This window comes from Amblyraja radiata, chromosome 4 (assembly GCF_010909765.2).
Source record: "Amblyraja radiata isolate CabotCenter1 chromosome 4, sAmbRad1.1.pri, whole genome shotgun sequence".
In the NCBI taxonomy this organism is placed as follows: domain Eukaryota; kingdom Metazoa; phylum Chordata; class Chondrichthyes; order Rajiformes; family Rajidae; genus Amblyraja; species Amblyraja radiata.
This window is the reverse complement of record NC_045959.1, coordinates 99250974-99323062: the sequence shown is the minus strand read 5'-3', so window position 1 is coordinate 99323062 and position 72089 is coordinate 99250974. Positions and strand designations below refer to the sequence as shown.

The following is a 72089-nucleotide window of genomic DNA, read 5'->3' as shown; positions in this document are numbered from 1 at the left end:
TACGGTCAAATGTTGGGGCATGTGCACTGATGACTACAGGCAGTGGCAGACTGGCCAGGGTGTCAGCTTGCCCGATGGCAAGTGGGCCCCTGATGAAGTGGGCCCCTGATGAAGTGGGCCCCCTTTGTCTCCTGGCAACCAATATTTTTAGATCCAGTCCGCCATTGACTACAAGCTGCTGGCAACTCCCAGGGAGGTGATGTCAGTGTCAAAGCATCTTGGTTCTCAGACAATGGTAGGAGGTTGACGTTCAGGTCTTCCAAACACCAACCTTCCTCCTGCCCTCCACACCCATGCTCTACACATGCCAACTCTTCACTCCCCATGAACTGCCTTGTGCTGGAGCATATCATAAATGTTCAAATTCTGCCCTACGGAGAGACCAATAGCATCATCAGAGGGAGAAACGGTTACTTTGGGTTGGTCCTGTGCAGTTTCTGCTTACACATGCTCTATTGCAGATGACTTCGAGCACAGAAAGGAAGCACAGCAATGAGTAATAATTGTTTATTTCACAGAATTCAAAGAAGACGGTTTGCTATTGAATTTCAGAATAATCTTCCAAGTTATGCAAATAGTGCAATAAATTGTGAATATAGTGTTAACAGTTCGAATTAATTAAATAAAAGTAATTTTAAAGCAGATGAATAGTTTTAAATGCAACAATAAATTAAAACTGCAAGAAAAAAACAGATTTAAAAAAAATACACCTGGTCTTCAAGGCTGGGAATATAAATGGAAGTAAAATGTGATCAAGAGAGTTAAAAAAAATAGATGCAAATCATTAAATGGCTTGAACACCAGTTGTAGTATTTTTTATATCAAAAAAATACTTCATTTCAACAAATGTTGGCTCTGCGCAGATTGCTAACAATACCATATATTAGAGTCATGAAGTGATACAGTGTGGAAACAGGCCCTTCAGCCCAACTTGCCCACACTGGCCAACATGTCCGAGCTGCATTAGTCCCACCTGCCAGCATTTTGTCCATATCCCTTCAAACCTGTCCTATCCATGTACCTGTCTAACTGTCTAACCAATGTCATTTATTTTTAGTTCCTGCATGCTATGCATTTGATTTTGCCAAATCTTGTTATTGTATCCCTGAAGTTTCTAGTCTTCATGTGAGAAGACCAGAGTGAGGTGCAATGCAGAGATCTGAATGTGAACTTTTATCTGGCCACTCAGAGGCGCAGTTCCTCGTAATACAAGCACATTGCGCCATCATTGCTCAGCACGTTTTTTGCCACACATTCCACCCCTGGCCGAGCACAGCATCAAGTTCAGATGGTAATCACTTTGTGGTTGGGGAAGTATAGGGCTTGAAGAATGGCTGGTGTAAAGGGAAAGTGGCTGCCTTAACTGCATAGGACATTGGATTGGAGTCAATGTACACCCCTTCACTGAATATGTTTCTCCTTTTAACCTTTGAGGGAATGGTTGGGGGGTGATGCTTTTTCAGTGGGGAGTAAGTCAAAGGTCATAAATAAACACTACTGAAATTCATTGGCTGACAAATTTGGAAGTTAATCACTGTTTGTCCAGCACTCTGTCTGAACATTTATTTTTCTTTCCAAAATAGTACATGAGTGTGGATATTACTGCCTTGAATCATTCCACATGGAAGACAAATTGCCCTTGGACATTTGATGGGATTACCAAAGATGTAGAAGTGTGAAAACGCACATCTCCAGATTCAGCGGCAGTTTCTTCCCAGCTGTTAATCAGGCAACTGAATCATCCTACCACAACCAGAGAGCAGTTCTGAACTACTATCTACCTCATTGGTGACCCTTGGACTATCTTTGGTTGGACTTTGCTGGCTTTGTTGGAATCTATGAGCCATTGTACTCAGCAAAAGCTTTTCACTATACCTCAATACACATGACAATGAACTCAAGCCAAAACCTCAGGCATGCATCAGATGATGGCATTCCTGTCAAAATGTTGCTGGGGAGATTGGTGAATATTGCTCCTAGAATCACCTCCTCGTGAGAACTCTGGTAGCAAAAAGTTTTTAAAACGGTTGCTTTGGACTGTGACCCCACTCAGATATCCAATGACTCCTTCTCAAGTCACATCCATGTCCCTTTTTCCCTTTCTGCTGCTTGACTCGGATTTCAAGAACCATTATGTTGGAAGGAACTGCAGATGCTGGTTTACACCGAAGATAGACACAAAAAGCTGGAGTAACTCAGCGGGACAGGCACATCTCTGACCCGGGTGAGTTACTCCAGCTTTTTGTGTCTATCAAGAACCATTGCTGGGTCGACCATCGGTTACCCGTTCACGCTAGTTCTATGTTATCCCACATTCTCATCCACTTCCTACACATTAGGGGCAATTTACTGAGGACAATTAACCTACACTCGCTAGAATTTAGTAGATTGAGGAGGGATCTTATAGAAACTTACAAAATTCTTAAGGGGTTGGACAGGCTAGATGCAGGAAGATTGTTCCCAATGTTGGGGAAGTCCAGAACAAGGGGTCACAGTTTAAGGATAAAGGGGAAATCTTTTAGGACTGAGATGAGAAAAACATTTTTTACACAGAGAGTGGTGAATCTCTGGAATTCTCTGCCACATAATGTAGTTGAGGCCAATTCATTGGCTATATTTAAGAGGGAGTTAGATGTGGCCCTTGTGGCTAAAGGGATCAGGGGGTATGGAGAGAAGGCAGGTACAGGATACTGAGTTGGATGATCAGCCACGAACATATTGAATGGCAGTGCAGGCTCAAAGGGCCAAATAGCCTACTCCTGCACCTATTTTCTATGTTTCTATGTTTTTACACATGCTTGGAATGTGGGGAAAAAACAGGAAACCCACACAGACACAAGTAGGACATGCAAACTGCACTCAGATAGCACCAGAGATCAGGATCAAACCCAGGTCTCTGGCACTGTGAAGCAGCAGCTCCAACAGTTGTGCCACTGTGCTGCCCCATGTTGCTTATGTGATTTCTGTTCCTGGCCTATACCTACTGTCAATACCTACACAACTTCCATCTGGAGCCATCTGGAAACTGGCTTCACAGGCTACTGAACTTAGGACATGTAACTGCAAGCTGAGCGATTCGGAGGCCTTAGATCTCATCCAGAGATAAAGAAAGTTGGCGGTGAGAGTGGCTGGTATGTGCTTTCCTGAGGTTGAGGTCGGCTGCAGGTCAACCTGCTTCGAATGTGTGCATTATGTTCATTTGACCGGAGCAATGGAGACCAGAGGTCTGTGGTAAATGTACAGGAGAGATCTGCTTCTTGAGTAGTGAAGGTGTTTGTCAAGGACATATTATGCACACACCATGCACCAAACAATTGCCAATCTATAAAGAGCTTACCTGTGGATACATGGGTGCATTACTCTTGACCAATGTGAGGAGTACAAAAACCACTGTTAAAACATCTGAAGCCATTGTCTGCTGTGTTACAATATTCTGTGTTAACCTGGTGCTGAATGTTGTCCTAGCAAATGAGTCTATAACAAGTGCGTGAATAAGAGAGCTCGGATTCTGAATGGGGCTTTTGTTTGCCTAAACAATTTGAATATAATTGGAGGGTTGTTTGGAGATAAATAAGACAAACTGTATACTTGGAGACAAACAAAGTTCTTTCTTTGATTGTTTTCCTTAAACCACTTTAGAGCATAGAAAGAAAATCGGGTAAAGCTACGAAATGCCCTGACAAGAAGATTGATAGATGTGTTAAAGCTACTGAAATAAAAAGTGTCCCATTTCAGGAGTAATAATCTTCTGTTTTAAACAGAATATGAAGGGTGGCCCTGTAACGTGTTCTTCAGTACATGTCCGCTGAACCAGGCGAAAATCAGCGGCAACTTTTACAGAGTCACGTCTTATTTCAATTCACCTATGGCATTTTTGGATGACGTTTTTCAGTTGTTGATGAGGATTTCAGAGAAAGTTGTTTCTTCTGAGGAGATGAGGGAGGGGGGAGATGTGCACTGGCTGGGTCAGGTTGTAGTTTGGCTAAAAACGTGTTTCTCTGCTAAGGCAGTCCCTTGCGATTGGGGATGGCTTGCTTTGACAGGTTTAGTGGATTGTGAAGTGGCCAATGTGGGAAACTGCAGATAGCATATGACAGGAAGGTGTATAGTTTGACGTTCCCATTCCGTAATGTGCGGGGCTTCTGTGTGCTCCCAATGGACTTAGGAGCCCTGCCTTGAAGTTCTCAACATCATACTAAATGCTCCTTCTCCACTTTGAACAGTCAAAAGATGCAAGGACTCAGAAGACAGAGGGGACTCATTCACACAGTGATCGACCGGTTTTCCAAAGTAGTACATTATCATGGCTATTGAAAATTGCAGAAAGATGAACAGTTTGCACGAACAACCTGTGAAGACTGGGTGAAGAGGGACCAGAAAATATTATCTGATGTATTTAGCCTGCCTGGAATAATGATGAACTGTTAAACCAATCTCTACCATTCAAATCACCAATTTGAGGAATACTCCTCTTTGACCCTAAAGGCAATCGTTTGATTCCTCAAACAAGCTAACTGCACATTCCTTAAAATGTGGCCATGCAATATCATAGTGGATCTCAACTCGACTTTCACTCCCACTTTCCTGCCTGTTCCCTGCAGGTATGGATCTGCCTTTTGTATAAAATCCCATTAATCACAGCTTTGAATATATTCAATGATTATGCATCCATAGCTTTCCAGGATAGCAAATTCTAAAGAGTCACAAAACAATGAAAGAAGAATTTCTTCCTCATCTCAGTCTTCTGCAACTGAGGATACCCCCTATTCATAGAAACTGATTTAAATCCCCTTCAAAGGTATGTCCTTACCTTGGTATGTCCTGGTGCTGTTTAATATATCTAAATATGTTTTTACCATATTGTAAACGTTTTATAAATATGCTTCCTGTTCTAACCACCTGAAATGCTCTATTCACCATCATCCCTTTCACAAAGATCTGCTTGGATCCGTGGGCAGGTAAGACTGTAATAGAACATAATCTGTGCGACAATTCTTGAGCATAAACTGCAGCAAATCTTCTCAGTATTCTGTTTAGCAGAGTATTGGCTCTGATTTACCTGCTGTGTGCCTGTGGACTCATAGATTCCACCAAACCAGCACCATCCCTTATAGATTTTCCAGCTCTTGGACTGAGAAAGCTGGCTACTGAGTCCTTACAAGGTTAAACTAATTCCAGTATAGCAGTCCATTAAAATGAGTGGGAGAAATCGGTTGGTGGATAGTCAAACTTTTAAACTGTTTTAATTTAGCTAATATAAATATTTATGATTTGTGTATTTCGGTGTGTCCGCATGTGTATTTTAGTCTGGAAGTATGTTTAATTTTTTTAGTCTGAACAATGTTAACTTTTTAAATATTAATTTTATTTTTAACAGGTTTTGCATGATTTTGAATGTTTGTGAGATTTTCAACACCAATGGAAGCTGAGACAAATTAAAGGCAAGGATGGAGTCTCATTTGCTGTCAAAGCCATTCCGTCATTGAAGCCTTCGTTTACACTCACTGATGTTGACTGCTTGGGCTTTGCCGATGATAGTCTTTGGGAATGGCTGGAAAGGCTGCTCCAAGACCAGGTCACAGTTCTAATAGTGTTTGCTTGGGCAGTTCTATTTTGTTTATCCAGCTTTGGAGCTATTGTTTAGCCCTACTTTATTTGGGGGGAAAAGGCCTGGGAAAATCTGTTTTGCCATTCCTGTTTGTAAAATCCTATGTGGGCTTCAATGTTAGGAAGTCATCCGCCAATGCTAATGAGGTCATCCACTGTTAAATGACTCTCTCTCTGGTGATCAGATAACATTTGATGTAACCTAAATTTGTAAAATATTTGTGAAGCCTGTGTGAACCTTGAGATTGTGATGAAAGTAAATGTAAAATGACAATCTAGTGCACTGCATTGTGTATTCACACTGTGGTTCCCTCCACATGCTAGAAACCAATTGCAGATTAAGTGATCACATTCAGTTCACAGCTGTGATCCAGAACTGCACATTGCCTGCCACTTTAATTCAAGTCAAGTCAAGTGAGTTTATTGTCATGTGTCCCTGATAGGACAATGAAATTTTTGCTTTGCTTCAGCACACAGAACATAGTAGGCATTTACTACAAAACAGATCAGTGTGTCCATATACCATAATATAAATATATACACACACATGAATAAATAAACTGATAAAGTGCAAATAACAGATAATGGGTTATTAATAATCAGAGTTTTGTCCGAGCCAGGTTTAATAGCCTGATGGCTGTGGGGAAGTAGCTATTCCTGAACCTGGTTGTTCCTAATGCCTATACATAGGTATGTTGCAAAGCCTACCTGAAGCATCGCTGAATATCTGCCGCTGAGGTTGTGCGCGATTTTGGCGCCGTTTAGAGGGGGCGGGTTTAAAACGCGATTTTCTCTAAGCTGTTCCAATCGAAAATGTTCAGCCTAGTTAATTATTAACGAAAAATCGCTGATAGACCCCGTCGCAAAAGCTATTATTAGGTTTAAAGGCCTTGAATAATAGTTATAGTAGTTTAAAAATCAATCTTTAAACCCGCGAGCGTCAGCAACCGCAGGGTCTCATAAAGAAAATAGCAGAAGGTAGGTTGTATATTTTTACATTCAAAAGGGCTTCTAAAGATCCTTTTATACAAAATTTAATATTGCGAGTAGCTCAATTTGGGCCCATTATATCGCGCAGTATTTTTCTCGGCATTTGAGGCACAAATCTACCGCAATGTGAACGTTCTAAACCAGCGCGTTCCACAGGGACCCACTGGAAAGCTGATTTAAATGGGCATTTATTTACAGCAATTGAACACTAAATTCCTTCCATTTGGCCTATAAATTAATGTAAATGAGATTTTAAAATCATGTTTTATTGTGAATTATTTGTGAATATTATTTGGACATTTAGGCTATTTAAAAATGTTAATCATTTATTAAGAAATGGATAGATGTTTAGATCTAGTAGTTGAAGTCTGAAATTAGCTACAATTAGGTAACTAACTAATTATATGCTTTAATTTCAGGTCATCCAAGTAAGATTATTTTATATTTGTTTCAGAATGCTTCAATCTATGATAACTGAAAATTTCATTCAGTTCTCTTAATTTTTAAGAAAGTTATGGGCTTTTGACTGTTCACGATCACAGCTTTTTTGTTATGTCCATAGAAAATCAATAGGGAACAAGATGCTCATTTCCGAGTATGAAAATGGCCATAACTTTTTAAATACTTGAGATATGAAAGTGAATTAGATGTCAAATTAAACTTATTTTTATGCTTTATCTGATGGGATAAATTACAGACTTGATTTTTTAAATCTCAAAATTTTGTAACATTGCTACTATACACTAAAGGGCCTGTCCCACTTGGAGGTTTTTTTCGGTGACTGCCAACGTCATACCGGTGTCGCCAAAAGATTTTGAACATTTCAAAATCCAGCGGCGACAAAAAAAATGTTGCGACACTTGAAAAAACACCGCACGTCATACGTCATCATGCCGCGTCACGCCACAAAATATTTAGTGACCTGATACGTCAGTCAATGATGCCGGCAGTCGCCGAAAAAATCGCCAAGTGGGACAGGCCCTTAATGCCACTCGTGGCTTTTTCAACAATGTATCCGTTGAGTATATGAAGGTGCTGTAACATTGTATTCAGCCCTTCAGTGCCCAGTGGTGGTGGGACCTTAGATTGCAGTCCTTCTCCATAAAGTTTTTGTGTCCCAGGCACTGGCATTCACTTATGGCCATCTTGTACTGGGACATAAACAAGTTTCCAACATACTGTACCAAAATGCATCTTTCACTTAGTTGATGATTTTCCAGCAGCCCCTCATGTCCGTTTTCAAATGTATCCCTGGGAACAACCCGTAATCATCCTCTTATGGAGCTGTTTGTGACAAAGATCTTGCATCATTCTCCAGATGATCTTTGCAAATCCACACTCAGCAAAGAGAGCAGCCGTCCCAAGGGCAGCATGCATTGGTTGGCCAGGAAGGATATTCATCCCTAGGACCAGCCTGGAGTTCCGTATGTCCTTTGTAACACAGCAGTCTGGGACGATCTTGACATGGACCCAAGTGTTCTTTCCCAGAACTTTCTTTGCAAACACACAGTCGACAAAGAGGTGTGTGTGATCACCTTGTCTTCACCACAGCCATCTCAGAGGCAGAGTGTATTGGGAGTAAGACTCTGATCATCCATGTTATGATGGAGAGGGCTCTTCTCGTTAGCAAGTTTCACCTTTAACCTATATTTCTACTGGGTCAGATACCTCCAACTACAATGGTTTCCTCCCACACCACCAGAGTGTGGTGAATTGCAGAATCTGAGATAGTTTATGGGAAAGTAAGAGAATAAAACAAGATTAGTGTAGGACTAATATTGATGAGTACCTCATTATTGGCGTGGTCTCAGTGGATCAAAGGGCCCTTTCTGTGCTGTATAACTATGCAGCTCCGTCATTCTATAAACATCTGCCAGTTCTAGTCAAAGGTCACAGATCTGAAGTGTTGACTCAGATTACAACAGTGCTGGGGAAATCTGCCATATCTTTGTGAAGAAGTTATATTTCTCTCAATTTCTGCCACCGCCACCCAGAAATGCCAGCAAAAAGGTTGTGCTGGGGGAACCCACCCATGGAAGCCGTGACCCGGGACGGCCAATCAAGACGATGCTGAAGATGTTGATGGAAGACGCATGTTAGAGACAAAAGAGGAGCTTACAAACTGTATGGAGGTCAGAGATGTGAGGTGCGTCTGTCACCGTGCCCGTCGGAAACCATCACCACTGCGTTGCTAATGGTTTCAACAGTTTAATTAAAAAATGGGCAGTGGGCAGGTGCTATAGACCTGCAGGGGAATGTAGACGCTCCCGCCCCCACGAATCTCGGGCAGATGGGACTCGTCAGCCTGGGAAGGCAGTCCATCTAGGAGAGGGAAAACTATACCCAGTCATGGAAAAGGCTCCAGGAGCAAACCACAGGAAAATCCGGAGTCGGAGCCCCTAATAAGGCATTTTGTCGTTGTCTACAACCTCGCTCTGGCAGCTCCTGCCACGGCGCTGGTGCCAAACTGTAATGGCCCTGCTTTCCTTTAGATCGATCAGCGACGTGGAGAGGGGGGACGTGCTGCTTGGGCAACAGCCTGTCCTCCATATGACATCGCCCAGGCTTGCATCCGACCAGGATGCATCACCCATGGTCAGTCAGGACCAAGACGACGACGACTACGACGACAACGACGACGACTACTACTACTACTACTACTACTACTACTACTGCTGCTGCTACTACTACTACTACTACTACTACTACTACTACTACTACTACTACTACTACTACTACTACTACTACTACTACTACTACTGCTACTACTACTACTACTACTTCTACTACTACTTCTACTACTACTTCTACTTCTACTTCTACTTCTACTTCTACCGCTACTTCTACTTCTACTTCTAACCAGGGCCTTTATTTGTGCCAAGGTCACTGACACTGAGGGGACATATTACATTGGAGGTGTGCATTTTGTGGAGAGATCAGTGAGTGGCAGCAGGTGGGAGGGAAAGGGGCTCCATGTGGCTCCACAGAAGTTCAGTCCCAAAAGGAGGCATTTAGAAAGAGGTACTTGATTAGAATGTGGCAGATTTGGGCAGCATGGTGGTGCAATGGCAGAGTTGCCGCCTTATAGTGCTTACAGCGCCAGAGACCCGGGTTCAAACCTGGCTACGGGCGCTTGTCTGTACAGAGTTTGTATGTTCTCCCCATGACCTGCGTGGTTTTACATCGAGAACTTTGGTTTCCTCCCACTACTCCAAAGATGTACAGGTTTGTCGGCTAATTGGCTTGGTTTAAATGGAAAAAATTGTCCATAGTGCAGGAAAGTGTTAATTTATGGGGATCGTTGGTCAGTGCGGATGCAGTGAGCCATAGGGCCTGTTTCTGTGCTGTATCTCTAACCTAAACTAAACTAAGGCTGGGAAAGCACATCTCGGACCCGCTGATCAGCATAGGAGCACCGCAAGGCTGCGTACTCTCTCCTCTCCTCTACTCTCTCTACACCGATGACTGCACCTCCACAGACACATCTGTCAAGCTTCTCAAGTTTGCAGATGACACAACCCTGATTGGACTGATCCAGGATGGGGAGGAATCTGCCTACAAACAGGAAGTGACACAGGTGGCATCCTGGTGCAATCACAACAACCTGGAGCTCAATGCTCTTGAGACAGTGGAATTGATTGTAGACTTTAGGAGAGCTCCCCCTCCCCTCCCCTCACCCCACTCACCAAGAAACCAAGAAACCAAGAAACCAAGAAACCAAGAAACCAAGAAACCAAGAAACCAAGAAACCAAGAAACCAAGAAACCAAGAAACCAAGAAACCAAGAAACCAAGAAACCAAGAACCAAGAAACCAAGAAACCAAGAACCAAGAACCATCAACAACACCATAGTCACATCTGTGGAGTCTTTTAAGTTCCTTGGAACCATCATCTCCAGGGACCTTAAGTGGGGGCAACCATCGACTCCACAGTCAAAAAGGCCCAACAGAGGATGTACTTCCTGCGGCAGCTGAGAAAACACAATCTGCCACGGGCAATGATGGTCCAGTTTTATACTGCCAACGTAGAGTCTTCCCTCACCTTCTCCATTATGGTCTGGTTTGGCTCAGCCACCACGCATGGCATCCGGAGGCTGCAGCGAATTGTTCGATCAGCCGAGAAGGTTATTGGCTGCAACCTTCCCCCCTTCGACGAACTGTACACTGCAAAGGCCAGTAAGCGAGTGGGTAAGATCATCTCTGACCCCACTCACCCTGGCCATAAATTCTTTGAAGAACTACCCTCTAGAAGGCGACTCCGGACTGTCAAAGCCGTGACAGCCAGACATAGAAACAGCTTTTTACCACAAGCAGTAGCTCTACTCAACAGCCAAAAGTCTGTAGCCCCCTTTTGCTCTGGTATTTTATTTCATTCTTCACATTTAAATTATAATGTTTTATTTTAATTGTCTATTGTATATCTACTGAATAAAGCACCAAGGCAAATTCCTTGTATGTATACATACTTGGCTAATAAAATGTATTCAATTCAATTCAATTCAAGACGATAAGCGGGGTGCTGTTTCCACTGATGCAGAGTCCCAGCCGCATTCCCCCAGAGGTGCATTGACTGTAAATCAGCAGTAGGCCGAGGTCCTTGGAGAGCAGCACACAGCTTTACTGCTAACAGGGAGCAGGGGGATCTCTTGCATGCTGCTGCATGCTGTGACAGCAGTTGTGCAGTCTGGGTGGCACCCTTTACACAGACCGTTATCAGCAAGGTACCATGAGAGCCCAGCTAGTGGTGTGAGTACAGGTCTCCGGCCTGCTCCCATGATGTTCAGATCAGTGTTCGCCAGCGCATCCAAGTCTCCCACCACAAGCTGCAGGCATAGCAGTTGGCACCTCTCTGCCTGGCTTGACCCATCAGGGACAGAACATCAGAGAGTACCAGTATATAAGTATCTCTGAGCAAAGAGGAGGGTCAGCCTTCCACCAGCCATGGTGACCAGCCATCTTTGACCGAGTGACCAGGTCAATGACAACACGGAAAAATCACAAAAACTAATAGACGTTGGTGGTAAATTAAGAGTATAAGAAGTAACTGCGGATGCTGGTTCACACCGAAGAAGGAGTAACTCAGCAGGACAGGCAGCATTTCTGGATAGAAGGAATGGGTGGCGTTTCGGGTCGAAACCCTTCTTCAGACTGAGCTTAAGAGTCACTGATTTAGTAGTCATCACATCAGTGGGTGTTGTATGAAGTGTGTTGCAGCTCCATCTTTCTTTTTTTTTAAAATATTTTATTTTATTAGAAGTAAGTACAGTCATATGGCACCAAAGTGCCTAATATATATTTTCATAATACATTTTATGTACAACTTCTTTTTTTTTTTTTTGTTACACTGAAAAAAGATTAGAATAAGAAAAAGAAGTTAGATAGTAAAGGATAGAAAGATGTGAAATATATAGTGTGTGAAAAAAGAAAACGAGTAAATGAAGAAAGTTGAGAGAGAGAATAGAGAAAAGAAAAGAAAAAAAGAGAAGGAGATCATTATTTATAGTCTTGACCAACCCTCGTCCAGTCCTGAAACAGTTATTTTTTACAATTGTGTTGCACCATATGATTCCAAAAAAACGACGAATGGAGACCAACTCGTTATGAATTGGTCTGATTTATCCATTAGGAGGAATCGCATTTCCATCTTTCTAAATGAATCCTTTCAATTTCACAGATTTCAGATTCTGCTTTTGCTTTTCATTCCTCAGTTGCTCAGTTGCTCACTCCTGTTTAACCATAAGCAAGTCAGGTGCCTGCACACGGGAGTGTGTTTGTGCAGCTGTCACTGCAGAGCACAAGCCGAATGCCAATGTAAATTGATGCAAATTGCACCCTCTGATCATGTGCTGCGGGACTTTTAGTTCTCATTCTTGTGTGATGCTTGTCCGTTCCTCTGCTAAGCTTTGCAGACTCATTCAAAGGAGAGGACAATAGGGGGGATAAACCCTGTGGAAAAGGTTCTCAAACACCAGAAGTGTGTATTGTGTCCGAAGAGACCACGAGAAAATCACATTGCCTTGTGCCTAGAATGTGCGATCGCTACAGATATGTAGGGCCAATGACACCACATATATACAGACTAGAATGACACTGAATGTAAAAGAGCTATGCACTTTTCTGTATTTCCTGCATATTACTAATTAAGAAATGTTATCTTTAGAAAACAAAAGGGAAGGTGAGCCTAGTTTTAAGATGCCAATTTCAGCTGTGTGTCCTCAGGCCACTCAAGTCTGCATTATGGTCTGGGTCAAAGACCAATCAATACGGCACGATGAGTTAATGTCAGCAAAATCAGTGGCTCATGTCAATTGTTCAAAACATTGCAATGGTGACTCACGACAGAGGCAGAAGAAATCTAACAGTAGTACTGAGTGGAGCCACGATAAGTCTAATCTTATGGTCAGAGACGATGACTAGTTTAATACGATACTTATGAAAATGTGGGGTTGATCTCAGTTGGGTAGGATTACACTGGAAGATGGCAGAGATCAGAGGGACAGTACATGATTCATATCTGGATGGCTGAGAAAGGTCTGCCATTCATTTCCATGCCAGATACTGGACTCATGAAACAAATCCTCCCCCCCCCCCCCCCCCCCCCCCCCAATCTCCATCACAGCAAAAGGATGGAGGAAACTCTTATCTGAAGAATATTCTCAAAGCAGCACGATGGCATTGCGGTGGAGCTACTACCTTACAACGCCAGAGAGCCAGGTTCGATCCTGACTACGGGGGCTGCCTGTGCAGAGTTTGTACATTCTCCCCGTGACCGCATGAGCTTTCTACGAGATCTTCGGTTTCCTCCCACACTCCAAAGACGTACAGGTTTGAAGGTAAATTGGATTGACATCAATGTAAAATTGGCCCTAGTGTGTGTAGGGTAGTGTTAATGTGCGGGTGATCGCTGCTCGGTGTGGACTCGGTGGGCCGAAGGGCCGGTTTCCACGCTGTATCTCTAAACTGAACTAAACTAAAGCCTCCTTGACAAAGTTTGAGGTCCTTACTGACGTAGAAATCCCTGGACTCCTCATACGGGAGAAAGCGTGTTCGGCATGATGCCGCGAACCTCCAGTTCTTTATTGGAAGTCTGTGGAAGGTCAGCAGAATGGTGGAAGGAGTGCAGCACCTACTGGGCTGCCGACCAACCTGGCCCATCTCCTGGCCCACCTCCGGCAAAAGCTGTGTGTCCTGTATAGTCCTCAGCAACCCTCAGGGTTGGAGTGGAAGCAACTCGTCTCCCATCCCAAGGGATTTTCATAGAGAAGCTTGTTGGGAGAAGCTTGTTGGGAGGGTGCAACTTTGAAGCAGTCGTACCATTGATCAACGCCAACATTTAATTTCTTCTGTAGCACCTCTGTGGGAGTATGAAGGACTTGAACGTGGATGTCAAAACATGAACATAGATCTTTAGTTATACAAACAAGGAATTTAAGTTGTGTAAGGAGGAACTGAAGATGTTGGTTTAAACTGAGGATAGACACATAAAGCTGGAGTAACTCAACGGGACAGGCAGCATCCGGGAGAGAAGGAATGGGTGACGTTTCGGATCAAGATCCTTCTTCAGACCTTAATTCAGAATTTAAGTTGCTGGTTTGCAAAAAAAGGCACAACCTCACCACCCCCCCCCCCCCTCCCCCCAACAATCAGCCTGAAGTAGGTGTTCTGACCCGAAATGTTACCTGTCCATGTTCTCTAGGGATGCTGCCTGACCTGCTGAGTTACTCCAGCACTTTGTGAATTTTTTTGATTTTTAGTTGAACAGATGTATGCCAATGTCAAAGAACTCTCTCTCATTTCAGATGAGATCGTGAGGCTACTGAGTGTTTTGCTTGTCCAAGTAAAATGATGACCATTTGCAGTTGAAATGCCTAAACATTCCTTTAAATCAAGCTGAGATTAGTTGCTTCCCTTCTGACCTCATTGAGTAGTTCTGCTACTTTGTATTTCTCTGTCCACGAGTGTACTTGACTGTAAATGGCCTTAAATAGGCAATTTAATTTATGCCTGTAAGGTTTGTAAATGGGAAGACCTGCATGATGTACTCAATCACTGGCAAGATTAATTCCAGATACAGCAGATGTTACATATGAAATGTGATGGTAATATCTGTATAATGAGAAATTATATTCGGATGTATACACAGTTGCGATGAGAACAATATTTGACTGATTAATATATGTCTCTTGGTCTGAATAACCTTTATTACAATATTTCCCACTGACTGAGAACTGTTTCGGGAGCTTCAGGCTGCTGTTTATAAGAAAGTATGTGTTTATCTTAGTCTAAATAATTTTCTTGAAATCATTAATACAGTACAACGCATATAATCCAGCACCCTCAAGACTTTGATGGTATCGAACCAACGGATTTTCCAGATTATTTTGCTGCTACTCCTTTTAATGGTACATTCTCCAGTTAATCCAATGAGTTTAAAGCAAACAGATAATGTCCAAGCTCCAGGCACAAATCTACCCACGTTCCCGACCTCTGAAGTTCCAAATCCCAGCCTCAGCTCTGGCCATACACCCATCCCTCATTCCGGACTCCTGCTCTGCCTCACACCCCCCATGCACCCTGGATCCCCAGCCCACGGGGGCACAGTGGTGCAGTGCCAGACACCTGGGTTCGATCCTGGATATGGGTGCTGTCGGTATGGAGTTTGCACGTTTTCCCTGTGATCCGGTGGGTTTTATGTCGGTGCTCTAGTTTCCTCGCACATTACAAAATATGTGCAGGTTTGTAAGTTATTTAGCTCCTGTAATATTGCCCCAATGTGTGTAGGATAGAACTAGTGTATGGGCGGTGATCACTGGTCGGAGCGGACTTGGTGAGCTGAAGGGCCCGTTTCCACGCTGTATTTCACAATTAAGCTAAACTAAACTAAACTCACATTCTGGACTATTGATCAAGTCAGATGCAGATCGCCTGGATTTCCGAACAATCAGACGCCGGATTATCAAGGTTTTACTGTAGTTCCAGTATGGTTATGATTTAAAGGTGTCAGAAATTAATTAAATTATACAGTCTGAAAACTTGCCTGAGATCTGTGCTGGCTAAATTACCTTTAAAGTGTTTGAGATATTTGAAAACGAGTGAATTGGAAGAGGGACACTAAATGTGGAGTAACTCAGCAGGACAGGCAGCGTCTCTGGATAAAAGGAATGGGTGACGTTTTATGTCTATCTTCGTTGTAAACTAGCATCTGCAGTTCCTTCATACACATTAATTGGACAAGGAGAGTGTTTTGGTATTTTTGGGTTTGTTTCAGATTTGTTTGCAAAAACGTGGTTGAGGATATTAGGAAGATTAGTCTCGTTGTGAAGAGTATACAGAGTCACGGGAGTTTTGCAACATCCTCTGATCGAATGTGACTGGCTCTTTAAACAGCATAACAGAGTAATCAACATTGATAAAAGTTGAAGTCTGTAGAAGGATCCCAACCCGAGACATCACCGTTCTGTGTTCTCCAGAGATGCTGCCTGACCTGCTGGGTTACTCCAGCACTTTGTGGCCTTAAAAGTTGATTCTATGAGTGAGCAATTACTGAAAAATGACAGACACAAATTGCTATGTTGTGTTGTTCACCCACTCTGGATCTGCATTGATAGACAGACTGGAGCACAGCACCCTGCAGGTAGACAGCTTACTCTGAAAATCTTACTGATGATAAGCTCGGGGAAGTTTTGTGCTGGTAAACAATGCTAGTGAACATTTTGTTAGCAAATTAGGAGATGATTTTACCAGTGGGTGCAAAGGCACCTGTAAATGTGTGTGAGATTTCTCCAAGTTCAAGTTCCATTTATTGTCACATGCACCAATTGGTACAATGAGATTTGAGTTACCATACATCCATACGAATAAAAAAACACAATACTCGATAGAGTTTAACATGAACATCCCCACACAGCGGAATCAACGTTTCCCACTGTGAGGGAAGGCAACAAAGTTCAGACATCTTCCTCTTTGTTCACCTGTGGTCGGGGCCTTTCAGCCCTCCGCAGTCACCGCTACGGCGGCCCGATGTTCAGGCCCTCTCGCCGGGATGATCGGAGCTCCGGCGTCGGAAAGGAAGAACACTCTCAGCGGCTTGGAGTTTCCGAATCGGCCGCTTCTTACCGGAGACCATGGCTCCCGAAGTCCTCAGGCTGAGCTGGGTGGAGACTCAACACTGGCGACCATTGGCAAAAGATCCCAGGACTCCGCGATGTTGAAGTCAGCGCCTCCCGCGGCTAGAAGCACCACAAAACCACAGTTCCACGGTGTTAAAGCAGCAGGCCCAACACTCCAGAGCTTCAACAGACGATCCCCGGTAAGGCATCGTCCCACTCCGCGATGTTAATTCAGGGCTGCTGAAGCTCTGGCTGGTCTCTGGCATGAAAGACCACGCCAATCCAGATGGTAGGCCGCGGGGGGGGGGGGGGGGGCGAAGATGCGACTCAAAGAAAAGACGCCTCGACCAGAAAATAACTGGGAAATGGTTTCCCCCTATTCTCCCCCCCCCCCCATCCCCCACATAAAAAGGTCTTAGAAACCTTTAAAAACATACTTTTAGACACACAAAAAAATAACAAAAAGGCTGAAAGGACGGACTGCAGCTGACGAGGCTGCCACAATCGATGGCGCCACCCGATAACCACTCCATATTAACACCATGTTCAACAGAACAACCCTGATTATTCCAGTTGCGTGAAGAAATTTATAGCCCAAGAATATAGTTTTATTGAGTCCCTGGAATAAAATGTCATTTACATTGCTTAAAGTTATTTGGAAAAAGTAATTTCCCTGTGAACAGTTGCCTTGTAAGTAAGTTGTGTTCAGTCGGTTGTGTCTGGCTTTACAGTTATTCAGAGTTTTTCCATCTGCACAAGTTATATTGTAGCTATTGGCCAGAGTCCGGTACTGATGTGCAGTGATCTCGATTTGGAACAAGTCTCCAACTTTGCGGCACTTTCTTCCCAGAGTAAATGCCCTAGTACAAATTATTCTGCATACTTCTCTTCAAATTATTAATTGTCACCAAACAGTTGAATGCTGTATAAGTTCTTGGCTGGTTTAAAAAAAAAGATTAGGAATTAAATTTTAAAAGTTTTAAATTGCTGTTGAGGCCCATCTGGGAACTGTTTAGATTATGTTGCATTGCCTGGGGCAGAACTGATGCTAAATCAGTGTGAGACTATCTCCTGGAGCTCTTCCTACGTTTAATTGAGCTGACTCCACAGCCCAATTACAAAGATGCCACAAAGCTGAAAATGCTTCTCGTTGACAGACTTGGCAGTCTTTAACTTCATTCATCTCGCACCTCTTGTTCTTTACTCCAGGTTAGAAGGTTGTTGATTTGAGTTGTCGACCAGGTCCAGATTGGAAAGGGCAAAATCTGGACCCTTGCTTCTACTGAGCTCCAAACAGATTTAGGGATTCATCAGAGGGGATGGAAGGGTTGCCTACCTTTTTATATGCCCATATTTGGAAACGTTCTATGTCGAAACCAGTCTTTAGTAATTCATAGGTACACAAAATTGCTGGGGAAACTCAGCGGGTGCAGCAGCATCTATGGAGCGAAGGAAATAGGTGACGTTTCGGGCCGAAACCCTTCTTCAGACTCTTGTCTACTTTAGTAATTCATAGCCGTTACCAACTACCTGCAGGAGCAACATGCCTCCTGGACATGGGTTTGAGCTGCTTGTGCACTTAACTCACACCTTACGTCTCGAGTCAGTTGTAGGGGGTGACAGGGACTGGGAGACAGCATACTATTTTATGTATTACAACCACAGTACCTCTGTGGATATTGGCTCCCGCAGGAGAAGCTCCGCTCAAATAGATTGCTCCTGGATATTTTTACATTTTCTTTGGATTGTTGCAGCTATGTTATCAGGTAACCTCCAAGCTGTAGACAGTGATGGGTTTATAGTTGATTGGTCTGAAGGTCAGGACAATATATGTAGGAAGGAACTGCAGATGCTGGTTTACACCAAAGATAGACACTGGAGTAACTCAGCGGGACAGGCAGCACCCGAAACGTCACCCGCAGCACCCGAAACGTCACCCATTCTTTCTATCCAGAGATGCTGCCTGTCCCGCTGAGTTACTCCAACATTTTGTGTCAGGACAATATAGTTGGTTTCCATCCTGCTGATATAACTGATGTAGGATACTAATTCAGTATAAATATCACTCTGTCCACATTAGCTTATTTTAGTGATCAATAGGATTCTCTTGGGCAATTAATTTTGAAGAATAGATTTTCACATGTTTTTTTTCTTTGTTGAGAAAAGGCATCTTGCATTCCCATTTAATATTATTCAAGTCAGGCACTCTCCTGATATTAGGCAATATTTCATCCAAGCATCCTAGTGAGAATAATCAGAATGGCAAATACCTTGCAAAATATTCTTTGGTCGTGAGTCAGAATTTAAACTCGGCTTCCTTCTCTGGAGCTATGAAGCAGAACTTCACCCCTAAATGGAAGTGAGAAAGGAACAATCTTATTGAGCCACTTCATTTTCTTTGTTTTGAAGTTAACAATTATTGGAAATGAATTGGTATATCAAGGATATATTTATACCAATGATGTGGCAATATCTCCCAGCAGTTGTAACACTATAGAAACACCCTTCACTCAGTTGACAGTTTCGCATATTATTCCTTCTGGTTCCTTTTTAGAAACAAAACAATTTAAAGTACCCTACTGTTTGTTTTGATTAACTACAATAGACTATGAGACAGAATAGCAACCAGTCCCCTTCCTTAGTGTGATTGTACAAGCTTGTTTGTTGTTCTTTGTCACTGCATTTTACATTGTTTATGTTATTGCCCCATACTGTCTCCTTTGCAATGGCATTCATGAGAATAAACAAAGGAACATTATATAGTAAAGGAATTCTATAAAAAATGTTCAGATCTATTTAGGTGACGCTGACAATGGCAAAGCTTTTTCGAAATGGGATAATTTCCACATTTTTGTCTTGTTATTTCTTACTACCAGTTATACTAATACAATCATCTCCTATCAAGGTGTGGAGTTTGTGAATAAAGCTTAAATCCTTTTTGGAATGAGGGTTTCTCTCATCTCTAAACTGGGCTATTTCAAGGAATAGGCTGAGAAATGGTCTTCCTATTTTGGATGTTTTTAGAAGGCTTGCTGAAGATTAATCACTCGGTAATTGTTATGCCAACGAGCTCTTGTGATCGATTGGGAAGTAGATACAAGAACATTAGAAAATACTAAATAAGGGAAAAAATCTATAAAACTACTCCTTTAAATCATCCAGCTCAGATTGACCAGGAGCCTACACTGGTGTTGCAGAGATATTAGATTAGATTAGATTAGATTAGATTCCTTTATTGTCATTCAGACCTTTCGGTCTGAACGAAATTATGTTGCCTGCAGTCATACACAGAACCAATAAAAAACAAAACATACAATAAACACAAATTAAACATCCACCACAGTGAGTTCACCAAGCACATCCTCACTGTGATGGAGGCAAAGTCTTAGTCTCCGTCTCTTCCCTCCTTGTTCTCCCTCTGCGCTGAGGCGAGCGATCCAGGCCGGAGATGCCGCCCTCAAGTCCAGCGGACCTCCGTGGTGATGTCGCCGCCGCCGAAAGCCGCCACAGTATCAGCTCCGGGCAGCCGCCCCAGCTCCAGGCCGCCGCCCCAGCTCCGGGTCCCGCAGTCTCCGCTCCAGGCCGCCGCCCCAGTTCCGGGTCCCGCAGTCTCCGCTCCGGGCTGCCGCCCCAGCTCCAGGCTGCTGCCCTAGCTCCGGGTCCCGCAGTCTCCGCTCCGGGCCACTGCCTCAGCTCCAGGTCGCTGCCCCAGCTCCGGGTCCCGCAATCTCCGCTCCGGGCCGCTGCCCCAGCTCCGGGCCACCGCCCCAGCTCCGGGTCCCGCAGTCTCCGCTCCGAGCCCCGCTGCATCAGCTCCAGGCCGCCGCCGAAAGCCAGAACGCCGCACCAGCAAGTTGGGCCACCGCTGCCTCAGCCCCGAAGACGGCCAGCCTCTCGTTGGTAAGTCCTGGCTGGCTCTGCCTCCGGAGCCTCGGGGTCGGTCGCAGGCTGGAGGCCGCCAGCTCCGCCATTAGACCTCAGCGCAGACGGAGGCAGAGAAGGGGGATACGACACAAAAAAGTTGCATTCCCCCGAAGGAAGAGACAGAGAACATGTTTCACCCCCCCCCCCCTCTAACACAACCCAACAAACTAAAACGTAACCAAAATAAGACAAAAAAAACAACAGAAAAAAGTAAAAACAGACGGACTGCAGGCGAGCCGCAGCTGTTAATAGCGCCGCCACTTCCGGATGTTCAAGTCTCAAGTGGGAACAAGAGAATGTAAAAGAAGTAACATTTGAAATGTATAGTTTTATATTGATAATGATAATAATAAAACCACTGGACTTTGAAGATATATTTAGTTCACTAATAACCTTTGGGGATGCAAGTCTGCTGTCCTGACCTGATTTAATAAACCATTCAGTTTGAAGACATCAATCCAGGGTCACAATCCAACCCATCGACCACCACTTAGTTCAGTTCAGTTTAATTTATTGTCACGTGTACCGAGGTACAGTGAAAAGCTTTTGTTGCATTACAGCCAGTGAAAAGACTATAAATGATTACAATCGAGCCATTCACAGTTTATAGATACCTGATAAGGGAATAACGTTTAGTGCAATATAAAGCCAGTAAAATCCGATCAAAGATAGTCTGAGGGTTCCCGATGAGACCTCTCTCAGCCTCATATGCTGAATTCCTCCAGCAGTGTTCCAGTGTTCCAGTGCTCCTTCTGTGTTCCATATTCCAACATCTGCAGTTTCTTGTGTCTCCATTTTAAATGCAATAAAAAATAAAATATGTGTTGACAATTATTAGAATCTTTAAAATGCGACCACAGACCATATCTTATTTACTTGTTGACTTAATTACATTTTCGGTGCCAATATCCATCAGATTTCATGAAGAATAACAGCCTTTCAAAATGCACCAACTTCCATGTTCCTTGTGATCATTTTGACCCATTGATTTTATGCCAGCTAACTATAATTTTACTTCGGAGTCACGTGAGTGACTACATGAAGAAGCCCGCCAGGACGCATGCGTGTCATATCGCTACACGCATTGCGAAACGTCAGACGCGGTGGAATGACGTTCCCCCGCAGCGGCAGTTTAACAGCCGCAACTTGCAGGTAAGAGTTTACTCTGCGGTCTTTTTTGTTTCCATTTCCAACTACAGGTGGGAACATGGACAAAACAAAGAAGACAAGGTCTGCGACAAAGCTGGTGAGGGAGGACCGCGGAGCAGCGGGCAGCCAGCAGCAGCCAGCGGCACTTGGATCACCGATAGTGGGATCAGCTGTGCCCGATGTCGCCTCCGCACCGGCCAGATCCACGTGGCCGGGCGGTAAGGCTAGACAAAAAACAAACAAAGTCGTGGACTCAGAGGAGTCCGACTTTGAACAACCGCGGGCGGCCAGCGACCGTGAGCGCTGGAGCCGGATGGAGCGGTGTGTGGAGCATTTGCTCCAACGTGACAGACTCCGGGAGATGGAGTCGGGTCACAGTGGGCCCTATGATAAACCCACAGCAGTACCTCTTGAAGGGCTGCACAGTGCTTCTACCTCATCAGAGGGGAGCACTGCGGGTCAGTTCTGGGCTGACCTGGAAGATGGGTCCGCAGAAGGAAAGACAAGTGTGCAAGGGGTGCAGGAACGAAAGAACCTACTGGACATGGGCAAAACTTTGGAATTGGCCAAACAAACCGTAACAGCCACAAAATAGTTATTTGAAAAAACTGGGATTTATTATCCATCCAGTTAAATCTAAACTAACGCCTTCCACTACTATGGACTATTTGGGGTTCACCATTGACTCAGTTCACATGTCGGTGACTCTACCTAAGGGAAAAGCTAGAGATTCAATAGAGGCTTGCAATAACCTCATTGACATCAGCAAACCATCCATCAAAAAAAAAAGTATTTGCTGATATTACAGCAAGATATGGAACACCAGATATCGATCTATTCACATCCAGACTTAACCACCAGTTAGCAAATTATGTTTCATGGGAACCAGACCCTGGGGCAGCGGCGACAGATGCATTTTCGCTGCATTGGGGGGAAAATGTTTATTTACGCATTCCCTCCTTTCTGCCTCATCAGTCGGGTATTAAGGAAAATACAAGAAGACTCTGCGTCTGGTATTTTGGTAGTACCCAGTTGGCCTACTCAACCATGGTTCCCAGTGGTACTAAACATGGTATTAGAACCATGTATCACCATCCCACATAGACCAGATTTATTGCTACATCCCGTAACAAGGGATAGCCACCCATGCCATAACCATTTGAACTTATTAATTTGTAGAGTTTAAAAACACCTCTACTACAACTGGGACTGACGGACCGAACAGTGAACATGATCTCGGCGGCCCAAAGACAGTCAACCAAAAAACAGTATCTGGTCTATATCAGGAAGTGGGAGATGCAATGTCACAAAAACAACATCACCCACAGAGACATGAACATCCCGTCTGTTCTGGAATATCTGGCAGGCCTCCACTATGATGAGGGGCTCAGTTACAGTGCCATCAACTGCGCCAGAAGTGCCCTTTCGACTTACCTATGGCAGTGGACAGAGCGTTACTCTGTTGGGACTCACCCACTGGTAACAAAACTTATGAGGGGAATTTTTAATACTAATCCCCCAAGAACCAGGTACTCCCAAATATGGGATGTAAGTATTGTCCTGAAGATGCTCAGGAATTGGTCTCCAGCAACAGTTCTGTCCCTACACAGACTGACATTAAAAACAGTCATGCTAATGGCATTGGTCACGGCACAGAGGGTACAGTCACTGCATAAACTAAGACTGGACAACATGACTTCCTCAACTGAAAATATTACGTTTCATATCTATGAATTAGTAAAGCAGAACAGACAGGGATCAGCAGGCCTCAATATACAATTTAGGTCATACCCAACAGATGACCGTCTCTGTATAGTAAGACATTTGTCGTTATACATGGAGAAAACGAAAATCATAAGAGGCAATGAGAAGGCACTTCTGGTCAGCCACTAGCAAACACACAAAAGAGTGACGGTCCAGACCATCTCAAGATGGCTGAAACAGGTGCTAACACAGGCTGGGGTGGATACTAATATTTTTAAATCTCATTCCACCAGGGCTGCAGCTACATCGGCAGCGATACAGTTGGATGTACCAATGGACCAAATCCTCAAGGCAGCAGGATGGTCAGGGGAAAAAACATTCCAACTATTTTACAACAAACCAGTAATGAAACCTGGAACGTTAGCAGAAACAATTTTAAGTTCTGTAAATTAATTTAAACCCATAAAAAGGGGTTATAATTTTGTGTTCATAAATTTTATGATTACAATGTCGAATTCATGTCCAAATTATGTTAACACAATTCCTCCTACAGTCATCAAGGCAGACGTGAAGCATGGACTCGTTTCTACGGCATGAAATCACAGAGCTTTAAAATCTTCACGTAGTCACTCACGTGACTCCGAAATAAAATAGTAAGATTAAACAAGAACTTACCAGTTTGAAGTTTGATCTGTATTTTATGAGGAGTTACGATGAGGGATTACGTGCCCTCCGCTCCCACCCTTGATCATATACTCAACTGGTATCTCTTCTCTAATCTTACTATGTTTAGTCATTACAGTTATCTGTGATTTCACACCGCTGCTTTGAAGAATGACACGCATGCGTCCTGGCGGGCTTCTTCACGTAATCCCTCATCGTAACTCCTCATAAAATACAGATCAAACTTCAAACTGGTAAGTTCTCATTTAATCTTACTATTCTATTCCTCCTCTACTTTTTCTGAAAAATCTATTATGGCCATATCCCTCTCTACTCCCCAAAGATTCTACCACTCACCTATACACAGTTTGGGATAATTATGGTGGTCAATTAATGAATCAAATGACACATCTTTAGGATATGGGTGCACAGCGCGCTGCCTGGAGGAATCTCATGTGGTCATGGCAGGCACGTGCCGTGAGTAATTACTCAAGATGGGCAGTCAGTCGGCTTTTTAAAAAAAACACGCATGCGCAGATTGTTCTCTCCGTAAAAAATAAAAATAAAGACAGTAACAATTCAATTTGCCCAAGGCTTCCAAGTCTCTTTTATTCTGAATTACTGAATAGGTGGGGGGGTGAAGGATGATGGCAGGTGGGGAGATGGTGTGAAAAAAGGGAGCACAGGGAAAAATTGAATCAGTTGTCATCTAATTGAATGACAACACTTGTTCAAGGGACCAATTGGGGGGAGAGTTCCTTTCACAGAGTCTGTGCCAGGGGTAAAGTTGCAGGGAGGGCAGGAACGTTGAGAAGGAGGTGGTCGGGGATAATGCCAGTAACTCACTCACTCACCGCTGCTGTGGCGCTCCGGGCGCGGAGCCACCGCATTGAAGCCAGGGATAGAAGCAGCTTGGGTAGCTGCGAGCAGAACTGGCCGCCACTTCAGCGCCTTTTGCCGGCCCACTCACCTCTGGCAGTGCTCTCCGTCTGAGCACCTCTCACCTGCCGATCGCCGACTTCGCTCATGTCAGTCGCTTCCCGCAAATCCTTAAATTCCCACAGCCGAGTAACCTCAATCACGCTGTCAAAATTTAAGGATTTGCGGGAAGCGGCTGACATGAGTGAGGCTGGCGAGCGGCAGGAGAGAAGTTTTTAGACGGAGAGCTGCCAGAGGTGAGCGGGAGCCGGCAGAAGGCCCTGAGGTGGCGGCCGGTTCCGCTGTCCGGCCCGGCGGCCGCTCGCAGTCACCCGAGCTGCTTCTCCCCCCCCCCCGTCCTCAATGCAGTAGCTCCGTGCAAGGAGCATCGCAAGTGGCATGATCCCAACCAAAGATTATAGAGCAGAGCAAGATAGACCACTCCTCCGAAATCCAATGGACTGACATGTAGAACGTAACGGAACATCATGGCCGCCATTTGTTTATGCCAAACGCGACATCTTTGGTAGCGGGGACGGACTCCACAGTTCTACAATCTGCTCTTACATCAGGTCCCCCGCAGGAAAAAGCAAAGATACTAGAGGCTCCTCTAGTATCTTTGGGGGAAGAGGACGTTTCCTCCACTCCTGAGTTGATCCAGGACTGACTCTCGGTCCCCCCGATACCAGATGAAGGCGACCGGCGGGAGAGCCTCAAGCGTCTGCCCGCGGTCGACACTCCCAAGGCAGCCGGCAATGCTCCTCTAGTATCTTTGGTGTAATCCGTTCCAAAGATTGATCCGCACAATAATCTTTGGTGTAATCAGTGTTTTAGGGAACAGTATATAGGATATAGGAGAACAGGATATAGCATTGAACACTTCACATATTTAGTTAAAATTATTGTAAATTTTATTAATATTATTGTAAATTGCAGCTCAATAAAATGGCGCCATGTCATACCCATGTCATACTACACTTTTTTCGCAGAGTGGTGCATCTTGCTCTGCTCTATAATCTTTGATCCCGACCCCCTCCTTCACAACATTCGTGCCCTCCCCGCAACTTTACCCCGGGCCAGACTCCCCAAAATCTGTGAAAGGAACTTTCCCCCCACACCCCGGGAAATACGGTATTTAAAAACATAAACACAAAATGTACTTACCACATTATCAGTACACGAACTTCATTCTTCTCTCTTTGTTTCCTAAGATACACTTAAAATAATGGCAATCCATATTTGAAAACCCCGCCAAGAAACCAGCGCTGCGCATACGCAGTAGGCTGTTGCGCATGCGCAGTGCTGCAAAGGCAGAATTTCAGCTGCCTTCAGCTCCCCTTGAAATTGACGGCTTGAAGCAGCGCCGACGGCATGTGGGCTGCACAGAACTTCGCGTGTTACAAGTGCTGCGGATGAAAGGCACGGAGAATTATGCCTATCTAAGAGATCGATCTCTTAGATAGGCATAATTCTCCCATTCCTTTACTATTTATATTTAGTAATTACCATTTTATCATTTTAGTCGGGGTAGGCAGTGCCTACCTTGCTTACCCTGACGGCACGTGCCTGGGTTTGATCCAGGCACGTGCCTGGGTTTGATCCAGACTAAACGTGCTGTCTGTATGGAGTTTGTACATTCTCCCTGGGACCTGCGTGGGTTTTCTCCGAGATCCTCGGTTTCCTCCCACACTCCAAAGACGTTTGTAGGTTAATAGGTTTGGTGTAAATGTGTGGGGTTCGCTGGTCGGGCGCGGTCTCGGTGGGCCAAAGGGTCTGTTTCCGCGCTGTATCTCTAAACTAAACAAAACTAAAACTTGTAAATTCTGCACAGGTAGCACTGGAGGTCGGTATTGAACAGTGTCGCTGGGCGTATGATCTAAAATTTACCAGCTGCATCGTCGTGCCGCCCACATTGTTTTTGAAGAATGTTATTGGGAAACATCACTATTCCTGTCCAGCACAAAAAGGGGAAATTTACCAGTTTAATTCCTACGAAGATAGACAACAAGCTGGAGTAACTCAGTGGGACAGGCAACATCTCTGGAGAGAAGGAATGGGTGACGTTTTGGGTCGAGACCCTTCTTCAGACGAAACGTCACCCATTCCTTCCATCCAGAGATGCTGCCTGCCCTGCTGAGTTACTCAAGCATTTTGTGTCTATAGAGTGATACAGTGTGGAAACAGGCCCTTCAGTCCAACTTACCCACACTGGCCAACATGTCCCGGCTATACTAGTCCCACCTGCCTGTGCTTGGTCCATATCCCTCCAAACCTGTCCTATCCATGTACCTGTCTAACTGTTTTTTAAACATTGGGATAGTCCCAGCCTTAACTACATCCTCTGGCAGCTCGTTCCATACACCCACCACCCTTTGTCTTTGGTTTAAGCTAGCATCTGCAGTTCCTTCCTACACATTGATTCCTACGACACATATACTTCCTAAGCTGAATAATTTGTCTAGGTGTTATGGCACATATGGCCAAGAAGCCCATGTCAGTGTTTGTGCTCCACTCGTGCCCTCTCCTGCCTTTCCTTGTTTAAACCTCTGACCACGTCCTTTAGTTCCTTCCTTATATGTTTGTCCATATTCTACCATAATATTTTTATACAGTTTACTTCAACTTCTCTCTTGTGTAGTGAGTTCCACAATTTTGGGACAAAGAGTTTTCTTCTGAATTACAATTCAGTTTCTTGGTGTCTGATCAGGTCCAGTCACTATCCTACTTTTTCCTAACAAACTTTCTCCAGCTCTGTGTGTCTTGTCTTTTACATGGGCATTCTTATTGTAGCTTTTAGTGTGGAGAGCCGTCTCAAGGTACTTCACAGAAATGCATGGACAGTGAGCCAAAGACCTTGAGGGATGACCAGGGTGTTGATGGAGGAGGGTATGGATGTTAAGGACGGTCTACAAGGAGAGACAGAAAGAGATGGAGTTTAAAAATAAATTCTAAACCCTGCATTTGAAGGCATGAAATTGATGCCAAAGTTGGAACAAGGAGAGTGGAGAATAAAACCCCACAGTAAGAGAATTAGAGATTTCAGATGGATCATTGGGCAAGAGAGAGTTAAAGATCTCTGGGGACTGGATAAAGCTTTTTTCCATAATTGCTAATGAAATGCCTTTTATCATAAACATATTTGCTTTTTATTGGCCTTTTTGGCAAACTTTATACTCATTTTCATAGCCTGTATACCAAATTGTCACTATATTTTTGAGCTCTCTCCGTTTTGATTGATTTATTGAACAATACAGCTGGTAAACAGACCCTTCAGCCCACTGAGTCCATGCCGACCATTTATCACTTGTTCACCCTGGTTCTATGTTATCCCACTTTTGCATCCACGCCCTACACACTATGAGGAATTTACAGAGGTCAATTGTCCTACAAGCCCACATGTCTTTTGGGATGTGGGAGGAAACCCGAGCACTCGGAGGAAACCCATGTGGTCACAGGGTGAGCATGCAAACTCCACACCAACAGTATCCGAGGTCAGATCCGAACCAATGTCTCTTCCACATCCACTCCCTACAAATTCAGGGCAATTTGCAGAGGCCAATTAACCTGCAAACTCGCAGGTTATTTGAGAGAATATAGACAAGAAATAAAATAGGTGTAAAAAGACTGATATTGCATCTTATAGAATTATTTAAGTTTGCAGTACAAAAGGAGACTATTTAGCCGTTATATTGTGTTCAGTTCTGGGCACCATGTTATAGGAAAGATGTTGTCAAACTGGAAAAGGTACAGAGAAGATTTACCAGGACTAGAGGGTCTGAGCTATAGGGAGAGGTTGAGTAGGCTGAGACTCGATTCCCTGGAGCGCAGGAGGATGAAGGTGATCTTATAGAGGTGTATAACATCATGAGAGGAATAGATCTGGTAGTCCCTTGCCCAGAGTAGGTGAATCGAGAACCAGAGGACATAGGTTTAAGGTGAAGGGGAAAAGATTTGATAGGAATCTAAGGGGCAAAAACGGAAAGGAAGGGTAGTAAAAATCATCTGAAAGTGCTTTATCTAAATGCACGGAGTATTCGAAATAAGATAAATGAATTAACGGTGCAATTAAGTATATATAGTTATGATATCGTGGCCATTACGGAGACATGGCTGCAAGGGGATCAGGACTGGGAGTTGAATATAGAGGGGTACTCGACGATTAGAAAAGATAGACAGGAAAGAAAGGGAGGAGGGGTGGCCCTTTTAATAAGGGAGGGAATAACGGCAATAGAGAGGAAGGATATTGCGTTGAGGGATCAGGATAGTGAAACAGCTTGGGTACAGATAGAGAATAACAAGGGGAAAAAAACACTAGTGGGTGTAATTTATAGACCTCCAAATAGCTGTGACGCTGTTAGTCAGAACATAAATCTGCAAATAGTTGACGCATGTAAAAAGGGAACTGCTGTAATCATGGGGGACTTCAATTTTCATATTAATTGGGCAAACCAAACTGGGCAGGGTAGACTAGAGGAAGAGTTTATAGAATGTATTAGAGACGGGTTCCTAGAACAGTATGTCACAGAACCGACAAGGGGGGAGGCAATCTTGGATCTGGTCCTGTGTAATGAAGCAGGATTAATTAAAAATGTCATAGTTAGGGACTCGTTGGGAACAAGTGACCACAATATGGTCGAATTCCATATTCAAATAGAAGGGGAGCAGGTTGAAACTCAGGCTAGGGTGCTTAGTCTAAATAAGGGGGGATTATGAAGGTATGAGGACTGAGCTGATCAAAGTTGACTGGGATAGCAGACTCAAGAATAAGACGGTACATGAGCAGTGGTGTACGTTTAAGGATCTGCTGTATAACCTTCAAGAAAAATTTATTCCTATGAAGAAAAAAAGGGGTAAGGGTAAGAACAGTCAGCCATGGCTCAGTAAAACTATAAAGGATAGTATTCGGCTGAAGGCAAGGGCATATAAGGTAGCCAGAGATAGTGGGAGGGTAGAGGATTGGGAAGCATTTAAAGGTCAGCAAAAAATAACTAAGAGATTAATTAAGACGGGGAATATAGACTATGAAAGGAATTTAGCGAACAACATAAAAACTAATAGTAAGAGTTTTTATAGCTATATAAAAAGAAAAAGGGTGGCTAAGGTGAACGTTGGTCCATTGGAGGGTGAGACTGGAGAGTTGTTGGTGGGGAACATGGAAATGGCAAAGGCATTAAACGAGTATTTTGTATCAGTCTTCACCATAGAAGACACAAAAAATATTCCAACGCTGGATAAACAGGGGGCGGTAGGAATGGAGGAGCTAAATACTATTAAGATCACCAAGGAGGTGGTATTAGGGAAATTAATGAGACTGAGGGAGGATAAATCCCCTGGGCCTGATGGATTACATCCAAGGGTCTTGAGGGAGATAGCGGTGGGGATTGTGGATGCATTGGTGATAATTTTCCAAAACTCCCTGGAGGCAGGAACGGTCCCAGTGGATTGGAAAATAGCCAATGTAACACCTATATTTAAAAAAGGAAGTAAACAGAAGGCGGGTAACTATAGACCGGTTAGTCTAACATCGGTGGTGGGTAGAGACATTTATTAAAGAAACACTAACGGGGCACTTGGATAAACATGACTTCATCAGACAGAACCAGCATGGTTTTGTGAAGGGGAAATCCTGTTTAACGAATCTGCTCGAATTCTTTGAGGAAGTAACAACCCGGGTGGATAAAGGGGAACCGGTGGATGTGGTATACTTGGACTTCCAAAAGGCTTTTGACAAGGTGCCACATAAGAGACTATTGCTAAAAATAAAAAATTATGGGATTGGGGGTAATATATTAGCATGGGTAGAGGATTGGCTAACAAATAGGAAGCAGAGAGTGGGGATAAATGGTTCATACTCGGGATGGCAACCGGTAACTAGCGGGGTTCCGCAAGGGTCGGTGCTGGGACCCCAGTTGTTCACAATTTATATAAATGATTTGGAGGAGGGAACCCAGTGTAATATATCAAAATTTGCGGACGATACAAAAATGGGAGGAAAAGTAGGGGATGAGGAGGATAGGAAGAGTCTGCAAAAGGATATAGATAAGCTAGGTGAGTGGGCAACAACTTGGCAGATGAAATTTAATACTAATAAATGTGAAGTCATTCACTTTGGGAAAAAAAATGATAGGGCAAGTTATTTTCTAAATGAGGAGGAGCTGCGTTGTAATGCAACGCAAAGGGATCTAGGGGTATTAGTACATGAATCACTAAAAGTCAGTATGCAGGTGCAGCAAGCAATCAGGAAGGCCAATGGAGTTTTGGCCTTTATTGCTAGGGGGATTGAGTATAAAAACACGGAGGTCTTGCTGCAGCTGTACACAGTATTAGTGAGACCACATTTGGAATACTGTGTACAGTTCTGGGGTCCATACTTAAGAAAGGATGTACTAGCCCTGGAGGCAGTGCAGCGAAGGTTTACAAGATTAATTCCTGCAATGAGGGGATTGACATATGAGGAAAGGTTAAGTAAGCTGGAACTCTACTCTTTGGAGTTTAGAAGAATGAGAGGCGATCTCATTGAAACATATAAGATCGTGAGGGGCCTTGATCGGGTGGATGCACCGAGGATGTTCCCAATGATCGGGGAAACTAGAACTAGGGGACATAGTTGCAGAATAAGGGGGGGCTCTTTTGGAACTGAGATGAGGAAGAACTTCTTCACCCAGAGGGTGGTTAATTTATGGAATTCACTGCCCCAGGGAGCAGTGGAAGCAGAAACGGTAAATATATTTAAGTCTAAAATAGATGTTTTTTTAGCTGCCAAGGGGATAAGGGGCTACGGGGAGAGGGCAGGGATATGGACCTAGGTATGGTTAGTATAGTAAGACCTGAGTGATCTCCTGGACAAGTGTCGATCGCCTGGATTGGGGTCGGAGAGGAATTTCCCGGATTTTTTTCCCGAATTGGACCTGGGTTTTTATCCGTTTTTTTGCCTCCCCCAGGAGATCATGCGGTTCTTGGGGTGGAGAGGGGTGATAGCGGTATAAAGGGGAGGGTAGTGTCTTGTGTTCTGTGTCTTGTGTCTACTGTTTGTGGGTAAGTGTGTCTGTTTAGTGTTCAGCCATGAGCGAATGGCGGTGCGGGCTCGACGGACCTGGTGGTCTACTCTCGCACCTACTTTCTATGTTTCTATGTTTCTATGTAACATTTTCACACAAAGGGTGGTGGGTGTATGGAACAAGTGGTCAGAGGAGGTAGTTGAGGCTGGGACTATCCCAACTTTTCAGAACCAGTTAGACAGGTACATGGATAGGACAGTTTTGGAGGGATATGGACCAAACGTTAGCAGGTGGGACTAGTGTAGCTGGGACATGTTGGCCGGTGTGGGCAAGTTGGGCCAAAGGGCCTGTTTCCACACTGCATCACTCTATGACTCTATATGCCTGATGGTAAAAAATAGACATTAAGTTAATGTCACTTCCCAAATCTTGGTCTGTTGCTCTGTAGGCTTTGGCACTTTCAGATCTCATCCAGGGGGGACCTCTTAAATTAGGGGACAATTTTCAGCTCTTCTTTCAAGCAAAACCTCATTACTTGAATATTTATTTCCTCACTACCTTCTTATCCCTCTATCAGTTACTTAAAAAAAACACAAAATGCTGGAGTAACTTAACGGGTCAGTCAGCGTCTGTGGAGGGAATGGATAGGCAAAGTTTAAGGTTGGAACCCTTAATTTAAATGGTGTGCTCCAAAATATTGTTTTCTCTGCTGTCATCCCACAGTCCTCTCTCCCAGTTTCCTCCCCTTCACATTCCCCGATCTCTCAGTTCCCTCCCTGTTCATCCTCCCCCGGCAGTTCCCTCCTCTCACACTCCCCTCTGATCCTTTGCGCTAAACATCCTCTCCCTTCTCTCACTCAGCGTGCACCCAGGTCTCTCACTCCCTTCCCAAGACTTGCACCCCTCTCTGCAACCTCTCCATTCTGAGTCAAGCACTCCAGAATCTCTCTGTTCCTCTTCAGCTCTTCGTATCCTACAGTTTATCATGTAATCCTTCGTCTTGTTTGCCGTTTCCTAATGCATTACCTCAGGATTGAATTCTATTTACTTCTTCTCTGCCAGCCTAACCAGATCTGCCTGTAGCTAAAAAAAATTATGTTCATTGTCACCACACTGCCAGTTTTGGCAACAACAGGAAACATATAAATTAATGTGAGACCAAGTTATTTATATATATCCAAGAATGAAAAGAACAAGTGGGACTGGCAGCACCTCTGGGGGAGAAGGAATGGGTGACGATTCGGGTCGAGGCCCTTCTTCATAGAGTCTGAAGAAGGGTCTCAACCCGAGTCTGAAGAAGAGTCTCGATCCAAAACGTCACCCATTCCTTCTCTCCAGAGATGCTGCCTGTCCCACGGAGTTACTCCAGCATTTTGTGTCTATCTTCGGTTCCTTCCTCCACAAAGAAAAAAACCCAAAACAGGATAAAATAATATAAAGAAATCTATTGTGACGATTATTAGTTTTCCCACCGTATCTTTTCGAATTCACAGGGACAAATGATCACATTGCCTTTGCCTTGTGCATGAAGAAAGTCAGTGGTAAACGTTGATTAATAAGCAGAGTTGCATGTTATTTTAAGAGATGCATTTTCCTGGCTGTTTTATTTTTCAAATTTTCATTGACGAATATGCTGCAGGCTTGTGGGACTCGGAAAGTTAACAATTCAACATCTTCTGTGATGCCACTCTGACCCCGTATTTCATATTAAGTTTATTTGAACTACATACATAAACAAATGCAGGAACTTTTAAGAAGTAGGCTCCTGCTATCCGTTAGAGGTGGCAGCATGTTAAAACACATTTTACTACCACTTGGATTGACTCGGGTAAAGTTCAATTCAGGTATCACAAAGATAATGAACAGATTTTGCCCTGTTTACACTGCAGGCTCACCAGGGCACCTTGGATTGTTGATAACACTGTGGTGATGGACAGATACCAGCAGGATGACATCAAGCACAGCTGATTCTACCTTATTAGCAATCTCTGTTGCCAAGTAAAGGTAACGCCTTTTGGGACAGGCTCTAGAAATTATTGACATTTCTATGTCTGAAACCTGCTGAAGCAATTGATTACATTGCAAGCAGGACTCCAGCCTAACGCCGAATGCTGATTTCAGAGGCACAGTGGGCTTCACACTGGGTAGACACTACATTTTAAAGCTCACCTTAGGATTTTTTTGGAATGATTTAATGTTATATCATGTAAATGAAAATGAGAATATGTAGCGTTTACAGAAGGAATCAGTGGAATGTACACAGCTTATTTTCAGCTGGTTGAGTAATTATTGTGTAATGCTGCAAGTCATACCACATCATCAGTATTTAAAGGGTGGACTGTCAGAATCTTTTTCCCCCGAGGTGGAAATGGCCAAGTTTGGAGGGCTTAGCGAGAGGCAAAAGGCAAAGTTGCAAGAGGCAAAATGTAAAGAAGATCTGCAGGCAAGTCTTTCACACAGGTCTGTGGGTGCTCTGTGCACGCTGCATGTGGTGGTGGGGAAGGCCAATCCAATAGTGGCATTAAGAGGCTTTTAGATATGCAGGTCTGAAGAAGGGTTTCGGCCCGAAACGTTGCCTATTTCCTTCGCTCCATAGTTGCTGCTGCACCCGCTGAGTTTCTCCAGAACTTTAGTCTACTTTAGATATGCAGGGTGTGGAAGGATGTGGATCATGCGCAGACAGAGGAGATTAGTTTAACTCTGCATGATGTTCAGCATGGATATTCTGGGCCGAAGGGCTGCTTCCTGTGCTGTACCTTTTCATGTTCAAAATAAATGGTAGTTACTCAGCGTATTTTTGGTTAATAGTAGAAGTGTTGGATAAGATAATCAGGGAACTCTTGAAACTTCAAGTAACTCTTCTACTGAAGTGAATGGAATGATTGTGGAGGCAGAGTATAGCATGCTGAAGCAACTCCATGGCATGTTTACCACCATTGACTGGAAGCCAATTGCCTGACACATATCCATTCAGGGCATCCATGGAATAATTCACCCACCCAGACCTCGGTGAAGAAGTATCTGTGAGATGTCTGTGCTTGACTTAGGACATCTTCACTGATACTGAGTGCAGCCACAGCACTAAGCAAGGCCCACACTGCCAATGAATGTCAAAAGGTCATGAACTCCCTGATGGAGGTGGAGATAACTGCAATATAGGCAGAAACTGTCATTGAAGAATTATTTTCAAGGGGAGATGTCATCATTTCATTCCTTCTCGCCAAACAGTACCATGCAGATTGAAAAGGATTTTAGGCTTTCCTTGCATCGGATGCCTGCATGTAAGCTTCTTGTAATGCTCCACCTATCTTAGTGATGTGGGTGGAAACTGGAGCACTGGGGGAAATCCACACTGCCATAGGGAAAATGTGCAAACTCCACCCAGACCGTTCTAAAGGTCAGGAATGAACCCACGTCACTAGAGTTGGGAGGCACAGATTACTAGCTGCGTCACTGTACCATTATTGATTTTGTAAAACAAATTGTTTTATCATACGTAACAGTGAAAGCATCCATATTCATTGATTGAATACGATGCAAAGACATTTCAAACTGGTATACTTATAAGCTGTGGATGGTTCACATTGAAAATTCATCTTGCCTGATAAAGGTAGAGTTTTCTTCTATCCTGCTGGTTGCATTGATGGAATAAATGCTCTCTCATGGGATTCATTTTAGAAATACTAGTCAGCAAAATGCAACATCACTGCTTTAATGGCCTGTCCCACGAGCATGCGACTTGCATGCGGCGAGCGCGACCAAACCAGAAGCGGGAGCCACGCGGAGGTCGAGTGATCCCCGTACAGGGCCAGTCCCACCAGCATGCGCCTGCATGCGGTGAGCGCGACCAAATCGGAAGCGGGGGCCGCGCGGAGGTCGAGTGAGTGATGTGAAGTTCGAGCGAGGCGTACGGCGTCGAGACGCTGCGCACGCCTGTCGAGGCAGTGCGTACGGCGTCGAGGCGGCTGCGGGCCGGCTCCTTACGGCTCCGGCGATCGAAGTGGGACCGGCCCCGCGAGGCCGTACGGCTCAAGCGACCACGTTAGGTCGCGCTTGCCGCATGGAGTCGCATGCTCGTAGGACAGGCCCTTTAGGGCGGCACAGTGGCGCAGCGGTAGAGTTGCTGCCTTACAGCGCCAGAGACCCAAGTTCGATCCTGACTAAGGTGCTGTCTGTACAGAGTTTATACGTTCTCCCCGTGACCTGCCTGATGACCAATTTTTCACGGTAATCAAGATTGAGCGCTCTCCACTGACCCAGTTTTTGCCTGACTGACCTTGGATATCTGCTCTGGTCAGTTTTTGTTGCACACCTCAGCCTCTCTGAACCAGATCCCCAGATCCGTCAGGTAGTCAGATCTAATGGTGAAGGGGACGGAAGATCGGTGACGCCAATTGCCCAAGAGCATGGCCTCGCTCTTCCTGTAGTTGACTCTGGCTCAGGATGCCAACTCAAACTTGAACGCAAATGTTAATCAATCTGCAGACCAACGGTGAATCTGAGAAAAAGCCGGTGACATTGTCCATGTAAGGGAGGTTTTGATATGAGTGCCCCCACTGCCTGGCAATGTCACCCCTCTCGTTCTTCCTGATGGATTCAGTAAATGGTTCTACACAGCACACAAACAAGATAGGGGAGAGTGGGCAACCCTGCCTGACTCCAGGATGGGGAAGCTATCCATTCCCCACACGTTGATTTGGACTGCAGTACAGATCTCAGTGTTGGATCTAGCTCCTCATTCCCTCCCCAAAGCGCATATTGGAGAGCACGTCCATCATGTACGTGTGAGATATCCAGTCAGTGGCCTTCTCCTGGACCAAGCTGACCAGGCAGGCATCACCTTCGCTCCTGCACGTAGGCGATGGTGTCCCTCAGCAGTGCGAGGCCGCCCGAGATTTCCATGCCAGGTCCAGCACAGGTTTGGTGTGGGTGAATCACCTGTCCCAGAGCAGACCTGACCCAGTAGCCGATGGTCATAGACAGGGGAGGATCTTGTAGCCCACATTCGGCTACGAGATGGGCATCCGATTCCTGATATTATCCTCCCCTCCCCACCCCTTCCTTCTACTTGTTGAATGGGGGTGATGATATCCTTCCTCATGGAGTCTGACAGGCTGCTCGCCAGAGGCTTAGCATTGTATACTTCCAGCAGGATAGACACAAAATGCTGGAGTAACTCAGTGGGACAGGCAGCATCTCTGAATAGAAGAAGTGGGTGACATTTTGGTTTGTGGTGTAAACCAGCATCTGCAGTTCCTTCCTATACTTCCAGCAAGTCCAGGCCCTCACAGTCTCACAAAGCCAAGTACAATTCAGCTGGTAAGCCATCACTTTTGGGAGTTTTATTCAAATCAAAGGAATGGATGGAGCCTGGGAGCTCCTCCAGGGTCAGTAGTTGGTCCAGACTCTCCTGCTTCCTGTCCTCCAAGACCTCAGTGATGGAGGACAGGAAGTTCTGGAAGGCTCTGCTGTTTGGGGCCTTTCTGTCATACAGGCCAGTGTAGAAGGATCTGCATATCCTCAGGATGTGTCTGCGAGGTTGTTAGCGAGCTGACCTCTCCCCTAATGCTGTGAATCACAGAGCTCTCCATGTGAAACTTTTGGAAGAAGAAACGTGAGCATGCCTTCACTGACAATGCCTGGCTCTGCTAAGTCTGCTCATCTTACTCCAGTTGCACATTAGCTTTGGTCTCATGATCCATAGGCTCCATGTCTCCTTACTGCTCTTCATCTGGCACTGGCTATTGTCCTCAGGGCACTGGGTTGTGCAGCAAGCAGCCTGGAATCATGAAGCCATCACATGTATGCAACAGAACGTGCATGGGCTGATGCAAGTAATGGCATCTCATTTCTGGAACATTTTCCATAACAATGTTGGTAGTTGCATAGCTCTTGTAGTATCAGTATTCAATTAGACTTTTGAGTTTGGAGATACAGCGTGGAAACAGGCCCTGCGACCCACCGAGGCCGCATTGAACAGCGATCACCCTATATACTAACCTACACACACTGGGGACAGTTTGACAATTTACGGAAGCCAATTAGCCTACAAACCTGAAAGCCTTTGGAGTGTGGGATGAAACCGGAGCACCGGGAGAAAACTCACACGGTCACAGGGAGAACGTACAAACTCCATACAGACAGCACCCGTAGTCAGGATCTGGCAATTTTAGATAGCAACTCTACCGCTGCGCCACTGTGCCGTTCTACAGGGCTAAGGTGTGTGAATTGTTGTGTGGAGCCAGGGGGAAAAAAACAGGCTCAGCGAAATGCAGGTCATGGAAAATCCCTGGTACTCAGGCACTCCTCACATATTGTGAGAGGAGAACCTCTGGTGTTGATAATAATGCTCTGGTTCTCCCGGGGGGGGGGGGGGGGGGGGGAGGGTCTTATAGACAATTAAAGACTGTCTACCCTTGTGGGAATCGTGAGTGCCGGCAAATCCCAATGTCTGCAATGTCTCCTGTACCTCAATGAGATCAAAGCAAATTGGAATCATGAATATAGTGTTGGGTGACCTCTCTCCAGCAGCCCCCCTGGGCTTACCCCACTGAGAGTCCAGAACAGAGGAGGACTTTCAAAGGAGAGGGAGTTAACACCCACTGGAAAGACTGTAGATGGAACTAGCGTCCTTCATTTTATCAAACATTGCAGCATAGGAAATAATCTCAGTGTGACCACAATACCACCAAGCCTACAGCATTTTATGTATGACTAAGCAGGCTGTGCTATACTGAGGAGATTTTGAACTGATTAAAACATTCTGATGAGTCCTATGCCACTATTAGGATGAAACCACTCTGACACACTACTTCATTAGAATTAGCTATGGAGACTGGCACGTTGTGTTTTTAATTGTTAAAAGCTAAAATAAAGCTCTCTCATCGTTAGAAAATTTTAATTGGATCTTCTAATAAGAGAGTTGATGTTCCACTGTGCTTTTTGTTTGCAGTTTAATGGAGATATCAGAGCTTTGCACAGCATCAAGTTGTAAGCTGCAAGCATCACAAGGTCACACACGTGCTTGCTCAGTGACGATTTTGCAGGCCTGTTATCTGCAATGTAACAATTACCAAGGTCATTCCGTTTGTTAGCGGCCGACCCAGTTGAGAGGCAAAATTGTGTGGAGATAGTAGTCTCCGCCAAAGACACAACAATAATTTCAAAATGAGACAAAGTACAACAGTAAACACAAAAAATTAAAAACATTTCTTTAATGTTAAAGATCAGCAGTTACCGCAAACTCAATTTACTTTCAATCAAGATAACTTTATAATTCTGAACTTTTCGCACTCATGAATTGGAGTGCAGAACAAGGAGAAGAAAACTGGATCGAATACTGATGTTATAATTAATGATTAACAACTCACCAGAATTGGTCAGTAACCTAGTAGCAGACGAACACATGGCTTTCATTATTCACTGCATAATTCCACTTCATGCTGTAATTAACACTAAAGCTAAAAAATAACAAATCCTCTGTGTGAAACTTGGAAAACAAACTAGGATAAATGGGACAAGTTCCTGAGAGAATCAGAAGAGAAGCAGAACCGAATCAAATAAAGCAGCAAAAAAGAAATGTGACTAAAGGCTGACAAAAGTGCTGGAGAAACTCAGCGGGTGCAACAGCATCTATGGAGCGAAGGAAATAGGCATAGTTTTGGCCCGAAACGTTGCCTATTTCCTTCACTCCATAGATGCTGCTGCACCCGCTGAGTTTCTCCAGCACTTTTGTCTACCTTCGATTTTTCAGTATCTGCAGTTCCTTCTTAAACACTGTAACTAAAGGCTTCTGTCTTGTCAGCACAGTGTCACAGCGGTAGAGTTGCTGTCTTACAGCGCTGGAAACCCGAGTTTAATCCTGACTATGGGTGCTGTACGGAGTTTGTGTGTTCTCCCTGTGAATGCGTGGGTTTTCTACGAGTGCTCTGGTTTCCTCCCATATTCCAAAGATGTACAGGTTTATAGGTAAATGGGCTTGGATAAAAATTGCAAATTTTCCCTACTGCGTAGGATGGTGCTAGTGTATGGGGATCACTGGTTGGCACAGACTCAGTGGGCCGAAGGGTCTGTTTCTGCGTTGTATCTCTGACGTCTAAAGTCTGAGTTAGAACAGAGCAGGAATATGGTAGCAGAATAAAGAGATTAAAAATCAAGCAGATAATGAAAATTAAACTGCAGATGTTGGGAACCTGAAACAATAACCAAAAATGGTGAAAACACTCAGCAGTCTAGCAACATCTGTGTAAAGAGACACTGAGCAAATATTAGAGGTCCAAAATCCTTTGTCAGATTGTGAGCAATGGCAGTAATGCAAACATCATTTGAGGGTAATTAACAATTAGTATAAGAACATGGACCACGTGGTGCAGCACACAAACAGGCCCTTCAGCCCACAAAGTCCATGTCATGTTAAACTAACCTTCTTTGCCTGCACATGATCCGCATCGCTCCATTACCTGCATAACCATGTGCTTACCCAAAAGCCTCTTGAATGCCACCATCATATCTGCTTCCACTATAACCCCTCGAAGCACATTCCAAGCACTCGTCACTCTCTGAGTCTCACACATCTCTTTGTCCCTTTCACATTAAAGCTGTGTCCTCTAGACTTTAACATTTTCACCCTGGTTCAAAGGTTCTGAATGTCCACCCTATCTATGGGGTGGGAGATTGCAACCTTCACGTGGTCCACCCTGACTTGACTAATGGAATCAACCCGACGTGCACAAACAAGATCAAATAGAACAAGTTGATCTACAAGTTTAGGCTGTGCAGGCCAGACGCAAGAAAAAGACCCTATCTATGCCTCTCATAATGTTATCTATCAGGTCACCCCTCAGACATATGAGACAATAGGAAAACCCTTTGTACATAGTATTCAAAATATTTTCTCTTCTCTACTCACAGATACAAGACAACTGGTCCTTTAAGAGGTATTTTGGGTAGAACTAATAGATAGAACAATAAAAAGTAGTTACATTTTTTAAAAATTAATCTTCCAAATGGGAACCTATGTAAACAATTAAATGTTGACCATTTCAGTTCATGAATCACTAATGCATTAAAACACAGTAAAGGCTGCTGTTGAAATGCCAACAGTAAGATTTTCCCTTTTGAGCAAAATGTATATGAACTGAGTGGGGGAGGGGGTTGGAGGGGAAGGGGCTTGGTGAGAGAACATGTGTAGGCAAATGGTGTAAGTGAGGAACAGCATGGATGAGAGGGGTAGGAGGGATGTTGAGAATGGGAAGAGGAGTTGAAATGGTTAGCAGCTGGGATATCCAGCAGGCCTCGGCGGGCCAAGCACAAGTGTTCAAAGAAATAATCGTCTTGTCTACAGGTTTTAACCAGATTTGAGATTTGTTCAAGTGAAGAAGTTACCAATCGACAGTGGATATAATGAAAGATATGCATGCTCAAAGCCTTCCTGAAGAAATACAACATCCCCACTGACTGCAGTGAATCTCTGATCCATGACTGCTCAAGATGGGATGAGATGGGATGAAGAAGCTTCAGGAGCACATAGGTACAGGCTTAAACAACAGTGGGAGTTTGCCAACCCACAGACTGTCCACCCCCGCCTCCCCCATCGGGCACCTCCTGCCCCACCAATGGATGCATGCGATTGCTGCATTAGCTTCATTAACCCACCTAAGCAACAACACTGAATGTAAACCATCCTTAAACCAGAGGGACTGGTTATGAAAAAGACAACAGCTTTTTAGACTTTCAGACCTTTTTTAGACTTTTAGACAAACCAAACATCAACTAGTTCAAAGGTACACAAAATTGCTGGGGAAAAATCAGCGGGTGCAGCAGCATCTATGGAGCGAAGGAAATAGGCGACGTTTCGGGCCGAAACCCTTCTTCAGACTGATGGGGGGTGGGGAAAGAAAGAAGGAAAAAGGGGAGGAGGAGGAGGAGCCCGAGGGCGGGCGGATGGGAGGGTGGGAGGAGACAGCTAGAGGGCGAAGGAAGGGGAGGAGACAGCACGGGCTAGCCAAATTGGGAGAATTCAATGTTGATACCATAAGGACGCAAGGACCCCAGACGGAATATGAGGTGCTGTTCCTCCAATTTCCGCTGTTGCTCACTCTGGCAATGGAGGAGACCCAGGACAGAGAGGGGTCTGAGTTTCCCCAGCAATTTTGTGTACCTTCGATATTCCAGCATCTGCAGTTCCCTTTTGATCAACTAGTTCACACTAGTTATGTTATCTCGCTTTCTCATCTACTTGGGGGGAATCTACAGAGGATAATTAACTTACCAACCCGCACATCTTTGGGACTCGAGCACCCCGAGGAAACCCACGCCGTTACATGGAGAATGTGCAAACTCCACACAGACAGCACCCGAGGTCGGGAACGAACCCGAGTCCCTGACGCTGCGATACAGCAGCTTTAGCAGCTGTGTCAATCAGTGGAAATGTCCATTTAGGAAATGAAGCATATTTGCAAAATCTTGGTTAACATTGGCTTATGATCAATCTAAAGCCAACCACGGCTCCAGATATTTACATTGCCATGGCTTCAATTACCTATTTAAACCTGGATGAGGCCTGTACAATAATCCAGGAACCAAATAAATTTCAGAACTGTAAACTTCTCTATGGCTCTTGAAGTGTAAGTATTCCACTTTGTTATGTGGGGTTAATCCAAGAATGGAAATAGAATAAGCACTTGTGAGAGAATGAATTGCAGAACCACAGAGAAAGTGTGTGTGTGTGTGGGGGGGGGGGGGGGGGGGGGGGGGAGGATGGGTGTGACAAGACAAAATTCACTAGGCCGAGACCTCTGTGTTATCACAATTCAACGACTCTAATGTTACCTTAACATAACTATTCCTGGTCAGCATTGCTACCATCTGATAGATGTTTTGACAGTGTGTACAATTCCCTTAAACTGCCAACATGTCAAGGGGTTTTCTGTTTAATTAAATAATGCTAATGAATAATAATGAAGATTTTCACATATTTTGTGCACATTGTGCAGTTTGGGTGCAGCTGGTAATCCCTACTTTATATTAATTAAGTACCTAGTTCAAAACAAACGGCAGTAATTGCACGATACAATGATAATGGAGTTGTAGATTAATTGTAGCAATTAGCTTTATAACAATTAAACCCAGACACTACACAAACAAGATCCTTTGGCAAAGAGCGTCAGGGACAGTATCCCTGATTCATCTGTACCTCCTGTGCATGTTATATATACCTTACTATAAGTTTTAAATTATTTGTATACTCCATCCTAATATATTATTTTCTGAAGAAAATATATCTAACCTGGAATTGAATGTGTCAAACCGTCTTTGGTATGTCCTGATGATGTTTGTATTGCCTGATCGCTGAGGTAATGAATAAGTTTATAGCAAATGGGATATTAAGATGTAAAACTATTCAGTCTGAGCCCAACGCATTTTGACCTGTCTGCAGATAGACACAAAATGCTGGAGTAACGGGTCAAGCCGCATTTCTGGAAAAATAGAATAGTTGACGTTTCGGGTTGGAACCCTGCTGCATCTGGTTCTAACAATAGTTGGACTGTTCATAACCTGGTCTATGGTTATTCCATTGTTCAGGTGAATATCTTAATGAGTGCTTCTGGTCCAGGTTTGACAATGGGTCATTGGTCTATTAGAGTGACAGTAAAAAGGATGTTGGGCAGCTGTATGCAACAGACTGGCGCTTTTCCAGCACTACTTGTTGGCCGAGAGAATAAATATGCTGGGGCATTTTGAAATTAAGAAGGAGGTTATGTTGCATCTCTTGAAGAGCATGAAGGTGGATGTCCCCAGGGCCTGAAGTGATCCATCCTAGGTAGTTGAGAGAGGCAAGAGAGGAGATTGCTGGTGCCATAACAAAGATTGTTGTATCCTCTCTAGTCACAGGTAAGGTTGCGACAGACAGAAAGAATCCCTGGAATATTTACATCCTGCACCTCAAGCTGATCTCACTCTGCCCCATGTCGTTTTCCTTGGTGAACATAGATGCAAAATACTCATTCGGTACCTCACCTACATCGTCCTGGCATAAATTACCTCCTTTATCCTTGAATAGTTCTACACTCTGCCTAGATACCCTCTTGTTTTAATGTATTTATTCATGCCTTGGGATTCTCTTTAATCCAATTTGCCAATTATATTTAATTGCCCATTTGTTGCCCAAGAAGGGAAACAGGGGTAATCCAGGAAATTATAGACTGATCAGCCCCAGATCAGTGGTTGAGAGTCTACTGGAGAGGATTCTTAGGGTTAGGATTGACTCGCATTTGGAAGAACATGGGCTAATTATGAACAATCAGCTTGGCTTTGACTGGGATAGGTCATGTCTTACAACTTGGATTGAGTTTTTTGAGTATTTGGCAGAGGTGATTGTTGAGGGTGGGGGAGTGGATGTTGTCTACCTGAACTTTAGTAAGGCATTTGACAAGGTCCGTCATGATATGCTGATCCAAACGATTACAGTGCAGGGGATCCATGACGATTTGATTGTTTAGATTCTCCAGAACTGGAGTTGCAGGCAGTGAAGAAAGCTGTCAAATAATGTATCAAGATATTGATCAGTCACAGATATGGCAGAGAAATGGCAGATGAGGTTTAATCAGGGCAAGTTTGAGGTATTGCATTTTGAAAGGTCAAATGTATGGGGGGCAGTCTGTAGAAGGGGCTCCAAATGAAAGCATCATCTGTCCATCCCCTCTACAGCTGCTGACTGGCCTGCTGAGTTCCTCCAGCACTTTATTTTTTGCTCAAGGCGTACGCTATACTTATTTTCATCAGTGGAGACATTGAGTATAAAAATCAGGAAGCCATGTTGTAGCTATTTTAAATATTGGTTCTACCGCATTTGGAGTATTGTGCGCAGTTCTGATCATCCCATAACAGGAAGAATGTGGAGGCTTTGGAGAGGATGCAGAAGAGGTTTACCAGAATGCTAACTGGATAAGAGGGTATTAACTACAAGGAGAGGTTGGACAGATTTGGATTGTTTTCTCTGACGTGTTGGAAGCTGAAGGGAGATCTGATAGAAGTTTAGAAAATTATGAGATGCTTAGACAGCAAAAACCTTTTCCGCAGGATGGAAATGTCAAATACTAGAGGGCATCGCTTTAAGGTGAGGGAGAAAGTGTAAAGGAGATGTGCAGGACAAATCATTTGTACAGAGGGTGACAGGAACCAAAGGTGGTGCAGGAAGCAGATGCAATAGCTGAGTTCAGAAGTCTTTTAGATGGGTACATGAATATGCAGGCATATAGATTATATGAGGCCAGAAAGGATTAGTTTAATTTGACATCACATTTGGCACAGACATCATGGTCCAAAGGGCCTGTTTCTGTGCTGCATTTTCCTATATTCTATGTAAATGCTTTAAATATTAAAGCACATAATTTCAAAACACCAGAACACAGAATATTCACAGTAGTAATTGGGAATTATTCCATTCCTGATATGATCATTTTTATATTACATTGGGGATTAATAATTGCTTATCTCACTCAATTTGGCTGGGTTCAGTCCTTCTATTTTCAAGTTATTTGATATTGCACAAGTCAGGAACAACTGAGCATTTCACAAGGCCTATGCCCTCGCATAGTTCATTAGGAAACAAAATGTTCCAAGGTTTCAAATTAACACTGCTTCTCCAGACGGGGACCAGTAAATTTGGCAGCAAATCGACATGAGAAGGAATGTGATCATCCGATGGGCCACAAAAATACCCTAATGAACATTGCATTCTTTTGGACACAGCAGCTTGTTTTCACAACTCATCTACAACACTAAACTTCAATGCAAAATATCAAGAATATTTTTCTTTGTGATTTTGTCTTGATCCTGCAATCTGATTTTGTACACCAACATCAAGATTTCCCTGTTTTTTTGTTAATCCTTCAATGATTTAAAGTTTCAGTTCAATTCAATGATCTTTAATTCTCGGCTGCATTTAGCATAGTTAACCATTCAACTTTAATCTTTCTATGCTGGTATAAATGTTATTAATGTGGCCAAAGGCCAAAACTTCCTGCCCTGACTGACATGTTGGCACTAAAGAGGACTTTTACCTACTATGAAGGGTAAATGAGGGGGGGAATGGAGTGTGGGGGAGAGGATTGGGGAGAGAGAGGACCTGAACTTGGTGAGCGGGCGGCTCGGACGGGACCTACTGCGAATGGGCAGCGGGCCTCGGCAGCTCTCACGAGCTCGGGCGGGCGTGGGAGTCCAGCTGCGGGATGCTTGGCGGGAGCGTACTTGGGCTGGGCGCGGGGCTTTAGTCCACAGCGGCGGGTGGGGGGGGCCTGGAGGCAGGTGGGCCTCGATTGGTGGGAATGTGGGCATTGTAACGTCAGCAGCTCAAGCAAAAATTATTTTATTTTTTTAAAGTGAGTTTTGTGATCAATTTTATTCAAAATCTGGGGAGATAATTGACCAAGGAGTAGATTTCTGAACTCATAAGATTAATCCCTACCGAGGAAATACGTTTCAAAGGCAAAAACACACACACACACACACACACACACACACACACACACACACACACACACACACACACACACACACACACACACACACACACACACACACACACACACACACACACACACACACACACACACACACACACATAAAAGAATATCGATAGATAGATATAATTATTTCTTTCAGGATTTGAACTAATTGAGCTGAATTCAAATATCAGTAAATTAACTTTTATAGCAAACACTTTTAATATGATTTACACACAGAAGGCTGTAAAACGTGAGACGCAATGATAAATTTGTTTCATGTCTGATCATGAGGTCATGTAGGTAATGTGTAAAGCTTATCATCTGTGATACTCTTAATGATAAATATACTTTTAATAGTGATTAGGGTAAAGTGGTATAATATTTATATACTATTGCTTATCATTTTGTCATTTTGCATCTGCCAGACCTAAACCTGTTGTGCTTTAAACTACTTCAACAATAGGTGTGTATCGTTGGGCATTCGCATATCTCTTGAGTGATAAAGTCAATATCACTCACTGGAAAGTAACTGCCGAGCATCCTGATTTCCTCCTGTATGTGTTTCTATGTAAGTTTATAGTAATTGATTCAAATGAGAGAAGGGAAAAGGGGTCCATACTTAAGAAAGGATGTACTAGCCCTGGAGGCAGTGCAGCGAAGGTTTACAAGATTAATTCCTGCAATGAGGGGATTGACATATGAGGAAAGGTTAAGTAGGCTGGAACTCTACTCTTTGGAGTTTAGAAGAATGAGAGGCGATCTCATTGAAACGTATAAGATCGTGAGGGGCCTTGATCGGGTGGATGCACCGAGGATGTTCCCAATGATCGGGGAAACTAGAACTAGGGGACATAGTTGCAGAATAAGGGGGGGCTCTTTTAAAACTGAGATGAGGAAGAACTTCTTCACCCAGAGGGTGGTTAATTTATGGAATTCACTGCCCCAGGGAGCAGTGGAAGCAGAAACATTAAATATATTTAAATCTAAAATAGATGGTTTTTTAGCTGCCAAGGGGATAAGGGGCTACGGGGAGAGGGCAGGGATATGGACCTAGGTATGGTTAGTATAGTAAGACCTGAGTGATCTCCTGGACAAGTGTCGATCGCCTGGATTGGGGTCGGAGAGGAATTTCCCGGATTTTTTTCCCGAATTGGACCTGGGTTTTTATCCGTTTTTTTGCCTCCCCCAGGAGATCACGCGGTTCTTGGGGTGGAGAGGGGAGATAGAGGTATAAAGGGGAGGGTAGTGTCTTGTGTTCTGTGTCTTGTGTCTACTGTTTGTGGGTAAGGGTGTCTGTTTAGTGTTCAGCCATGAGCGAATGGCGGTGCGGGCTCGACGGACCTGGTGGTCTACTCTCGCACCTACTTTCTATGATTCTATGATTCTATGAAGGGAAAATTGATACATTTATTTTAATTGGTGATAGGTAGACAGAGGAGAAACTTGTGGGGCTAAATTTGCTTCCTATTCCTTCTCATGCTGAAATTCTTGTGATGATGATGTTTAATGGCTACAACTGAGTGCAGCATTAAGCGGCTTTCTGGACACTCCAAAGAATATAAAATTCAGTCATTTTGATGGAGGCCTAATTTAGCTGAAGTTTTTTGGAGCATTTTATATCTTTTTGTATAAGTCAAACAAAATGCAAGCTTCACTTATTGAAGTGATAACTTTATTTTTTCTGATGCTTATTGTAAATCAACCGAGTCTTGCAAATGAACTTCAACCTTGATTCTTACTTTCCTTCGCAACACTAAAAAAAATCTCTATATTTATTGAGATCAGTTTTATAACTTGCAAAGGAGAGGTTCAAATTCTGAAGCGCTATGCTGCGTAAACCAAAGCCACAGCAGCAGTACACTTCAGCTTTAAATCCTGCCTCTCTACTTTTTCCCCATATGATAAAATGATCCAAGTCACTTCTTGTTCCTTTCTTCGTTATAATAAATAAACTAAACAAAACAAAAAAGTAAAAACATTTAATTTGCATTTATAATATTTGATAAATATTGCTTTTCAACCCTTGGCCTGGATTTTAGCCTGGTAACAAGATCTGTGGAAGATGGCTGTGGTTATAAAGTCATACAGCATGGATACAAGCTGTTTGGCCACCTATCAACCACTGATCCCACTTTGCACTCCACATATTCCCAATCACTGCTTCTCCTCAACTATAAGCCACAGATAACTTACAGTTAACCTACCAACTGGCAAATATTTGGGGTATGGGAGGAAACTGGAGCTCCAGTAGGAAACCCACGCTGTTAAAGCAAAAGGTAAAAACTCTGACACAGGAGATCAAGATTGATCTTGGGTCACTAGAGCCATGAAACAATAGCTCCAATGGGCACCGTGCAGAATTTTGCATTGGGCTTTCATGCACCAACTTGTTGACTAGAGAAGCTACCAGGTTTTCACATTCAAAGTCAGCTAAAAATTTCAGGGGAGAAATGGCAGGAGTGGAGGGGTAACACTGCAAAACTCAATTACAAGTGCAGGTTGGTGCCATAAGCAAAAGTGTGTGGGCAGATCAAGGCTAGTGGCTTCCGATGGTGGTCAGAACAAGCAGACGGTAGTAAGGGATGCAGAAGGTGATGATCCGTGTAGTTCCATGGTTGACACAGCTTGGTGTTTGGTGGATGGTCAACGAAGATGCAGGTAATGTTTGGGACAGTTTGATTTTGTCAGCAGAGATCAGACAAAGATTGGGAGAGTCGCGTAGTGGTAACAGCCCAACGGTATGAAGATTGTAATCTCTAATTTCTGGTAACCTGCTCCCCCACAGTTCCTCCATCCACACAATCCCTTCTTTCCCACACACTCCGATCGATACCTCTCACCCACCTTCTTCCTCACCCACTCCATCTGGCCACCACCTCCACACACTGCTGATAGGGTCCTCCTCCTCCCCAATGTTCCCACATGCCCATCCCACCTGTAACGAGACCTCCTTACTTCCTTGTGCTGTTTCTTTGAAATTAGTGCAACTTAGGGCTAGAATGCTACATTCTTTCCCTTCATTCACACTTCAGGTGTTATTTCTCACACTGATGGGTTGGAATTCTCCTTGGGTGAAATAAGATCCTGAAAATAATTAGATGAATAACCATTTTGTCCATTTTACATTGTGCTGGTTTGGAAGCCAAGACTGACAAAAACAACAAAGGGTTTGAATATTTCCTCAAATAATACAAAGGATATTTATTGAAAAATTAAATGTAATGCTCCGGCACTGTGAAATCCCTGATTGGAGAATGCCCACGCCTGCAGTCAAATGCAGGTAAATTAGCATCAGAGTATATTCACTGCAAGATGAAGACAGGAGGGTATGGAATTGAGGGGGGAGTACCTGGGACGCCAGGTATCACCGTTGAGCCCTCTGGAGATGTTGTGGGCTTATCAATGAAACGTTAAAGAAGGAGGGTGCCCACCTGAAGACCCCAATGACGTCCCTACCCTACCTTTCACCACTCCAATCCCACTGCAAATATCAAGAGTGCCGATTTACTACAGGGATTGAAACATCAAGTCCTATTAGCTGTACTGTTTCATTCCAAGAACGTCTGCGTAATAAAACCACAAAGTCCTGGAAACACTCAGTAGGTTGGGCAGCATCTGTGGAAAGAGAAACAGGTTTACATTTCATGTTCAGGACCTGAATTTTACAGAAGGGTCCTGGACAAATCGTCCCAGAACTGAAAAGTTGCACCGTTCATAGATATTGCTCGTAATGCAGAATTTATAGTTTGCAGCATTTATAGACACAAAAAGCTGGAGTAACTCAACGGGACAGGCAGCATCTCTGGAGCGAAGGAATGGGTGACGTTTCCTTCATTTCCAAACATCACCCATTCCTTCTCTCCAGAGATGCTGCCTGTCCCGCTGAGTTACTCTAGCTTTTTGTGTCCATCTTCAGTTTAAACCAGCACCAGCAGTTCATTCCTACACACTGTTTCCAGCATTTTCTACTTTTTATTTCAACAGTTTAATGGACTCCCTGCACTGCCCATAATCTGATCTATTTGAATAAGATAGCTAACTTGTCCAAATTAGAATTTATTTCGAGTTTAAATCCATTTTAATTTTACATCTGAGCAATAGTACATCTGCCATTGTAACATTTCCTCAGTGTAACATATGATGGACCTTTATTTTTAAAATAATGTAAAATAACTCTCTGGAAAGCAATAATACCATCATTGTTAACAGTGCACAGAGTATTTTACCCAGGATAGGGAATCAAGTCCCCGAAGACATAGATTTAAGAAGAGAGAGACAAGATTTATTAGGAACCTGAGGTGCAACATTTTCACTCACAAGATGGGGAGTATATGGAACATGCTACCAGAGGAGGTAGTCCAGACACTTGGACAGAAATATAGATAGGAATGGTTTAGATGGATATTGTCCAACCATGGGCAAATGCCACTAGCTTAGATGGAGCATTTTGGTTGGCATGAACGAGATGGGCTGAAAGACTCATTTTCCACACTGTAAAACTCTATAACTCTATGAGTGCGAGGAGAATCATTAAAATCTTCTTATTCAATTTATTTTGTGTCAAGGTTTAATGCTGCAAAATGATCTTAATTATTTTTAATATCTACTTATTAGAAATCATTTTTTGAGTTACCCATAGGTTTTTTTTCTGCTGGCATCCTTCTTTCCATGATGCCCTTGTTATTTGAGCCCTGGAATTTTTTCCAAAATTTGGAATCCTAGGTCAAGGTTTGTGTGGTCCACTGCCAAGGCTGGAATGAGTGGAGAACAAAAGATAAACAGGAAGTATTGGTTAGAAGACGCCAACCTTGAGATTACAGCAGGCAGGAATGAAAGGGAATAGAATGAAAGCTTTCTAAGGAAGATGATAAATAGTTGGGCAGCAGAGTTAGCAATGTACTGGATAAGTGAGAGATGGATAAAGGAATATTCTTAATGAATGATTGTCCAGGCATATCTGAAGCTCGTGAAACTGGTTATGTGTCTTTCGATGGAGTTAGTTCTGAAATTTTTGAACTCTGCCCACTCCCATTTTTTTCTCTTTATTACATTGTGTTATGGTCCTTTTATAGCTGAAAAACAATAGGGACAATTATTGCCAATCTACTTCTAAACGAGTGCAGGAATGACCCTTGTCTCTGGTGTAGTGAAATTATATGAATTTAGGTAATTTGTTCCAGTGCTGCTCCACTGCTCCACGGTTATAGATTTATTTTCATTAAAAGTACATATATTTTTAATTACACTTAAAGCAGCCCTCACAACGAGTTTCCAATGTTCTCTGAGCCATTGGAATGAATCATTTTCACTGGGGCCTGAAGGGACAATGAAAGGCAATATTAATCAAGGCCAACTCCAACTTGCTGCAAGCAGATTGCAAATCATTTTGGCTTGAGCACTGAACAGTGAATGGAAAGTGTAGGAACACCGACTGGGCAAGAAAATACTTGGAAATGGAGTCGGAATTTAACACAATATCTGTTTTTATCTGTACTAACAGCACTCCTGTGGCACTGATTGTGAACATGTTACATTTATATTGTACTTTACATGGGACTAAAACATCTCAGAACATTTCACAGGAGTGTAATTAGACAAAAAAAGCAAAATATAATATTAATACATTGGTGGTTAAAGAGTGAGATTTTCAGGCACACCTTAAAATGTTTTCAGGGACAAGGAGCCAGATGGAATTCAGAGCTTATGGCCTTGACTGTGGAAGGGAATGGGCATCAATAGATTCAGATTAATTCATTCTCACATACATCAGGGTGCATGAAATTTCTTGTTCATATGAAGCTCACAGCAAACATTATACATACGATAATGATAAAAAAAAAAACAATAAATACAATGATGAGTGCAAAGCAGCAGAATGATTCAAGATTGTAGTGCAATCAAAAGTAGTGTAAAAAGTATTCGAGTATAATAACAATAACAAAATAAGAGTAAGAGTACCTGGTACACTTGCAGGAAGGGGGTGTGCAAGTGGCGATTGGTTCCACAGTTCAATAGCAGTAGGGAAGAAATTGCTCTTCACTGTGGACGTCCGAGCTTTAAACTCCTGTATCTTCACCTGGAAGTAGAAGCGAGAAAAGGGAATGGCCAACGTGGCAGGCACCCTTGATGATACTTCTGGCCTTCCTGATGCAACGCACTGTGAAGATGGATTGGACGAAGGAAGGGCAAACCTGCGATGGACTGGGCTGTGTTCACCACTCACTCTCTGCAGGCTCAAGTGATGAAGAGCAAAGCATTTGACATATCATGCTGCGATGCATCCTGCCAGAATACTTCCTATGGTGCATCTGTAGAATTTCAAGAGAATTCTTGTGGACATGCCAATTCTTCTCAGATGTCCAATAAAGTAAATATGCCGATGCGCTTTCTTGGTCACTGTATCAGTGTGAAGGGACGAGGTTAGGTTGCTGATTAGTAAGTTTGCAGATGGCATTTAAATGGATGGTATCGTAGATGGTGAAGATGGTTATCGGCAATTACTGCGGCATGTTGATTAGCTGGGCAAGTGGGCCGAGGAATGGCAAGTTCATTTCAGATAAGTGCGAGGTGTTATATCTTGGGAAATCAAACCAGGGCAGGACCTTCACAGTACAGAAGTTATGAAACCTTTGTGTACATTTTGGAAATTCAATTAGTGAGGCAGGACAATGAATAATGCAGAACCAAAGGTATATTGGTGTAACTCTGTGGCCTGCAATGACTAATATGCTGACAAAATATTAGCATGACCTCTATAATATATATACACATAAGAGCGTTTAATTGTGCAAAAATAATTTATAGGACTAAATAAATTTTGCTTCCGTGCCTCATTACTCCACTTGTCTGTGGTGCCATTACAGAAAATCTTGTGGCTCCTTTCTCTTTACGCTGACACTGTACACAACCATTTACTTTTGTACCCAAGCAGAGTTGATGCTAAATTGCTTCAACAATTTTTAACTCTTGCTCGTCCTTCTTGTGAAGAAAGGACTTGAAGCGATGCAATGAGCACCATCAACCTGATCACAGAGTCATAGTCATTCAGCAGAGAACCAGGCGCTTTGGCCCACCATGTCCACACTGCCCATCAGGCATCCATGTATGCTAATCCTACACTAATCTTATGTTATTTTCCCCACATTCCCATCAACATCTGCCAGATTCCACCACTTACATTGTTCACTGGGGGACAACCCACATGTCTTAGTTTAGTTTAGTTTAAAGATACAGCACGGAAATAGGCTCTCCAGCCCACCAAGTCTGCACCGACCAGCAATACCCGCACACTAGGGACAATTTACATTTATACCAAGCCAATTAACCTACAAATGTGATCGTCTATGGAGTGTGGGAGGAAACCGAAGATCTTGGAGAAAACCCACACAGATCAAAACCCACACAGGTCACAGGGAGAACATACCAACTCTGTACAGACAAGCACCCTTAGTCAGCATCGAACCCAGGTCTTTGGCGCTGTAATGCCCCTGTCCCACTTAGGAAACCTGAACGGAAACCTCTGGAGACTTTGCGCCCCACCCAAGGTTTCCGTGCGGTTCCCGGAGGTTTTTGTCAGTCTCCCTACCTGCTTCCACTACCTGCAACCTCCGGCAACCACCTGCAACCTCCGGGAACCACACGGAAACCTTGGGTGGGGCGCAAAGTCTCCAGAGGTTTCCGTTCAGGGTTCCTAAGTGGGACAGGGACATAAGGCAGCAACTCCAACGCTATGACTCCATGCCGCCCAATGTCCTTGGAATGTGCAAGCAAATCTACACAGTCACAGGGAAGATGTGAAAACTCTGCACAGACAGTGTCGGACGTAGGATTGAACCTAAAATGCTGGAGCTGTGAGGCAGAATCTCTACCACTGTGCCTCCTCAAACATACATTGTGACAAAGTTATCTAACATAAATCAGCACCTGGGACAGTAATACCTGAACCATTTTAATTGCTTCCGGTGGTCTTAGCATAAATATACATTGCAGGCTAGTGTACATCACAACAATTTACATTTCTGGAGCCCTTATAAGAAAGTAAAATGGAACAAGAGCGCTTTCAAATAAAATTTACATGGAGCCATTGAGTTATTGGGGTAAATGACCAAAGGTTTGATCAAAGATGTAAATTTAATGGAGCAGTTCTGAGAGGCAGAGATTGTTAGGGTAGGAATCGTAGGTGCAGGGCCTGAAGAGATTCAGCAGAATGTTACCTGGTATAAGTTATCTCTGGTACCACCAGGAGCACCACCACGATTGGCAGCCCCGCCAACAGTCTGTCTGTTTTTCCATCTTTTTAAAATTTTCAGTGTATGTTAAAAGTTTGTGTAAATGTTCTCCGGCTTGTTTTATTTGGGGGGATGGGGGAGGGGGTGGCGGTCAGGGGAAACTTTTTTTCAGTTTCTTACTTTGGGACGACAGATGGCACAATGGGCTAAGTGTTCGGCTGGCAACCGGAAGGTAGCCGGTTCGAATCCCGCTTGGAGTGCATACTGTCGTTGTGTCCTTGGGCAAGACACTTCACCCACCTTTGCCTGTGTGTGAATGTGTGTGAATGTGTGTGAGTGATTGGTGGTGGTCGGAGGGGCCGTAGGCGCAGATTGGAAGCCACGCTTCCGTCAGTCTGCCTCAGGGCAGCTGTGGCTACAGAAGTAGCTTACCACCACCGAGTGTGACTGAGGAGTGAATGAATAATGCGATGTAAAGCGCCTTGAGTATTAGAAAGGCGCTATATAAATATAAATATAAAATAAATCCCATCCATTATTACCTTGCCGGAGACGCAATTATTTTCCGGATCGCAACTCCGGTCACTCTGTGGCCTACCATCGATGGAGCTGGAGCCTCCACAGACTGACCTTGAGCCCCACTGCAGGCGTGGACCTAACATTGGAGTCGATATCTTGCCTGGGATCGCTCCAACTGCGTCCTGCGGACTTTACCATCGCGAGCTCGCAGTCTCAGGAGAGGCTAGTTGGGACCTCCAATGTCGCGGAAGGTTCAACCAGCCCTGTGTGTTCCGTTGCTTTTTAGTTGTATGACTGACTTGGCAAATGAAATTCCTTGTATGTTGCAAAACATACTTGGCTAATAAAGTATTATTATGATTGTGATTGTGGCACTGGATAGGTTGGATTGGTTTTCCTTGAAGATGAGAAGGCTGATCGAGATACACAAATTTATGAGAGACAGAGAGGATAAATAATAAGAAACCTTTTCCTTTGGCAGAGATGCCTGAGCCCAGAAAGCATTGCCTGAGATGGTGGTAGAGGCAGTACTGGAATCGCAGAGTGAAGCAGGCCCTTCGGCCCAACTTGCCTACACTGGCTAACTTATGCCATCTTTTGTCCCACCTGCCTGCATTTGGCCAATATCCCTCCAAACCTGTTCTATCCATATACCTGTCCAAATGTTTCTTAAATGCTGCCATAGTATCTGCCTCAACCACCTCCTCCGGCAGCTCGTTCCATACACCAACCACCCTTTGTGTGAAAATATTACTCCTCAGGTTCCTATTAAATCTTTCCCCCATCACCTTAAACCCATGTCTTCTGGTTCTCGATTTCCCTTCTCTGGGCAAGAGACTCTGTGTGTCCACCTGATCTATTCCTCTCATGATTATGTACATCTCTATAAGATCATCCCTCATCCGCCTGTGCTCCTTCTGATTTTCTTTTTTTTAGTTTTCTCTTGAATTCCCGAAACTCCTTCAGGGATACGCTTGATCCCAGCTGCCAGTACCTGTCCCAGGTTTCCTTATGTGTAAGAAGGAATTGCAGATGCTGGTTTAAACTGAAGATAGACACAAAAACCTGGAGTAACTCAGCGGAACAGGCAACATTTCTGGAGAAGGAATAGGTTACATTTCGGGTCCCATCTCCACCCCTTTCCGCCTTCTGCAGAGACCGTTCCCTCCGCAACTCACTGGTTAACTTCCCACCCATACCACCCCCTCCCCAGGTACCTTCCCCTGCAACCGCAGAAGATGCAACACCTGTCGCTAAACCTCCTCCCTCGACTCTGTCCAGGGACCCTGACAGTGCTTTCAGGTTAGGCAGAGGTTCACTTGCACCTCCTCCAACCTCATCTACTGTATCCCTTGTTCAAGATGTGGACTCTTATACATCGGCGAGACCAAACGCAGACTGGGCGATCGTTTCACAGAACACCTTCACGTAAACCAACCTGATCTCCCAGTTGCTGGACATTTTAATTCTCCTTCCCATTCCTACACAGACCTTTCTATCCTTGGTCTCCTCCATTGTCAGTGTGAGGCTAAATGCAAATTGGAGGAACAGCATCTCATATTTCAGTTGGGCAGCTTTCACCCCAGTGGTATAAATATTGATTTTTCTCACTTCAGGTAGCCCCGGCATTCCCTCTCTCTCTCTATCCCTCCCCCATCCAAGTCCCCCACTAGCTTCTCATTTTCACACTACACACAGCCTGTTTGTAGTGTGGTCTGTTTCCTTTGTCATCATTACTTTTTTTGCAAATCTTTCATTCATTGTTCTTTATCTCTCCACATCACCGTCTATATCTCTCGTTTCCCTTATCCCTAACCAGTCTGAAGAACGGTCTCGACCCGAATCGTCACCCATTCCTTCTCTCCAGAGATGCTGCCTGTCCCGCTGAGTTACTCCAGCATTTTGTGTCTATCTCCAGGCTTCCTTATGTTTGCCTGCCTTGCTCTTCACTCTAACAGGGATGTGCATGTCCTGGACGCTTGTCAGCGCTCCTTAAAAACATCCCACTTTCCTGAAGTTTTCATTTTCCATCAAACAACCTACCCCAATCAACTCAAGCGAGTTCCTGTCTCATACCCTTAAAGTTGCCCTTGCCCTAATTTAGCATTTTAACCCGTGGGCTCTGTTCCTGTCCATAATTATATTATACCTAATAGAACAGTGGTCGCTGGTCTCAAAAGGGAGACAGGGATTGGCCAGAACACATCTGGGCTGGCAAGAGATGACCAAGGAATGGTGCAGCTCATAATAGCCCATTGTTGGCTGGGGAAGAGATGATATCAAAGGGACACAGGGATGTGAACAGTGGAACTAGCAGGACGACAAGGGTGGGAGGGAATGCAGGGGTTACTTGAAAAAGAGAAATCAATTTCAATACCGCTGGGTTGTAAGCTGTCCAAGCGGAATACGAGGTGCTGTTCCTCTGATTTGCGTGTGGCCTCACTCTGACAGTGGAGGAGGCCCAGGACTGAAAAGTCAGTGTGGGAATGAGAAGTGGTGTTAAAATGGTTGGCAACTGGGAGATCATGTAGGCCCAGGCAGACTGAGCGGAGATTGTCAATGAATCGTTAGCCCAGTCTACGCTTGGTCTCGTCGATATATAGGAGCCCACACTGAGAGCAATGGATACAGAAGGTTGGAGGAAGTGCAAGTGAACCTCTGCCTCACCTGAAAGGACTGGCAGGGTCCCTGGATGGAGTCAAGGAAGGAGGTATAAGGACAGGTGTTGCATCTCCTGTGGGTCTGGGGGAAATGGAAAAAGGAAACTGCCGTGTGTAGGCCAAATGGATTGAGTGAACCGTCGCCAGAATGAGTACTGTAGATTTGAATTTCAACCTCAAACATAACAAGCTGCTGAAATCAACACTGTTTTGTGATATTACATCACGATTCAGAGTAATTATCAGACTAGCCTTCTTTAAAGATGTGTAACTAAAAAGAACAATGTTTTAGTTCTCAGCCAAGGCTACAGTTAAAGTGTTAAGCACCAAAAGATACTGGCTCGTCAGTGGGATCAGCCGGTGAAAGTGAATGCACCCCCAGCATTTCCCACATACTTGCACCTTTCCTGCATTCCTTCCTGACAACCACCTCCTTTAATGTGATCCAGACATTTACCAGAAAATGCATGTTGACCTCGCGAGTGCTCAAAGCAAGAATGCCCAGCTCACAGAAGTGAAATAGGTTACAGATCTGCCTTTAATACTGCTGGAAATCAGGCTCATTTCTTTGTGACAGCTTTAGGAACACTTTGCCCTTTGTTGTTTAAGTGACATTTTTAATTAATTCGAACTCTTTACAAAAGCACATACTGATTCATGACTTTTGTGTATAACAGTTACTGTTTTTTCGTGAAGAAAATAACGTTAATCGCTACATTTTACTGTTTCAAATGATGCAATGTTAATAAAATGTCATAGTCATAGAATCACAGAGAGGTTGAGTGCAAAAACAGTCACTGTCAACTATCCATTTACACTATTCCTACTTTAAACTCATTTTTTTACCCTCTATGAATTCTCATCAACTCTTCCCAGATTCTACCTATCAGCTATATACCAGGGGTCATTTATAACCTGCCATCCAATTAACCAAAAGGGCGCAAAGTACTGGAGTAACTCAGCAGATCATGCAACATCTCTGGAGAACATGAATAGGTGACATTTGGGTCGGAACCTTTCTTCAGTCCGCTGGGTTACTCCAGCACATTGTGTCCTTTTGTGTAAACCAGCATCTGCAGTTCCTTGTTTCTACATCCAGTTAACCTCATCTTTGCAACGTGAAGGGAAATAGAACACATGGAGGAAATGCGTTATTGTCTTCTGCATTGTACAGTTTTCCAATTAACATGTCTGACCCACCACAAATTATATATTTTTCTTCTGATAGTCCCTTTCAACCAATTAGGTTAATGTCTAATAGACCTGTCCCACTTATGCAACTTTTTCGGCGACTGCCGGCACCCGTCATAGGTCGTTGCAGGTTGGCGAAAATTTTCAACATGTTGAAAATCCAGTTGCGACCAGAAAGACGCTACGACTCTTTGGGCGACTGAGGAGACTACACACGACCATACAGGCGACATCCTGGCGACATGTCGCAGGATGAAGTCTGTATGGTCGTGAGTAGCCGCCCAAAGAGTCGTACCTTGTTCTGGTCGCCGCTGGATTTTCAACATTTTCGGCGATCTGTAACGACCTGCCAGCAGTCGCCGAGAATGGTGTGTAAGTGGGACAGGCCCATTACAAACATTATATTAACAGTTACATCTGAAATGTAGATTTTATCTGACGAGGACATATCAAGGAACTAAAACACGTTGCTTGGTTTATAGCAGAGAAACATGAGCAAAAAAATGTTGGAGTAACTCAGCGGGCCAGGCAGCATCTCCGGACAGAACGGACGGGTGACGTTTCAAGTCGAGAGGGTCGAGAAGGAATGGTTAACGTTTCAGGTCGAGATGCTCTCAACCCGAAACGTCACCCGTTCCTTCTATCCAGAGATGTTGCCTGTCCCGCTGAGTAACTCTAGCATTTTGTGTCTATCTTCAGTGTGAACCAGCATCTGCAGTTCCTTCCTGCAATGAGCAAAAACACACGAAGAACACTAAAGAACTTGAAAGCAGTAGTGAACACAAAGATATATGCTCTTGTAATGCTTGTTACAATACTCTCTCATGCGTATTCCTTCCCAATCCCCCAAGTCATTTACTTTATCCTTTACTTTACTATATTTACTTTACCTCCCATGTTGATGAGGTGTTAATTTTTCCATTAGTGACAGGAATAAGGAACTGAATACCTTATTCTAAATGTACTTAGTGGTTCCAATGTCAACTCATCTGTTAAATTTCCAAATGAAATTGTAATGCATTTAGACTAATAAAATGATACAATCATATATAAAAATATCCTTGTCTTGCCAAATTGTGACTGTACACACACAATGAAGATATAAAACTCTACAAATGTAAATGCCTTGTAAGACCTGACAAAGCACCCCACGGTGTAGGGTAGTTCAAGAAGAGCTGGTTATTTGGATTCAAAAGTGTTTTGGTTACAGGAGACAGAGGGAGTGGTGGAAGGATGTTTAGAAATCAGTACTGGGAATAGACACACAATGCTGGAGTAACTCAGCAGGACAGGCAGCATCTCTGGAGAGAAGAAATGGGTGATGTTTCGGGTTGAGACCGTTCAGCTCCTTCCTACACAACCAGTAGGATAAGATTATTAAGGGTTTGGACACGCTAGAGGCAGGAAACATATTCCCGATGTTGGGGGAGTCCAGAATCAGGGGCCACAGTTTAAGAATAAGGGGTAAGCCGTTTAGAACGGAGATGAGAAAAAACTTTTTCAAATAGGGAGTTGTGAGTCTGTGGAATTCTCTGCCTCAGAGGGCAGTGGAGGCTCGTTCTCCAGATGCTTTCAAGAGAGAGCTAGATAGGGCTCTTAAAGATAGTGGAGTCAAGGGATATGGGGAGAAGGCAGGAACAGGGTACTGATTGTGGATGATCAGCCATGATCACATTGAATGGTGGTGCTGGCTCGAGGGGTTGAATGGCCTACTGCACCTATTGTCTATTGTCTATTGTCTAATACTGGGACCCTTGTTTGTGATATGCAAGACGTGGATATAAATGCAGCAGGTATGATTTGTTAATTTGTCAATGACAAATAAATTGGTGGTACTAAGGATGGTGTGGAAAGTTGTCTTAAGATGGTAAAGAAAGCTTTTGGTGTAACTGTGCATAGTTCCATGAAGGTGGAATCTCATGTAGATAGGGTGGTAAAGAAAGCTTTTGGTGTGTTGGCCTTTATAAATCAGAGCATTGAGTATAGAAGTTGGGATGTAATGTTAAAATTGTACAAGGCATAAGTGAGGCCAATTCTGGAGTATGGTGTACAATTTTGGTCGCCTAATTATAGGAAGGATGTCAACAAAATAGAGAGAGTACAGAGGAGATTTACTAGAATGTTGCCTGGGTTTCAGCAACTAAGTTACAGAGAAAGGTTGAACAAGTTAGGGCTTTATTCTTTGGAGCGCAGAAGGTTAAGGGGGGACTTGATAGAGGTTTTTAAAATGATGAGAGGGATAGACAGAGTTGACGTGGAAAAGCTTTTCCCACTGAGAGTAGGGAAGATTCAAACAAGGGGACATGACTTGAGAATTAAGGGACTGAAGTTTAGGGGTAACATGAGGGGGAACTTCTTTACTCAGAGAGTGGTAGCTGTGTGGAATGAGCTTCCAGTGAAGGTGGTGGAGGCAGGTTCGTTTTTATCATTTAAAAATAAATTGGATAGTTATATGGATGGGAAAGGAATGGAGGGTTATGGTCTGAGCGCAGGTATATGGGACTAGGGGAGATTATGTGTTCGGCACGGACTAAAAGGGTCGAGATGGCCTGTTTCCGTGCTGTAATTGTTATATGGTTTATATTATATGGTTTATTAAACTACAGCAACATATAGATCAGTTTGAAAGTCAGGCAGAGCATTGTCAAATGAAAGTTAATTCTGACAAATGTGACAAGTTTTTGCCATTTAAATGGATTGATTTCTGGACCTAGATTTAATGATAAATCAGTTCAAGATTTTATAATTAAAAAGGTCCAAAGCAAGATTGGTGAAAATTATTGGTGAAAATTGAATATGGTGAAAATGCAGATTTATACTTAGAATAGAGATAATTGGATAATACCCTTTTCAATCAAACTTGGTAACAACACATCTGTAAGTGACAACATTTTTAAGCACATTATTTAAAATATTAGTATGCTCCACCTTACTACACATGACAATCAATACCAATACCAAAACGACAATTTACTCTATCTACCCAATCCATGCCTCTTGTCATTTTATCTACTTGTATTAGATGATCCAGTGAAAACAACCCAAGGTTGCTCACCTTAAGTAAGTTTGCAGATGACACAAAAATTGCTGATTTGAAGATAGTGAAGATGGTTGCCGAAATTGTGTGAAGTGGAAGCAGATGGAATTTAATCCAGATAAGTGGATTTTAGGTCATCCAATACTGACAGGACATGTATCGTAAATAGCAAGGACCTTAGAAGCAATGATGTATAGATCAGCCTTGGGGTGCAATTTCATAGTTCTCTTAAAATGGCCACAAAGATGTATGGGGTAGTGAAGAAGGTAATTCACTTGCTTCCAGGAGAATTGAGTAAAAGGGTTGATACATCATGTTACAGCTGAAGAATACATTGCTGAGGCCACAATTTGAATATTGACCACAGTTCTGTTTACTCCACTATAAAAGGAAGCAGTAGCACAAGAATGTGTGCAGATGAAATTCACCACACCATCGACTTCACAGTGAAAAAGGTGCAACAGAGGATGTACTTCCTGCGGCAGCTGAGGAAGCACAATCTGCCACAGGCAATGATGATCCAATTCTATACGGCCATCGTAGAGTCTGTCCTCACCTTCTCCATCATGGTCTGGTTTGGTTCAGCCACCAAGCACGACATCCGGAGGCTGCAGTGAATCGTCCGATCAGCTGAGAAGGTCAGGGCCGGCCTTAGGAGGTGTGGGGCCCAATTGGGAACAATTTTGGTGAGCCCCAGGTTCCCAGCCAAGGTCTGTAGAATCATAGAAATACAAATAAAGTCATTATATCTCTATGGTAGAATGGAAAGTAATCAAAATGTACGCTTAAAAAGTGCCTGCGAGTTAATAGACCAAACAGATCTAAGCTACATTTTAATATAAAATTGCATACATGTAAGCCTACAAGTAACAAACAAAATGTGTAGATCACCTCTGAAAAGTACATAGTTACAATACCACTCGTTTTAGTGACTGTGAAATGAAAATAAAAGTAATTTAATTAACTAGATCGTGGCAAACCAATAACTATTGGCGAAAAACCAGTCCAGGCATTAGATTTTGGGCTTCAGCCCCATCCTACCCTTTGGGCTTCTACCCCATCCTAACTTAGTTGTGTTTGTGTGTGTGTATGTTAGTTGTCTGTGTGTGATGTGTGTGTGTGTTAGTTGTCTGTGCGTTATGTGTATGTGTGTGTTGGAGGGAAGGAGAGAAGGGAGGAAGAAGAGAAGGGAGTGAGGGAAGTAGAGAAAGAAGGGAGGGAGAGAGGGAGAGAAAGAAGGGAGGGAAGGAGAGAAGGGAAAAGAGAGAGATGAATGAGAGAAAGAAGGGAGGGAGGGAAGGAGAGAAGGGAAAAGAGGGAGAGGAAGGAGGGAGGGAAGGAGAGAAGGGAGGGAAGGAAGAAGGGAGGGAGGGAAGAGAAGAGGAGAAGGGAGGGAGAGGGCTGGCGGCGGGAGCAGATCCTGGGGTCCGGGCGAACGCGTGTGAGCTGAGGCCGAGGTTTGTAAACGTTGCTTAAACCCAGGCCCAGTCCTCCCTGTATTGTTCACTGCGTCTCCCCGGGGAGAGGGAGGGGTGGAGCCGGGGTCGTGTGCGTGCAGCACGGTGACTGGAGGAGCGGGAGTGCTGCCCTGGGACCGTGAGGGACCTCCCCCTTCTCCATTCCCCCTCACACCCCCCTCCCCATCTCCCCCTTTCTTCCCCCTCCACCCCTCTACTCTCTCTCCACCCCTCTCTTCCCCCTCCACTCGGGGTAGATCTACCCGAGCCGAGAGTAGATTACTCCAAAGATCCTAGAGCGGAGCTTTGGATTACTCTAGCGCCGGGGCCCCCCTTAGGCACGGGGCCCAATTGTGAGCAATCGGTCCAATCGGCTTAAGGCCGGCCCTGGAGAAGGTTATTGGCTGCAACCTTCCCTCCATTGACGAACTGTACACTGCAAGGGCCAGGAAGCGAGCGGGCAAGATCATCTCTGACCCCTCTCACCCTGGCCACAAACTCTTTGAAACACTTCCCTCTGGAAGGCGACTCCGGACTGTCAAAGCTGGCACAGCCAGACATAAAAACAGCTTTTTTTCCCACGAGTAGTATCTGTACTCAACAACTAGCCTCATTTTGCTCTGGTATTTTATGTTTAATCAATGTTTAGTTTAGTCACAAGTTTAATCAATAATGTTTTATTATTAATATTTAATGTTTTATGTGTCATTCCTAACTGTCAATGTATGTCATGTTGTCACTTGCAGGCAGAGCACCAAGGCAAATTCCTTGTATGTGAATACTTGGTCAATAAACTTATTCATTTATTCATAAACTTATTCATTCATAAACTTATTCATTCCTTCTTTGGTTACAAGGAGAGATTGGATCGGCTGGGATTGTCCTTATTGGAGAGCAGCAACCAGAGCTGGTGATCTTTCAGAGGTTGAAAAATCTCTGGAGGGCATAGATAAGGGAGATAGTCTTTTTCCAAGATAGGAGAATCTAAAATTAGAATCAAGAGTCAAGAGTATTTATTTGTCATATGTCCTGGATGTGAATTGAAACAAAGCAATTCTTAATCGCTGCAGTTTAACAGGCTCATTAAACGCAACAACGAAAACAAAAAGTGCCCTTTCCTCAAGATGGCGGCAGCAGCAGATGGAGGAAAGGGGCACTGTCGGTGAGCAGGCTGGGGTGTCACTCCCATGCCCTTGGAGGCGTCCTGGCTGTTCTGGGGCACACCAGGACACGGAGGCTGAATGGTGGCCACGTGAGCCAAGGCACAGCGTATTCATGGGTTGACGTGCCCTGAACGTTGCTTTCGTGGAGTGTGCCGTCGGAAGGCTGTAGCAGCCTGGGGCTCGATTAGATTGGGCGCTGCTGCAAGCGGTTGAATGCTTGCATGGACGCAGCATGCAGTGGCTCAGAGTGGTGGAGCCATGGTGGAGGTAATGGAGGTAATGCCTGGCCAGGCCAACCCTGCAACTTCCAACCCAGTGCCAGGACAAAGGTCATTTATGGCCAAGTTAGGACGCTGACATTTTTAACAATTTTGAACTTGAAGGGCTCAAGATGGCACTGGATACGTGGCCACTCTTGCATACTGCCTCAGAGTAATCTACCGTTCCGATACACATGAATATGAATGTGCCTATATTAGTAAGATTCTTACTGAGTGATATGCAAAAAAGGAATCTCACTGTACCTGGGTACGTATGAAAATAAAGTATCATTGAATCATTGTGCAATAAATTAAGTCATTCTAACTGCAATAAAATAAGTCATTCAAGAGATCAGGTCAGGGTAAAAACCAAGTACATAGAACAACCATAACAATGCAAAGGCTGCAGTGACTTGGTGCTGTGATCCGGTTGTGAAGACTGGTTGAAGAACCTGATGGTTCAGGCTGTTTTTAAACCTGGAGGAAACTGTTCTCAGGCTCCTGTACTGTACCTGGTACCAGTGAGAAGAGAGTGTGGGGGGTGTGGGTCTTTGATAATATTAGCTGCCTTCTTGAGTCATCTCCTCCTGTGAATTCCTTTAATGGTGGGGAGGTCAATCCCTGTAATGGATCTACCAACCTTTGTAGCCTTCTTTGGTCCTAACCATTCAAATTTCCGAAGCCGTCAGTATGCTCTCTACTTGGGGAAGTGTGATGGAGTCTTCAATGAAATGATGAATTTCCTCTGATGAAGCAGAGATATTGGATATGATAACTGGATAAGGGACTTCCCTAATCCAATAAGGGAATTGGATAAGGGAAACATTTAAAGGAAATTTGAGGGACAAGTTCCCTTGTGTTGGAAGGAACTGCAGATACTGGTTTAAACCGAAGATAGACACAAAATGCTGGAGTAACTCAACGGGATCACGGGATTGAAGGAATGGGTGATGTTTCGGGTCGAGACCCTTATTCAGACAAGTTCCCTTATTGGATATGGGAATTGGATAATGGGAACATTTAAAGGAGATCTGAGGACCAGGTTTCTCACACAGGAGGTCAGTGTTTGAAACAAGCGCTATATGAAACAAGCTGCCAGAGGAGTTGGTAGAAGCAGATGCATTCACAGTGTTTCACACAGCATTTGGTGTGGTGCATGGATAGGAAGGGAAAAGAGGAAGATGGGCCAAATGCAGGGAAATGGGATTAGTGTAGCTAGGTACAACTCGATAGACATAGATGAAGTGTACAGAAGAGCATGTGTCTGTGCTGAAGGACTCTGTGATGCTCATAGGTCATAAGGTCATAAATGAAAAGAGTAGAATTAGGCCATTCAGCCCATCAAGTCTACTCCATCATTCAATCATGGCTTATCTACCTCTCCCTCCTAACTCTATTCTCCTGCCTTCTCCCCCTAACCTCTGACACCGGTACTAATCAAGAATTCATCTATCTCTGCCTTAAAAATATCCACTGAATTAGCCTCCACAGCCTTCTGTAGGCAAAGAATTCAACAGATTCACCAACCTCTGATTAAAGACATTTCTCCTCATCTCCTTCGTAAAAGAACGTCCTTTAATTCTGAGGCTATGACCTCTAGTCCTAGACTCTCCCATTAGTGGACACATCCTCTCTACATCTACTCTACTCTATCCAAGCCTTTCACTATTCTGTATGTTTCAATGAGGTCCCCCCTCATTCTATGACTCTCCTTATAGCTAAAACACTCCAACCTGGCAAGCCTGGAATACATCTTGTGGACCCTCTCCAAAGCCTCCACATCCTTCCATTAATTTGAAGTTTATTATCATAAGCACAAGCATGGTAAGTACAGGAAACATACAATTCATACCCGTGGCAGCATTCCTGGCACATACTCAGCCAATTCATTTCCAGAGAGTGTTCTTCTGTATTCTTGTTTCAATTCGGCCCCATCTTTGTAAAAAAAAACAATTCACAGTGCATTTCCCAAGCCTCTCAAAACGTTTATTTCAGTGTCTGAAAGTGCTTTTGAAAATGACTGAGGAGGTGAAACCAGCCCCAAAGTAGGACACAGCCAAACCGATGTGGCAAGAGACATAGAACAATAAAGGAAAGGCATAGGCAGAGATTAAAAAGGAGGTCACTCAAACTACATCTACACAGTGATAAAACTGATCTACCCCAACATCAGCATTTTCTCCAAGTCTATGAACCTTATGAACTGCTTTCTGAATGGTATTTGCAATCATTAGCTCAGTGGGTTTCCACTTGTTCTATAACAACAAGCAATTGACCAGGAGCTTCAGACCATTATTCACTTTAGTTATCAAATGCTGTAAATTTCACTTTAGTTATCAAACGCTGCAATAGAGTATACTTTAAAAAAATATTTTTTATTTATTTTTTTATTTTCGAGTATACTAATTTTTCACAATAAATAGACTATGATTGTTGTTATTGTTGATTGTTATTCTACTGGTGTAAATCTGTCCAATCTTTTTCACTGTACCTACATTATAATAATAATAATAATAAATTTTATTTAATGGGCGCCTTTCAAACATCTCAAGGACACCTTACATAGTATATCAGAATAACATATAATCGGAATATAACAAGTAATAAAGACATCACAGAGACACAAATTAAAAACAGGATTCAATCCAAAAACAGAAAATCAAAAACACAGTGTGAAGAGGGAGCAGCGGCAACCAAATCGTGCCAGCGTCCACTCTCTCTTCACGGCAGCCATCTTGGACACAGACCTACAAGACTACAATTAGACATGGTGTCTACAGTTATGGTGAGTTTTGAAGCTGTCTTGGAGTTTGGATGGAATGATATCTAGCACAGCTCTGGATGCTGACATAATCAAACAATGCTGTCAGCATTAAATGTAACCTGTTGCTTTGTCTAATCCTCAGGGCTTCAAACCTACAGATTTAAAGCTCCTCATATGGAATGTCACTGCCCGTAATCCAGTGAAGGTGGAAAAATGCCAGACCTGTATATTAATGATTGGTACAATGGTAATATAATTGTTTTTGTAATGGAATTTAGAAAGAAGTAGATTAGTTAGTTAGTCTATTATTGATATAATTTGAGGCTGGAATGTTAATTACCATCTTGATTATCCTTTGGTGATCACCTGAACCTTATCATTAACCCGTTATACAATATTTTCACTGTTGAGGTAAGCATGCCATTACAATTAGCGTAAATCTGCACCATACAATTTAGACCTTTGAAGCACTTTGGTCAACGAGAGTTGTTTTTAAATGTGCTATAGAAATAAAATTGACTTGACTTGACTTGACTAGACATAACAGTACCTAGACAATAAAATATTCAATAAAAATATCAAAAAAGTTAAAATATTTAACTAACTTTTTAAAACTGTATATGTTGTTAGATTAAATATTACTTTAGGTTCAGAGTTACATAATCTATTGCCTACCTTATCTATTCCAAACAAAGGGTTATGTATAAAATTGTTTAATTTACAAAGGCTACCTTTCTACCTTGCTTTACAGCTTAATTATCCACCTAAGCACGTCTGGGGCCCTCTGAAAAAACGAGCAAAAGCCTCAAAGCAAACTGTTGAAACACAGTTGGAGGGATGTTAACTTTACGTTTCACAAGATTCAATATCAAAAAAATGTGAGATCTGCTGGTACAAGATCCTTGGCCAACAATCGGATTAATCTAAATTTTCACTTGCGTTGGCTGATTGTCAGTAGTGGGAAATATACACATTTAGTGTCCGTTTTGCAGGGATTTACAATGCATGCATGCGACTTCAAGTGGGTGCACATAAAATGCAATGAGACCTGATGAAACATCTGCTAAAGAAGGCCAACTATACTGGTGAATTCAGAGAAGTGACATTTAAAACATTCCTTAATTAAAACAAACTCAGCTGAGTTCTGCTTTAATTGCAATACATATGAAGGAGCCACTTCTGTACTTAAGGGCTAGTAGGTCAATATGTGAACTGTTCTGTCTTTTGGCAGACATGCTGCAGTAGGCAGAAGCAAGCAAGGGAAGCAAGAAATAAAAATTGGCTCCTGTACAAAGACTAATGAAGAAATAGTTGTGACATAAGTCTTATGATCCCTAGTGGAGACAATTTATGTAATGTAGCAAGAAAATTAAGCCATCAAAGGGAACTTCAAAATTATTGTCCAAAAGACCTTTGCTTCAGTACCTCTGAGTGATAACATGTCTTTTTTTCTTAGTCCTGGAATTTTTAAGATTGTAGCCATCGCTCCTTCCTTAAGTAACCTATCCTCAATCCATTTATAATTCCTCATCAAATTCCTCCCAATGGCAAGCCTGGCATGTTTCTCTTTTTGTACTTATCATTGCAATCCTATTTTGTATTATTTTTGTAGTTATCATTGCAACCCATCTCTATTTTATCACCTGTAGTTTAGATTCTGTCCTGCTCCAATATCAGGTGCAGTTTACATTTATACTTGTGACGCACCAACAGACATTCACAACTAAATATTATTTCCCTCATAGATTGAAGTTTCTGCCTAATTTCCTTGCCACACATTAATTAAAACCCAGTGGTGTTCTTTCAAAGCTCAAAGGCAATTGTTGCCATTATCATATACAATGTTTTTTCTTTTCTTGTTTATATGGGAACACTTTGTAGATTGGGGGGTTTCATGGGTGATCACAGAAGTCATCGGAGCTTATCACAGTCACAATATCCATTTTACAATGTTTTGGCTGCCATCGTTTTGAACTTTCCCATCAACGTTGAGTGCATTCACAGAAATTCAATACACTTGGGCCGCATGGCGGCACACAGAGGCCATTCCCTCTGCAACTCTTCATTTTCGTTCTTCCCTTCCCCACCTTCTTCAGTTACTTATCTCTGCAACCGTATGAGATGTAACACCTGTCCCTATACCTCCCATCTCACATCCATCCAGGGACCCCAGCAGTCCTTCCAGGTGAGGCAGAGATTCACATGAACCTCTTCAAACCTCATCTACTGCATTCAGTACTCCTGACATTTGTCTCCTTTACATTGGCGAGACGTATAGATTAGGCGACTATTTTGCTGGCCTTCTGAATCTCCCAGATGCTGACCATTTTAACTCCCCTTTCCATTCCCATACCGACCATTCTATCCTCAGCCTTCTTCATTGCCAGAGTGAGGCCTCATACAAACAGGAGGAACAGCACCTCGTATTGCACATGGTTGGTTTACAAAACAACAATGTAGAGTTTAAGTAACAACCTCCCCCTTCCTCCTTCCCCACCCTCTTTCCTGTGGCCCACCCCACCCTGGTGTACATCTATTTCTCCCTTCACCCCCCCCCCCCCCCTCCCTCTGGGTTTGCATTTCACTACTCTTCTCTCCTTATTTGACATCCCTTTGTTTCGTTTTCATCTCTAGCCTTTGACCACCCATTTGACAATCAAACCCCCCTCAACCATACCCAACTTTCAATTGACAGGCCCTGACCCAACCCCACCTCTATTTCAAATCTCTCTCCACTACTACAATCGGACTGAAGAAGGGGCCTGACCTAAAACATTGTCTATTCTGAGCTGTAGAGAGAGGTTGAGTAGGCTGGGTCTCTAATCCTTGGAGGATGAGGAGTGGTCTTATAGAGGTGTATAAAATCATGAGAGGAATAGTTTGGATAGATGCACAGAATCTCTTGCTCAGAGTAGAGGAATCGAGGACCAGGGGACATAGGTTCAAGGTGAAGGGGAAAATATTTAATAGAAATATGAGGGGTAACTTTTTCACACAAAGGGAGGTGGGTGTATGGAACAAGCTGTCAGAGGAGGTTGTTGAGGCTGGGATTACCCCAAAGTTTAAGAAACAGTTAGACAGGTACATGGATAGGACTGATTTGGAGGGATATGCACCAAGCGCAGGCAAGTGGGACTAGTGTAGCTGGGACATGTGTGAGCAAGTTGGGCCGAAGGGCCTGTTTCCACACTGTATCACTCTATGACTGTGACTCTATGAATATTCATTCTTTCCACAGACACTGCTTGACCTTGCTGAATAACACCAGCACAATGTGTGATTTCCCTGTAAAAATGCATTTGCTTCATTACCAGAATAAAAATTGGCATCTTTCAAAATTCACTTCTACTTGTTTTTAAATGATTAAAGTATTTACTGAAATAAAAGAGGAATGTTACATTATGTCATAAGACCATAACTGATAGGAGCAGAATTAGGCCATTTGGCTCATCGAGTCTACTCTGCCATTCAATCATGGCTGGTCTATCTCTCCCTACTAACCCCATTCTCCTGCCTCTCCCCATAACCCCTGACACCCGTACTAATCAAGAATCTATCTATCTCTGCCTCAAAAATATCCATTGACTTGGCCTCCACAGCCTTCTGTGGCAAAGAATTCCACAGATTCACCACCCTCTGACTAAATAAATTTCACCTCATCTCCTTCTGATCTCCACAGATTCACCACCCTCTGACTAAATAAATTCCACCTCATCTCTCCACATCCACTCTATCATAGCCTTTCACATACTGTTCAGAGTTCAGAGGTTGTTCATCCTTTTGAAACATACAGGTCTAACCACAGAGAGTTTGATTGGATTGTGGATTACATGTGTCTCTAAAAATGTTTGACATGTATTACCTTGGTAAAGGTTTACCTATCTTTAATTAGTGAACTGTTTTGAGAGTTGACATAGCTGAAATTGCCTTCTTGTCATCACACAGGTGATTCTGAGCTGGAGTGTGTGAGAATGAATGATTGATTACAGGTAAATGACACTGCTGGATAACAAAGGTAGACAGGCTTTGTTAGAGTAAACAGGCATAGACTATGCATATACATGGAAAATAAGTGGAACTGTTTGTTTTATAGCTGACATTACAAACACAATATATTTTAAGGTAAGGTGTAAATTAAATAGTGCAAAAACAGAAATGTATTGTCCATGTCCAATTTTGACCAATTTTTGCATTAGATAAAGGCCAAATGTGTAGCAAGGAACCGCAGATGCTGGTTTAAAC

The 72089-nt window shown here is 43.6% G+C and overlaps 1 long non-coding RNA gene across 1 annotated transcript; it reads left to right on the top strand.

The window, feature by feature from the left end:
• Positions 1–38556: 38556 nt before the first annotated feature.
• LOC116971749 lies at positions 38557–57439 on the top strand. Its single transcript, XR_004411609.1, has 3 exons — positions 38557–38567; positions 44585–44587; positions 57302–57439. It is a non-coding gene; the product is annotated as an uncharacterized LOC116971749 (long non-coding RNA).
• Positions 57440–72089: the final 14650 nt, after the last annotated feature.